The sequence below is a fragment of the Erythrolamprus reginae genome, chromosome 2 (assembly GCF_031021105.1).
Source record: "Erythrolamprus reginae isolate rEryReg1 chromosome 2, rEryReg1.hap1, whole genome shotgun sequence".
Taxonomy (NCBI): domain Eukaryota; kingdom Metazoa; phylum Chordata; class Lepidosauria; order Squamata; family Dipsadidae; genus Erythrolamprus; species Erythrolamprus reginae.
The window spans coordinates 307,906,570-307,978,658 of record NC_091951.1 but is presented as its reverse complement, the minus strand read 5'-3'; positions in this window follow the sequence as shown (position 1 = coordinate 307,978,658).

Here is a 72,089-nt window from a genome sequence, read left to right as displayed (position 1 = left end):
TACTTTAGGGACCTCCTGTGGGTGTTGCTAATGATGGAATTGGCCACCAAAAGCACACCTGGTAGATTTGTGTATTTTAGATGACTCCGGGAGGAGATATAGCAAAAGGGCTGCTTTGTAAGTATGAAAATGAAGGACATCCTGAGGTTACAGTTTTGGGTGGGGAAAATGGTGTTTTAACTGTCTCCAAAAGGATATGATGATGCAGATGGTTTCATCCCCAGTTACTGGAGCCATGGGATAGGGCAGAGAGAGTCAACCTTCCCCCACCCACCCCAATTTGACAATCATTAAGTGTTGTACCACATTATTCTTGACAAATGTATATTTTATTTTATGTACGCTGAGAGCAACTGCACCAAGGCAAATTCCTTGTGTGTCCAATCACACTTGGCCAATAAAATTCTATTCTATTCTATTCTATTCTATTCTATTCTATTCTACTCTACTCTACTCTATTCTAGGAGGAAACCTGAAATTAATCCATCTGTCCTCTGAATTGTTGTTCCTAGCAAGCAAATTGGGGTGGGGGGGGAGAGGTGGGTTCCTAACTGGCTGGTGAATTGAGTGACAGTAGGTAGGGTCTTCGTTCAAGTTCATCACTGTGATGAAGCCTAAATTTATAAACACAACTAATCTTCATCAGTTTTAATGCACTTTGGGGATTTTTATTTCTTTTTCATTTAAAAAGAGACTTTGTATATACAGATGTATATAAGTGTTTCTGTTTGGTGATTTTTATTATATCTGGGATTATGGCATTGGACCAGAGTACCTCCGGAACCGCCTGCTACCGCATGAATCCCAGCGACCGATAAGGTCCCACAGAGTTGGCCTTCTCTGGGTCCTGTCGACTAAACAAAGGGGAAGAGCCTTCTCTGTGGCGGCCCCAGCCCTCTGGAACCAACTCCCCCCAGAGATTAGAACTTCCCCCACCCTTCTTGTCTTTTGTAAATTACTCAAGACCCACCTTTACCGCCAGGCATGGTGGAGTTGAGACACCTTCGCCAAGGCTTTCTATATTTATGTTTGGTATGTATGTATTGTTTGGTTTTTAAAAAAATATGATAGGGTTTTTATATGCTTCTTTTTAATATTAGATTTGTTCCACCATAATATTGTTTTTACTATTGTTGTGAGCCGCCCCGAGTCTCCGGAGAGGGGCGGCATACAAATCTAATAAATAATAATAATAATAATAATAATAATAATAATAATAATAATATGGAAACACCTGAGAACTTTACTGATTTCTGCTTCCCTCTACAAAATCTGAGAGCTGAAGAAATTTAAATATTTAAATGAAAGGAAATAACACTTCTTTTTAAAAGAGTCAATAGAATATTGGTGTGGATTTTATGGTGCTAGGGATCATCTGTCTTTGGTTCTCTGTATGTATTTGGTTTTTAAAATATTATTATGATTATTATTATTTACCCCAAGATTCATTGACCTGTGTGATTATATAAATTGTTTATGTAAATTTTGAATGTATAAAATTTTGTCTGCAATTTAATACCCATATAGAACCTTATTCTGAATAAAGGTTGCTCTTCGATTGGCAATTTCCTTAAAAAAAAAGTTTCTCCCACCAGAACTTTTTTTAAAAAGTGATTCATTTCATTTTCTATTTAGTTTGCTAAACGCAGATATTGGGAACTGTCTGTATTTCTCAATGAAATGTTAGTGTAGGAAAAAGTGCAGATTACAGCCAGCTGTTATCATGTGTAGCAGTGGCATTTTGCTTTAAGCCTTGGAGTTTCTGTGTCAGCTTGTGGCAATTCTCCAGGTCTCCAGCCAAGGACAATTCAAACATTGCTGCTAAAGAAACATCCAAATTCTTCCCCCAGACAAAGTCAGCACAATGACACAAACACTTCTAAGGTAGAAATTGTATTAACTTGATGGATTTTGTCTTTTTCAGCAGATTTTCAAAGAAATAAATTTAGCAACCTTGGTTAATGGAAACCTTTGGAAAATGTTATATGACGGGATGGGTTTTTTATTAGAGGAAGTGTAGTGCTTTCATAATTTTGTGGAGTTCCTGGATTTATGGATGTAAACTATGTTGAGAAGTAATTATGTTTACCATTAGAAATGTTTTTATTCTGACAAAGTACAGAAAAGACAAAAAGAAAATTATATAACAAAACAAAATAATTGAACATTGAAATTTAAGGAAAGGAAAGAAGAAACTGTTTCCTATTAAAGAATGAGCAAGTTGCTGCTATTAGCATATAGTACCTAAGAAAATAAGTAACATACCTTAGAGCAAATGTATGTCTAATCTCCAGGGAAACAGATGCTCTGAATGCTGTATCTTTTTGCAGATTTGTGCAGTCTTGCATTATGCTATCATTCTATATTGAAACAAAGGAAGCAATAAGAAAAGAACATAATTCTTTTCTTCTGAAATAGGATCTCGGTATTACAAAGCTTTGAACAGGCAATTGTTTTTGGCATGTTTTGCTGTTTACGGTCCAGTTGATCATTTTTGAAAACAAGAATGCAGTAGAGTTTAATGTGTTTGATGTCATGCATAAGTATAACAAAAGAATTCCCTAGTTCTGTTTCCAAAGATCTCCCTGTTCTATTCTAGAATAAGATTAAATTACTGAGAAAATCTTGGACATTGAGTGCAGGGGGGGGGGGAGCCCTTACGTTTTTGAAGAAAAGTTTGATCAGTTGCCTTTGGAAAGTCCCACTGCTCGTCCTAGTTAAGACAGAAGCATCTGCAAAATTGGGTAGATATGCAAGGTGATTGAAATGTGCACCATGACACAAACCCAATGACCTATGCTCTTGGGTTTAATGTATAAAAAAATGAATTTGGCCTCATGATGTTATTCACTTTTTCTTCATGTAGTAATACAATTTTGTATGCACAAAATTAGAAATTGAACAAAATACCTTCCGAGAGAGAAGTGCTTACGAAGATAAGGTGCTGTGCAGAAATGAATAGATTGACAATGAAAATTAAAGATAAGGAGGACTCAGAATTCTATAATGTTTGGGTGAAAAATATTTGTGATTGGTTTGAAGAAGAATATAGATAGACTCAGTTACTAAATTTAAAATGAATGGGATGAAAGAAATTGAGAAACAATTGGTGTAATTAAGATGACGAAAGTAGACAGAGGAGGAAGCATTATATAAATCATATATTTGTATGCCGCTCCAAGTTTCCGGAAAGGGGTGGCATACAAATCTAATAAGTAAGTAAGTAAGTAAGTAAGTAAGTAAGTAAGTAAGTAAGTAAGTAAGTAAGTAAGTAAATAAATAAATCCCAGTGACTGGTTAGGTCCCACAGAGTTGGCCTTCTCCAGGTCCCGTCGACTAAACAATGGCATTTGGTGGGACCCAGGGGAAGAGCCTTCTCTGTGGTGGCCCCGGCCCTCTGGAACCAACTCCCCCCAGAGATTAGAATTGCCCCCACCCTCCTTGCCTTTCGTAAACTTCTCAAAACCCACCTCTGCCGTCAGGCATGGGGGAATTGAAATATCTTCCCCAGGCCTATATAATTTATGTATGGTGTGTTGTGTGCATGGTTTTTAAATTATGGGTTTTTAACTTCGTATTATTAGATTTGTATTGTACATTGTTTCTATTACTGCTGTGAGCCGCCCCGAGTCTACGGAGAGGGGCGGCATACAAATTTAATAAATAAATAACACAACAACAACAAAACAACAACAACAACAACAATAATAATAATTATTATTATTATTAGTAGTAGTAGTATTATTTAAGGATAAAATAAAAATAGAATGAAGCATTAAGAAGTTAAAATTATGATTACAAAATGTTAAAGTTTAGAGTAGCTTTTCAGTCTGATATGTAATTGAATTAGAATTATCCACTCCGAAGGATTAAGAAGGTGTAGGAGGAAGTAGGACAGAAGGAGAGAAAGGAGAAAGAGATTAGAAGGAGAGGTAAAGAAGAAAGAGGTGGAGAGGAAAGAAGGAAGAAGGAGGAGAAGGTAGAGGGAGAGAGGTGAGAAGGAGTAAGAAAGTAGGTATTAGAGGTGGAGTAGCCACCTGAGCTAGAAAGAAGGGAGTGGGCAGAGGAAAGTATGAGATAGAGTGAATATTATAAATTAGAATTTGAATGTAAATTAGGTTATTATTTTAATGTAGAGATAGTACACGCTTATTGATTTGTTTATAAAGTATATGAGTTGTTATGTATGACTTTGATGTGCAGAAAAATTTAAAAAAACTTTATTTGGTATAAGTGGGAAGAAAGAGAGTCTATCAGCTCTCAAGATTCTGTTACTCTACCCTTCCACAATAAAGTAGATTTCTACTTTTCCTGAATTGAATCCATTTGAAAATATGACACTAGTTCTGGGTATCAAACCCATGGCCTATGGGCCAGATGTGTCTTGTGTTGCCCACACTCACCTCTGGTTTAGTTATCATCAGTGTTCCCTCTAATTTTTTTGCGGGGTGGGCGGAAAAGTATAGTGTCTGAGCGGCAGTCCCTTTGGGACTGGACGGCACAGAAATAATAAATAAACAAACAAACAAACAAACAAACAAATAAAAAAACCACCCTGTTTCGCCTCGGAGAATTTCAAAATAAAATACTGTACTGTGTGTCTATAACAGTGAGCTCATAATAGGGCAACTCTATCAATATCAAAATGCCACTTAAATAGTTGAGCTAGTTTCAAACTAGATTTTGATTTTCTTTCTCTCTCCCTTACTCCCATTCTTTTTCTTTCTCTTTTCCTTCCTCTCTTTTTCCTATCTGTTTCTCTCTCTTCCTCTCTTCCTCTCTCTCTCCTTCCCTCTCACTCTTTCCCTCTCGGCTTCTGGGCAGGTTTGGAAAACTCTGAGTTGATGATGATTTTTAAGTGAGCGATTGCTCACTGCTCAGCTTAGAGGGAACTATGATTATATGTAACGTGATGACAATGTGTCACCAAGAGTTTGACATCCCTTCACTAGTTGATTTGTAATTTTAAAAATGTAACTTGTTTTAGAACCATCTGAATAAATGACCATAATGCGGATGATATTCATTCAGTTTGTGTCTGTCTCTTGGCCAGATCTCTCAATTTCTTCCAATCTTACACTACTTCTTTGAGTTTTTCTATCCTCTGCCTGGTGTAAGCTTTGATAGTGCCCAGACATCATGTTTTTTGATGGGATGATCTCCTTTTACTACTAAATCTTCCCAGTATAATTACTTTCTCCAGTGAATTCCCGATATTACATGGCCATTGCCATACTATTGTTGCAGCAAATTCTGTATGTTAGTTAAACACGAATGGACCTCTTATCCCAGGACACATTTATGTTTCCATACATACTTGGTCACAATTCAAAGTGTTGGTAATGACCTTAAAAGCCCTACACTGCATTGGACCAGAATACCTCCGGAACCACCTTCTACCGCACGACTCCAAGCAACAGATAAGGTCCCACAGAGTTGGCCTTCTCCGGGTCCTGTCAACCAAACAATGTCGTTTGGCGGGCCCCAGGGGAAGAGCCTTCTCTGTGGTGGCCCCGGCCCTCTGGAACCAACTCCCCCCCGGAGATTAGAATGGCCCCCACCCTCCTTGTCTTTCGCAAGTTACTCAAGACCCACCTGTATCGCCAGGCATGGGGGAACTAAGACATCTCCCCCAGGCTTTTTATATTTCATGTTTGGTATGTATGTGGTGTATGGTTTTTAATTGTTGGGGTTTTTATATATTTTTTATTATTAGATTTGTCCCATTGTTACACTGTTTCTTATTACTGTTGTGAGCCGCCCCGAGTCTTTAGAGAGGGGCGGCATACAAATCTAATTATTATTATTATTATTATTATTATTATTATTATTATTATTATTAATATTAATAATAATAGTGCCCAACAAAAATTTTGAATAGAATATGTTAACACTTGAGATTCATAAACACATTATATGCATTTCATCTGTTGCACTTATCTACTTGAAACATGGTAAATTTACTCTTCTGAAAGATGTAAGTTCTATCAACTTTCAATGATCCATGTGCCTCAAATTCATTCTGTTCTTTCAAAAGCATTTTTTTAAAGTGACAGACACTTGTGATTTCTCATGCTAATCAATGCAAGGCAGGAAGTCTTAACTTCTCAAATCTTGCTTTAGATTTAATCATAACCCTTTGAATTGTTATTCTGAGTTCACTCAGGCTGTTTCTAATGTGGCGTTGAAATCTGTTTTGAAATTTCTCAGAGTTTTATTCTCAGAGCTTAAAGCATTATTATGCTTTGCTGGAATGGCAGCAAAATAGGCCACCTTAAAGAAGGACCCAATTCCATTTTGGCTACAATGTATAATAGGAGTTTTGCCCACATCAAAAGTAGTGGATGGAGATAGGTAGAGGGCAACAATTGGCAACAGAGTCTCTGATTCCACAGAGTGTAATGTAATTACACAGACTGTAATGTAATTGATGTAGATCTCTGATTCCACAGAGTGATTCACTGAGTTGGGGACTCAAAGAACCATCATTTCCCACTAACAACCCAGTGTAAGAAAAGCAAGGGAAAAAGAAGAAGAGCTGGTTTCCTCTTCCTCTGACCACTCTTCTTGACAGGTGAGCAGTGAAGGGCTAGCAATATTTTTACTACCACTCTGTGGGCGTCGCTTATGCAGGATGCCCTGCATTTTCTTTCAACATCTTTCAGTGCAAATTGGATGCTCTGCAGTGTAGATCCAATTTGCTACCCCATTGTGTCCCCCCCCCCCCCAGTCTGGGCAGTAGCCCACCCCTGCAGGTGAGGCAAGGGCCAAAGAGAGGGGAAGTAGAGCATCTCTTCCTTACCATGGCAATAATGTCTGTGAGGTCCAATGCACATGGCTCTTCAATCAGCACCAGTTTACCATTAAACTCCCCCAGTGGTCATCTAAATATTTTTAGATGCAGTTATTCTGGAAGAAAAGACCAGTATTTTGGGTTGGAAGCCTGACGATCCACTGTCCAGATGCCTTTCAAACAAAGAAAAGCAATTCTGGCCTGAGGGTCAAATTTCCTCTCTTGACTATCCTCTAGTTCTAATTTCAACTCTCTCTCTCTCTATCTCTCCCTCCCTCCCTCCTCCCCTCTCTCTCTCAGTGACACACAGAGAGGGGGAAAGGAGGGAGGGGGAAAGAGAGAGAGAGGGAGAGAGTTGAAACTAGAATAGAGGATAGTCAAGAGAGGAAATTTAATACAGAGAGAGAGAGAGACAGACAGAGACAGAGACAGAGATAGAGAGACAGAGAGACAGAGAGAGAGAATGTGCTCTGAAGAACTGCTTTTTCCTGGCTTTCTTCCCACAGATTGGCTGTCTGTGGGTAGCTTTACTGGACGGGGAGGCACATTTTGCTACCCAAAGAGCAATTTCCCTGTGGGACAGCTTAGGCCAAGGTGCCTGTTTGGTCGGCATCCCTGTGATAAGCTTCCCATATTTCACGGGTAGGATGCCCACAGAAAAGCAGCTTCCCTTCCATATTTTCCAGAAAAGAAAACAGAGAAAGCTGCTTCAGCCTCCATTGCATAAAGCGGATCCTTTTAGTGCTGGAAGAACAGGCCGTAAAACAAATGCTTTCTGTTCCTCCCTCCCTGTTTCTCCTGCCACCCGTGGTTGTTAAGAGAATAAGAGAGAAGGATTTTTGGCACAGAGGGAAAGCCTTTGAACTTTTCTGCTGCTAAAAGGCAAATGGTCCTGAAAATCAGAGAGTAGGACTCACCAGCTGCCTCAGACCGGATGGCAGGGCTCGTGCCAGAAAGAGAATGGAAATCCCTCGTATCCATCTGGAGCAGCAAAATACGAGCTCATGCTTCCTTTTTTGGCAGGTCAGGGATCAACATCTTGTTATCCATTCAGGACTTCTACATCTGTTTGTTGAGACATCCGTTAGCCACACCATCAGTATTATTTTCCTTTTTAGCTTTCATTGTTGATGATGATGATGTGGGAGGATGCTAATTTGGGTATTGTTTCTGCTGTTCGTTTTCCCATCCTTTGGAAGCCTTCTTGGCTCTACACGTTTCCCAATAAGAGAAGCCCCTTCCCCGTCCTCAGAGAAGTTTCCTCATGCCTTCCTTAGGGATTTCATGGAGGCATGGGAAGTCAACAAATTGTTACAGGAGATGAGTGTATAGCGAAAGACAGGATGTATGCCAATAGGCCTTCTACCTTTCCTGAAACTAAAGAAGATACTATATCTCTGAAAATTTGACTAAAATTTTCTTAGTCAAATAAATTCTAGTTCATTTTATTGCATGAGAATCTGTAAAATAATAAATTTCTGCATAAAACAATTTCTGAAGTATAGTCTGGAGGACAGAAGGAAAAGGGGGGACATGATAGAAACATTTAAATATGTTAAAGGGTTAAATAAGTTTCAGGAGGGAAGTGTTTTTAATAGGAAAGTGAACACAAGAACAAGGGGACAGAATCTGAAGTTAGTTGGGGGAAAGATCAAAAGCAACGTGAGAAAATATTATTTCACTGAAAGAGTAGTAGATCCCTGGAACAAACTTCCAGCAGACGTGGTTGGTAAATCCACAGTAACTGAATTTAAACATGCCTAGGATAAACATGTATCCATCCTAAGATAAAATACAGGAAATAGTATAAGGGTAGACTAGATGGACCATGAGGTCTTTTTCTGCCGTCAGTCTTCTATGTTTCTATGTTTCTATAACATACAGATTGAACTGAATCTTGTGGTCAATGCCTATGGCAGGTATTAATTGTCTTTCCTTCGATCCAAGTCTGGTAAAATCAGCAGGTTCTACATAGGAATGTTCATGTAATGTATTTCTGAACTAACACAATAGCAGGCCAAGAAACTAGTGAGAAGCTGCTGTTTTTACTTCCAACCAGGAGTAAAATAACAAACTGAGAAAATTTCAAGACTCCACAGTATTCTAATTAAAAGAGCACAGCTCTTAACAAGTTTTCATTATTTTCTCTCTCTGGGTAAGTCAGGTGTTATCTAATTCAAAGCACTTAGACCTGCATGTGTCTCATGTGGACGGAGTCTAATTACATAACTAATTATTTTTTCATCATTAACCTGCATATACTGTAGCGAGCTCATTCGTAAAAGTGTTAATAATGCTCTCCACTTCTGATTCATCTGTGCCATTCCCTTCAGCTCTTTGGAGTCTGTAACAAAATCTGACATCTTGAACGCATCTTGTCTTAAGCTTTGAAGCCCACGAAATATGTGACAGGATTTGATGATTTTATAAAGGTTGAAGAAACGGCTACCATAGTAGAAATGGTGCCTTTGGATCTTTCACTGTCTGACCTGGATCATTGGCTGCAATAACAGTCCTTATATCAAGGACAATTCAGTCTTCCAGCTGTCTCAGGACATACATAAAATCCCAATGAGTGAGACAATATTTATTTATTTATTTTACAGCTTTTATTGCATTATAGGTAATGCAAGGTGGTGACCATAGATAGCAGTCCTTCCTCCTATTATTTTCTCCACAACAACCCTGTGAGGGAGTACCAAACCTACTTACCCTGTTCTTTTTACCTCCATATGGATATTTCTCAATAAATTGTATATTGTTCTCCTCCAAAACAGTGAATATTTGGAAGGGTTGACTTGTATATGATCCATTTTAGCAATGTACTGGAAAGAAAAATGGGAAAAAAGAAAAATGCTGTCTAAGTATGGAGTCAAAATGTCACAGAAATGAGACATGTGATTGTGCTATTGGGTCTAAGAAGGATTTTTCCTCCACCTGTTCTGCGTGTATTCTGGGAATATTACAAATTCATCATAATAAATAGAATTCTCTATCTAAAATTTAGATCTCTCATCTAAAAAGAATGGAGCATCTAAGATAGGATAGAATAGGATAGGACAGGACAGGATAGAATAGGATAGAATAACAGAGTTGGAAGGTACCTTGGAGATCTTCTAGTCTAACTTCCTGCTTAGGAAGAAAACCCTACACTGCTTCAGACAAATGGTTATCCAACATCTTCTTAAAATCTTCCGGTGTTGGAGCATTCACAACTTCTGGAGGTAAGCTGTTCCACTGATTAATTAATTGTAATTAGCTGTCAAGAAAATTCTTCTTAGTTCTAAATTGCTTCTTTCCTTGATTAGTTTCCACCCATTACTACTTGTTCTACTTTCAGGTGCTTTGGAGAATAGGTTGACTCCTTTTTCTTTGTGGCAACCCCTGAGCAATTGGAACACTGTTATCATGCCTCCCCTGGTCCTTCGTTTCATTAAACTAGCCATGCCCAGTTCCTGTAACCATTCTTCGTATGTTTTAGCCTTCAGCATGGCTCTTCTTATGTTCTTATCATGAATATTGCATATCACATCTCAGACATTAACACCCTTGAAAATGTTCAAAAATACTTCACAAGAAGAGCCCTTCACTCCTCTACCGATAACAGAACACCCTACGAAACTAGGCTTACAATCCTGGGTCTTGAAAGCTTAGAACTATGACGCCTTAAACATTATTTAAGTATTGCCCACAAGATCATATGCTGCAATGTCCTCCTGTCCAAGACTACTTCAGCTTCAACCACAACAACACAAGAGCACGCAACAGATTCAAGCTTAATATTAACCGCTCCAAACTTGACTGTAAAAAATATGACTTTAGTAATCAGGTTGTCAAAGCGTGGAACTCATTACCAGACTCTGTAGTATCATCCCCTAACCCCAACATTTTACCCTTAGACTATCCACAGTTGACCTCTCCAGATTCCTAAGAGGTCAGTAAGGGGCGTACATAAGCGCACTAGAGTGCCTTCTGTCCCCTGTCCTAGAGTCTCTCCTATATCGTGTATTTCTTCTCTACTATATTCTCTATAACCTTCATTGTGTATTATTGTGCATTGGACAAAATAAATAAATAAATAAATAAATAAAAATAAATAAATTTATTTTTAAGATGACTTTTTTAAAATTCTGCTTGTCTTCATTCCATCATGTCTATAGGTCCCTTTGTTTTTTTGCTGTTGCTGGAAATGGAATCAGTTTAACTGATAGCATGATAGGTTTTGAATCCCATCATAAAAAGCAGCCTGGTTTGATGAGAGATGTTGAGTGAAAAATTGGACAAAAATCCTTCTCCTTGGGTATATTAAACCCAAACTATATACAATCACTTTGCTTTTTCATTTATTTCACTTCCTTATTTTTCCTGAACTTTTATTTGAATATTCCAAGTTTGTAAGCAGTTATTGGGATTTTTTTTTTAAAAAGATATTAGTACAGTAAAAACAAGCATTTAAATGACAAGTGGCAAATGAGTAGTAGAAATGTCTGTTTCAAAATCAACTATGAGTTATTAAAGGATAATCACTAGATTAAGTGGATACGTTGAAACAAAGAGGATGTCATATTAGCTCCTGTTTCATCTGATTCATTATCAGAATTGTAACAAAAATGCTCTATAGAAATTTTGAGCACTGTCAAGATATTTGGAGTAGGAATTAGAGAAGTTTGGAGCAGCATATGGGACTATTCACACCCAACAGGTCATTGCCCTGGTTTATTAAAGATAAGCATAATTGATATACATGTGAGGGTAGGACAAGAAATAATCAGTGAAAATTAGACAAGGAGAGAAGCAACTTAGAACTAAGAGGAAATTTCCTGACATTTAAAACAATTGATTAGTGGAACAGCTTACCTCCAGAAGTTGTGAATGCGCCAACACTGGAAGTTTTTAAGAATATGTTGGATAATCATTTGTCTGAAGTAATGCAGGGGATAGGACTAGAAGACCTCCAAGGTCCCTTCCAAAACCTTCTGTAGAATAGAATAGAATTCTTTATTGGCCAAGTGTGATTGGACACAGAAGGAATTTGTCTTGGTGCATATGCTCTCAGTGTACATAAAAAAGATACATTTGTCAAGAATCATGTGGTACAACACTTAATGATTGTCATAGGGTACAAGTAAGCAATGAAGAAACAATCAATATTAATAAAAATCTTAGGATACAAGCAACAAGTTACAGTCATACAGTCATAAGTTGGAGGAAAAGGATGATAGGAATGATGAGAAAAAAACTAGTAGAAATAGAAGTGCAGACTTAGTAAAAAGTTGACAGTGTTGAGGGAATTGTTTGTTTAGTAGAGTGATGACGTTTGGGGAAAAACTGTGCAGTGCTCTGTAGCGACATTTTGAGGGTAAGAGTTGAAACAATTTGTGTCCAGGATGTGATGGTCAGTAAATATTTTCACCGCCCTCTTTTTGACTCATGTAGTATACAGGTCCTCAATGGAAGGCAGGTTGGCAGCAATTTTTTTTCCTGTAGTTCTGATTATCCTCTGAAGTCTGTGTCTATCTTGTTGGGTTGCAGAACTGAACCAGACAGTTATAGAGGTGCAGATGACAGACTAAATGATTCTTATGTAGAACTGTATCAGCAGCTCCTTGGGCAATTTGAGCTTCCTGAGTTGGTGCAGAAAGAACATTCTTTGTTGTGCTTTTTTGATGACATTTTTGATGTTAGGTGACCATTTTAGGTCTTGAGATATGATAGAACCTAGAAATTTGAAGGTCTCTACTGTTGATACTGTGTTGTCTAGTATTGTGAGAGGTGGACAAATGGAAGATTTCTCCTAAAGTCTACACACCATTTCTATGGTTTTGAGTGTGTTCAGTTCTAAATTGTTCCAGTCACACTACAAGGTTAGTTAGTCCCATCTGTATGCGGATTTAACATTGTCTCGAATGAGTCTGATCACTGTTGTATTGCCTGCAAACTTCAGTAATTTAACAGATGGATCGTCTGAGATGCAGTCATTGGTGTATAGAGAGAAGAGAAGTGGTGAGAGTACACAGCCTTGGGGGCCCCCTGTGCTAATTGTAATAGGATCTGATGTGGTTTTTCCTAACTTCACCTGCTGCTTCTTGTCTGTTAGGAAGCTTGTGATCCACTTACAAGTGTGTTTAGGTGCCGCTAGCTGATTTAGTTTGGTTAAGAGAATGTCCAGTGGTGTTGAATGCTGAACTGAAGTCTTCAAAGAGGACCCTAGCGTAGGTCATTGGAGATTCAAGATGTTGTAGGATGTAGTGTAGAGCCATATTAATAGCATCATCTGTCGATCTATTTGCTCGGTATGCAAATTGCAGGGGGGATGTCTAACAGTGGATCCGTGATGGTTTTCAAGTGGAACATCACTAGCCTTTCAAAGGTTATCATAACTACAGATGTTAGAGCAACTGGTCTGTAGTCATTCAGTGTCTTGATGGAGGGCTTCTTCGGCACTGGGATTATTATTATTATTGTTATGAAAGAAACATAGTTATCTAAAGCAATGACATAGTAGCTTGTGACTATTGAAATCTCTGTTTCTATACAATTATGAAAAATGCAAGTTATAGCACTATCTATCAATGTGGTGACAATCACAAGCAATTTAAATTTAAATAGAAAATCAAAATCAATCAAATCAGGAATGAAATAATCATATATTAGTTATGTACTTCTTTCTCCTCAACATCTTTTCAAGGTAATAAAATTATTGCAGTCATAATAGCATTTATATTAAAAAGATTTATATTTCAATATCTGGACATTTTCCTTTTGCAAGGTGAGTTTAACTGTATATCATAAGTACTATAGAAGACAATTTTCAATTCATACAATTTTGTTAAAGGAACAGGAATAGCTAATTTTATTCCCTAAAGCACACTCCATTAGCAAAACAGCTTAGAATAAAACCAGCTGTAAGATTTCCATAAATGGCAAAAAATGACAAAATATTGTTCCTGAGCAAGAATGTTAAAACTGATGGACTATTATTGTAAAAAGTCCTGTCTTTGATATCTACCAATAAAAATGTTCCTACTAAAGTCCAAAGTGTCATTTAGGTGATAGATCACATACATCACAAAAACAAGTTTAATTTATTTTCATTGGTAAAACCTGTTCAATTGCTTGCATACAGTGTATTATGGTGTGATGTGATGTGATGCATTGCAATGCAGTGCAATAATAGGAAGCCAATGAAAAAAATCTCTTTGATTCAGAAGTTACTCTTTCTATGAAATTGTAATGCTGTCACAAGAAAAAGGAATTGTGTATGTGAATGTGCTTTTTGGAAAGTTGTGGAATGTTCTATGTTGCATACCTATACAAACTCATTCAGTTTTTATACACCACACCTAGCAATTTACCAAACCTTATTATTAGTTTTTGCACAATTCCTTCAGAGAGTGAAATGATTTTGTAAAATTTCTCATAATGGGAAACATATATGGAAATCTTCTGTTTCCCATTATGAGAAATTTTACAAAATTATTTCACTCTCTCCCCATTTCCAAAAATATTAAAATATATTGCGTATCCACAGTGGTGTGGGACTCCATTTATACTAGCTTTCTTCTCGGTAGTACTAAGCCTGGACATTTTAATAAGTTCTTCTAGTATGTCTTTTCTAAGGAGTGGAATACTATTTGAAAACTCACATTCATCTGAGCCGGGGAAAGGAAAAAAAAGCTTAACTGGTACCTAAAGTCAATGGTAATTATGTGTTTCAAAATAGGGAGTACAAGAATGAGTGCAAGGATCAATAATTTCATCTCAGTTATGAATAAAAATCAAGGTTCCTATCTGGTTGAATTACGCTTGTTTAGCAAAATCATGCGATGAGAAACAAATAGGTCACAGAATAAAAGCTAGTGTGGTACATTGGTTAAGGAGTTGGTCAAGACCAGCATATCCCGATCTGTTTCCAGATCTATTATTATTATTATTATTTTATTATTATTTATTACATTTGTATGCCGCCCCTCTCCGCAGATTCGGGGCGGCTCACAGCAGCAATAGAAAACAATATACAATACAAATCTAATATTACAAATTTAAAAACCCATAATTTAAAAAACATTCACACAACATATCATACATAAACTATATAGGCCTGGGAAAGATGTCTCAATTCCCCCATGCCTGATGGCAGAGGTGGGTTTTAAGAAGCTTACGAAAGGCAAGCAGGGTGGGGGCAATCCTAATCTCTGGGTGGAGCTGGTTCCAGAGGGTCGGGGCCCCCACAGAGAAGGTTCTTCCCCTGGGTCCCGCCAGATGACATTGTTTAGTCGACGGGACCCGGAGAAGGCCGATTCTGTGGGACCTGACTGGTCACTGGGATTCATGCAGCAGAAGGCGGTCCCTGGAGATCTAATGTATGTTAGCTTGCATGTGTAACAAAATAAATATTCTTTCATTAATTAGTGGGGTACTTGACCTGCCTGGTCTATTTCCATCTTGTAATTGCTCTCTATTGGCCAATTTATTGCAACATTTACAAATTTCTGGGTGAGTTGTCTGAACAATCAGAGATTCATTTGTGTGTGTTAGCTGTTCTCTGTAAAATAATTCTTTAGCCAATTCAATAGATGAAGGGGATAAACTCAAAAACATGGACCCATTTGTGATCCTTGCCATGGCTGCTTCTCTTTGCAGCAGCTGCCCAAACCAAGAGCTCTTCTGATAATTCTTGACTGCCACGAGGTGGGGGTGGGAGTGGATTTTATTGTATTCAGTGTGACTTTATTTCTTAATAAGCAAGCATAAAATTGCAGCTTAAATCCCCCATCTCAAACCTTGATCTCCATAATAATTAAAACAGCTAGTCTTTGTCTGGCTCTTACCCTTCCTATTTAAAGTTAAAACTGCTACCCAAACAAAAGACAAGTTTAGAAATTCTATAAACTGTCTCTCCGCATTCACCTGATACATTATGTATGCTGAGATGACAAGCAGAAAACTATACTGGATGGGTAATATTGTGAAGTGGGAAGTTGTGGTTATGAGACTTGACAGTCATCTGTAAACAACTGTTCTATCAATTTTATTAAAAGACAGTTTAGGGCTATGCTTCAGTTTTACCATTGTCCCTCCCTCACAAAACACATTGTTACCAATCTCAAACAACAGCAACAAGTTTATTGGGCTAAATATATATTATCTGTGATAATCAGGAAACATTTTAGGCACGCTTCTTGTGAGCATAGTAAAGATTAAAATAAATCAAAACCCGAGTATTTCAGGGAGATTAAAATGACACAATCATTGTGATGGTGATCTCTCTTGCACAGACTGTGGAAACATTACACCGGACCTCAAGCATCTTGCAGTGTGTGCCTCTCCATTTTTCCTCCATACTCTGGATCCTTGGTTGCCAAATGAGATGCAAAGGTTTCCACAGTCTGTGTTGCTTTGGGGAGCCATGTCATCTGCTGGTATTCGTCCACTGTGCTTCATTAAGTCCAGAGTCAAAACAGCAGTCTACCAGGAGATTTTGGAGTGCTCCATGCTTCCATCTGTATATGAGCTTTACGGGGATGATGACTTAACTTTTCCAGCAGGACCTGGCACCTGCCCACACTGCCCAAAGCACCAAGACCTGCTTCAATGACCGTGGGTTTACTATCCTTGATTGCCCAGCAAGCTTGCCTGAACCCCATAGAGAATATATGGGACATTGCCAAGAGAAAGATGAGAGACATGAGACCAAATAATGCAGAAGAGCTGAAGGCCGCTATTGAAGCATCCCAATGTTCCATAACACCTCAGCAGTGCCACAGGCTAATAGCGTCCATGCTATGCTGCATTGAGGGGGTGGCGCAGCAGGTAGAGTGCTGTACTGCAGGCCACTGAAGCTGACTGTAGATCTGAAGGTCAGCAGTTCAAATCTCATCACCGGCTCAAGGTTGACTCAGCCTTCCATTCTTCCAAGGTGGGTAAAATGAGGACCCCGATTGTGGGGGCAATAGGCTGGCTCTGTTAAAAAGTGCTATTGCTAACATGCTGTTCTGCCCTTTGTTAAAAGGGCATTATAAATAAATAAATAAATAAATAATAAATAAATAAATAAATAATAATAATAATTGTTGTTATTATTATTATTATTATTATTATTATTATTATTATTATTATTATTTTCATGCTTATACTTTTCAGAGGCCCGATATTGTTCTATGTACAATCCTTTTTTAATTGATTTCATGGAATATTCTAATTTTCTGAGATGGGGAATTTGGGATTTTCATGAGCTGTACCCCACAATCATCATAATTATGACAAATCATGGCTTGAACTATATTATCTTGCATGTTATGAATATCTCTCATATATCAAGTTTCACCTTTTAAGTTACTTTATTGAAATAAATGAACATTTGCACGATATTCTAATTTTTCGAGTTTCACCTGTATGAGGCTGTGCAAATGCTTTGAAAGGCATAGGAGCACGCTGAAAACATCTCTCATTGAAATCAATAAAGTGTCAAAGTGGCTGTGCATGGACACTTGGAAGAAATAGCAACACTATTCTGAAAAAAAAGAGATGCAGTTTCTTTGATTCAAATTTTATCTACATTTTTATTCATTGTGAAGTCAGTTTTTCAAAGGACTTACTCAGCCCTGATAATTTGACTAAAAGAATCTGAACATTTTAGCTTCTCGTTCAGTTCTTGAGCTCTGGAGTAAGAATCTCAATCTTCAAATCTCAAGCTTTCAATAGTTACAAGATGGATGGATGGATGGATGGATGGGAAAAGAAAGGAAAGGAAGAATAGAAAAAAGAAAAGAAAGGTGAAGGTGATTTATCTCAACCTTAATGTCTTTCTTACAGGTGCTACAATATGTGACACCTTCACCTTTTTGTTTAATAACTACATAACACCAAGGGAGCCGGTCACTCATAAATTCAGAGTCAGGTATCATTAGAACACAAAGGACAGTCAGTTTCATATTTCAATCTCTAGTAGCCAAGCAATACAGTCAAGCTCTTGACAGTGCTTGTTACATGTTGGGATCTAAATGATGAGGAATAGGCTTAACCTCAACCCTAATAAGACCAAGCAGTTGTTCTTAAATTATACAATATTTACTGTAGATATTTATATATTTATCAATGCTAATGAACTGCAATTGACTTGGGATAGCTTACTGCAATGTAAAATATAATAAGACCATTTCAGTATTAAATCAGGAAACATAACTATCCCAAAAAATATGTAGTACTAGAAAAGAAAGTAGTACAGGAAAAGAAAGTAACAACAGAATTGTTAAAAATCCTTTGTCATTTATTTTAATTAATTATTTAATTATTAAATTTATATGCTGTCCATCATAGTTTGAGGTGACGATATTTCAAAGGCTATCCAGAAGAGCATCCCAACCTGGTGAAAGGCCAGTACTAAGGCATTCAGACTAACTTCTGGGCTGAGGTTGTTCCATAATTTATTTATTTTTATTTTATTTATTTATTTTGTCCAATACACAATAATACACAATGATGGTTATAGAGGATATACTTGAGTGAAATGTATTAGAGAAAGAAGAGAAGAGAAAATATAGGAATAAAATGTATCTATGAGAGAATAGCAGAAAGGATATAGGGATAGAAGAGAAGATATATGAGATATATATCCGGAACCGCCTTCTACTGCACGAATCCCAGCGGCCGATAAGATCCCACAGAGTTGGCCTTCTCCGGGTTCTGTCGACCAAACAATGTCGTTTGGCGGCCCCCAGGGGAAGAGCCTTCTCTGTGATGGCCCCGGCCCTCTGGAATCAATTCCCCCCAGAGATTAGAACAGCCCCCACCCTCCTTGTCTTTCGCAAATTACTCAAGACCCACCTTTGTCGCCAGGCATGGTGGAGTTAGGATATTCCTTCCCCTAGGCCATTACAAGTTATGTATGGTATGTTTGGTTTTTATAATAAGGGTTTTTAGTTGTTTTATTAAATTGGATTGTTACATGTTGTTTTTAATCATTGTTGTTAGTTGCCCCGAGTCTGCGGAGAGGGGCGGCATACAAATCCAATAAATAATAATAATAATAATAATAATAATAATAATAATAATAATAAAAATTAATAATAATAATAATAATAATAATAATAATAATAATAATAATATAGGAGAGACTATAGGACAGGGGACAGAAGGCACTCTAATGTGCTTATGCACGCCCCTTACTGACTTCTTCCCTTCATGAAATTAAATGATCACAAGCAACTCATCTATTTGAAGTCAACAGTCCTGAAATTATCTAGCTATCAAGAGTTGCAGAGGCCTCTAAATCAAAACCTACCCAAACAGTTTTTAGTTCAACTAGGCCAAGTGGTCTTCAAAGATTTAACATATGCATTTCACACGTAAGCAGCAAAAATGAGGATAGAAATAGGAACAAGTTTAATGGCAGATCTGAAATATATTTAGGGAATTGAGAACTCAAGGACAATAAGAATATTTGTTACATTTGTTGTTTGCCTGTATGTTACCTTGCCTCTAAATATAAAACAGACGGTCAAAACTGTATGGTTTGTATGCATCTTTTATAAAGGATGAACCAGTTTATTGATTTTTGAAAAATAACATTGTGACTGTGCTTGGGCGCAAATAATATCTTAATCTCCCTCCTGCTAGACCAATTCAGACACTATCCAGGTTGCTAGAGTATTGGATCAGACCTGGTCAGTTATGTAATAAGTGGAAAGACTGCAATTAAAATGTAATTCTCTTCCTGTGCTTTTTTTTTTAGTGCCTTACTCTACTATGCAAAATGAGTACAAATATTTGTCATATTTGCATTGCTGTTTTATTTCTAAATTCCAAATTGTCAATACAATGGAAAAGTAAACATGTTTACTAAGCATTATACCAATCACACAAACCCCTGATGTGATTGTTGGCTTTGATACTAATAATTTGTATTACACTCCCTCATCAGATCAATCCTCTAAGCTGACAATATCAACAAAGCATTGGTTTGTGAAAGTATCATTTTATACATTGGCTAATTTAATACTTAGAGCTGAAAATCAGCTGGGATAAGACACTGATCTTATGAAAAATTGATCTGCCAAATCTCTACAGGATGAAAGAAATGCTGCAAAAATTAGATTATTCAAAGCTATTTACTTGGTGAAAGGGATTTGAAAATAGCACATACCTAGAATCAATGGCAATATTTGCAGTGAAGAAATAGAAATAGAGTTTTCTGGTTGCCTCAATTTTTACATTTAGCAAATTGGGAATGATAATAAAACAATGCTGTACTAATTGGTTTATCGCTGGGCAAAGTCTTCAAAGCTGTAAAGGTAGCAGCACTGTATAATGATACTTTCTCTTATTAGTACACTATTATTAATGTAAATTCAGCTTGTTTATATAATTGAACCTACAGAGAACATAAAAGGAATCCTGATTTAAGATTATATGCGTGAAAGACTAGACCATAAGATATGGTATAAATGAAATGTTTATCTTTTATTCTACGTTTTCTTCCTTCTATGTCTTAATCATACCAATTTATCTAATAAAGCAAGAAAATCAACTGAACTTACTTAAAAAGAGAAAGAATAATTTACAAATTCCACCATATATCACAATCTATTAATCTATCTAGATTGCTTTGCTAAAAAATAAAAGTAGGAAAAAGGAAAGGACAATAAGAAGTAAGAAATGTCAATGGATTTCTTGCCAATGGAGGTATAATAGATTTTAAAATTTAAAATATAGGTGCAGCTTTCATTTTACTTTTTCTGAATCAACCTAACTAAAATACTTAGAGCCACCTCCTAGCTGCTGACAATCATAACAGATGAGGACCTGAAAAAGAAGGCAGAGTTTGTTTTATTTAGAAAGAGATGCTAATGCATTTGGTAGGATTTGCTGGCTCATGATATAATCATATTCTTAAAGCTCACATGAAAGGACTTTTTCTGTGAAACAGTGTGATCCAGGTAGATCTGATGCCTGATTCAATGCAAGGCATATAGCTGTGTTGATCTTGTCCTGGACTTCCTTGCTACTCCAAGGGTTCCAAGATGGGGGGGGGGGGCAACTCTTTCTCAGGCCCAGTGTCCTGAAGAGGCTGCAAGGAACCCCAACATCTACCTCTGGCAGGCACAGATTGATGTTGTCAAGACAAGTCATCTGATAAATGACCAGAGGTATGCCTGTGACTGCACTCCGCTGGTTGAGTTGTCCCCTTGTTATGTGAGGGGGTTTCCTGGGGGGCAGACTCCATGAGGGAACCACTGGTTTTGGTTCAGGGGAGGTGCTCCTGGGACAGTCAAGAAGAATGGGCAGAGATCCTGGTTGCCAGGAACCGCTAAGGAGTGATGAAGATAGCTGGAATAGAGGGGGCAAAGACCAATTGCCAGGCAAATTAAGAGACGATAATGTCTTTTCTGTAGCCAAAATGCCTTAGGCCTGCCCACTGACAGATGAGGTAGGCCCAGTTCCTTCAAAGCTATGCAAGCAGCCTTTTTTTTGAGATGAGTGTTTTTGTTAACTATTGGAGTATTCGCCCCAGCCGGAAGGCGAGACAAGGTAGCCGCCCAAGTGCTAGGCTTCTGTAGCTTATTCAGTCAGTTTCTCAAAGGACCTCTCTCCCTGTCAGCGTAAGAGGGAAGGCCTGGAAGTTGCCTGAGCCAAGCACCGATGTAATAGCTTTGTCCCCTTTCTCTCAATAGCCAGAATTGAGCACTCAGATGCAGGCAGGCCTTCAGCTGGAGGCTCAATGTGTGAATGGGCAGCAGCCCGATGTTCCCCTCAACCCAACCAGCTGACAGGTGTCACTTGGGGAGGCAACTCACAGTAGTTAATCAGGAACCAAAGAATGGATGTATTTCCTTCAGAGATGGAAGAACATTGTCCTTTATGGCTAGGACCGAGTCAAAAGAGGGGGAGTGACAGGAGAGGGACACTTTTATACTTCAGACTCAGTCCTGATTGGCTAAAGGGCAGTGTTTCCCCATCCTTGGAGGCTAGCTCCACCCACTATGGAGAATACATTTAGAGTTTTGTAAAATTTCTCTTCAAAAAGGAAATGCCTTTTTTCTTCATTTTACAACTTAGGGCAATGCAAACAAAAAACAAGGATTATCTTTTTCCTATTGTAACCTTTCCTAGGGTTAGATTATTAGATTCCTAGATTAGGAATGAGCTACTGCTATTCCTGAAGCGCTGTTTAGGATCCTTGGAATCTTTCAGAGATAGACATATTCTGCCTGTTACATAAGAAATATTGTACTGCACATAGTAGAAAATCAGAATTAGTATTGTCATATGTGAATGCTACAGATAATCACATACTGTCCTTTAAAAGCTTGCTGTAGCTACTATATATTGATAGCAGGACTACTAGATTTTGTAACATCTTTGTTCTTTATGCCATCCATCTTGTAAACTTGCAGGATTCCTCCCCACACACATACTATATATGTATATATTCAAGCTAGGTTATGATGTTTCTCTGTGTCATATATACAGTATGTGTGCATTTGGATATATGCATAATGATTATCTTTTGAAGCTGAATGCAATGAAATTTCATTTTGTATGCTGATTAGTGTACATTTAAAGTGACAATAAAGATTTATATTCTAGTCTATTCTAATTTCTATTTCTATTTTTTGTTTCTATTATTTCTATTTCTATTATTTGCATCTTACCTAATGTCATTGTGGAATGAAAATTAAAATGTATCATATCATGGTTTATGGAATTCACTTCCAGAAGAGGTTGTGACAGCTGTCAGCCTTGATAGCTTCAAGGCAGGATTAGACAGATTCATGGATGCCAAGTGTATCGGTGGTTATTAAAACGGATGTCCATGTGCCGCCTCTATGTTGGTTGAGGCAGGCAGGATTCCCTTGGGTACCATTTGTTGGGGGTCAAGGGAAAGGGAGGGTTTTGCCTTCTCTTTCTGCTCAAGATCCCCATGTACAATTGGTGGGCCAATGTGTGACACAGTATACTGGACTCGATGGGCTTTGGCCTGATTCAGCATGGCTCTTCTTACGTTCTCATCAATTATATAACTTACCATTTACAATTGATATCACTGACACCCCATTGAAGTCATTACTATTTTCAATTTATCATGGCACTGAGGAAAAGTAGCATTAGCTAAACTTGTAAGACAAATTTTTGAGACACACAGAGGTGGTCTGCTAAGGTGGAACAGTGATGTGGCGCACTTGTGTGTCCACAAGCAATTTTGCTACCTGCCCAGGGGCAGTAGAGTAATTGCACTGGACTCCGCTAGCACTCAGAGCCATGGGGGCGAGCACACGTCACTGTTCCACCTTAGCAGCCCACCTCTGCATACATACATACATATTACATATTAATATGCTGACTCTGTTAAAAAGTGCTATTGCTAACATGTTGTAAGCTGCCCTGAGTAAGGAGAAGGGCAGCATAAAAAAAAAATCAAATAAACAAACAAATAAAAAAATAAATTACTAATAGTGATTTCACTCTAGGATTTTTGAGAGTGTTTTTATTGTGTCAAAGGATTTTAAAATTCAAATATGCATTTTGAATTTTACTCTTAAACATTACTTTAAAAGAAATAAAATGAATTGGGGTATTTTCTACATAAAATCACCATGCTGTCTTAATTTTCCTTTCTACTTTCACATTAGAACTCACTTTTAAAAAGTAATCGAAAGCTGAAGTTTGAGTTAGTGAATTGGTTTTACATCTATGAATATCCAGAACTATGGGGGGAAAAAAACTTTGCAAGATCATGTCATTGCTGTTTACTAGCATCTTCCATTAGTGATCCTACAACACTTAATTATATATGAATCATCTCCAGATCAGCTAGCATTTCTACTTGCTACAATCCATCTGTTCGTTTCCTGAAGTTATGTAAGTTATGTATGTCATGGATTCATTTATAGGTTGTATTGATTCTGTAGGGTAAATGTTTTGCACCACCTCATTGATTGTGATTGTAAGAGGTTAATGTAGTCACAGAGTATTTAACTAAGGATATGCTGAATGCGACCGAGTTAAATTCTACCACTACTTGGCTTTTATTTCCTTCGTATCCCTTACTTCCAAACTTTCTTACCCACTTTTTCTATAAGGCTTGGAAAGCCTCTCACCATAGCATTCCCATTCCTTATAGAAATACTAACATTTGAACTTGCTCGCTTGCAAGATGTAGGTCTCATCCTATAGAAGGATTTCAGGTGCACCTGATGTTTGCATTGACTTTTCATTGTTCAGAAATTCCCAAGATACCATTTGAAGGTTTAAATTTAATCAGTCAGCACTTTTAAGAAATGTATAGTAGGATGATTTTTTTTTGTTAAAAAAAAATAAAATAAAATTGTAGAGCTCTTCAGAAATTGTGACTGCAGGGGATCCCAATTGTCAGGGATTGAAAATGAGTTGGGCTCTGTGCATTTTCCCAAGGGATGTAGTTAAGAAGCCTCTCTGACAGAGGCTAGAGGCAAGAAGAAATCAGATGTGTAATTGAGGATTTGCATATATGGAAAAAACCAATCTATAAAATTGAGCAATTACAAAGAGTTTTAAAATTTTATTATATTTTTATGATATGTGCTGGTGGAGAATGTTATTCATTCGCTGTGTGCCTTGAATATGTACTGCTTCTTTCTTTGCCATAAATCAGAATGCCAGAGCATATTGTAGGCCTTTGCATAGAGACACAAGTGGTATTTTGGAAAATATGAGTGCCTTTATGGGTCACTAGCCATGCAGGCCAAGAATTCTGGAGTTATATTTTCAGTATGTCTAGAGGGCACAAGGTTGAAGAAGACTGGTCTAGACAGATAATACAATTGAATTCAAGACAGATCTATTTTCCCACAACATATATAAAATCATAGAGTCATAGGGCTGGAAGGGTATTTGGAGGTCTTTGTGTCCAACTCCCTGCCCTGCGGAAGTCTTTATACCATTCTGAACAAATGTCTATTGTTCCGATGCATTGAAGGATGACAAACACATATGAAGGCTTATAAGGGTTGTAAGCTGGTCATAGTGGAGTAAAGGATTGGTGGTTGGAACCATAGCTTCCAGCATAGGTTCCTCTGCTGCTATTATAGTACGTTCCAGGCCAGCAGCTTCTAAACTTGGTACTGAACTTTCAGCCGTACTTTTAGTAGAAGAGCTCCAACAACTGTCAGTTTCCAATGCAATAAAGGATGTCAAACACAGATGAAGGCTTGAACCTTGTCTATTCTATGTCAGCACAAACTAAGACCCACAAGTAGTGAAAAGAGAAAGTGGTTGGAGCTATCACTCTGTGCTCCCCACCACCTGATTAAGCTTCAACCCCATCATTAGTGCAGCCCCACCCTGCTGCTTATCAGCCCTGTCCCATCTCCCTGTGGCTGGCTGTGAAACCTCCCATATGACAAGCATGTCACGTGATTCCTCACGAGACAGTTCATATGCTGAGATAATCTGCAACTCTGCTTCACAGCTGATAGGAGGAAATACATCAGGAGCACATCAGTCACATCAGCAACCATCAGGAGCTTCCCTCTGAGGTGCTGTTGCTAGAGCCTTCTCTGCACCCCACAGCTGAAATTGCTTGCTGCCCAAGTGCCATCAGGAGATTCCCCATGAACCACTGCCACCAGATGTCTGTCTGTGCCTCCCAGCTGATGAGGGAAAATGTCAGTGTGTTGCCTGGGCCAATAGGAGAAGCCAGGTGATCTTCTGCTGGAGCCATCTGCCCTGCCCTGCGACCCCTTGGCATCCCGAGCGTACCAGATGCACTAGGCTGAGAGCTATCCAATCTTTTCTTGAAAACCTTCAGTAATGTAGCACCTACAACTATTCCAAAGAAATTCCAAAAAATGAAAATAAAAAAAAAAGATGGCAGCATCCACCAACTAAACCAGCTCCATGATATCACTAGCAGTTTGCTACCAGTTCGGGCGAACCAGTTCGAACCAACAGGAAACCACCTCTGCTTTGATTAATGGATTGAAATGAATTATATTTCATCCTATGGACCATTATTCAGGAGATCTAAAACATTTACAACTTTTTATTTCAATTTTTAAAAATAATTGTACTTTATTTTTGTTGTATGATACTTAAAGAAAATAAACTCATTGAGCTGAGACTGAATGAGGAAAATTTCTTTTCTACCTACATTTACTAGTATGCTACAGTATCCTATATTCATCGGTTGACACTTTCTGTAAAATACCTCTGACATTTCTTTACAGGTCCTTATATAGAAACCACAATTGGGACTAGTGACTGAGTTGTTAGGTGAAATGATCACTAAGTGAATGTGTGCTTACGATCTTACTTCAGCCTTCCTTTGCGTTATAGACTTGCAAAGGTCACAAATGTATGGTTACTTTTTCATTACTGTTGTATTTTATGCACCATATTTTTCTATCTATAAGATGCCCCATGTATAAATATCCCCCTCACTTTTCTTAACCAAAATTCAAAAATCAATATTTTAAACATTAAATAGAAGACATTTATTTTGCAGGGTGTTGTGGTTAGCTCTGGCCCAGCTCCTGCCCCAAGGACTGTGGATGTGGGGGAGACATCTACATGCCACAGGCCTGTTTTGCTCCCAATGGAATCTGCTGATGAAGGCTCCTCTGACCAAGAAGACATGAGTGACAGGGAGGAGGAGAGTGTGGCAGACAGCTCAGAAGGAGATCAATTGTCTCTCTCCTCCTTGGATTCAGAACAAGAGTTAATGATACAGCCACGCATGCGGAGAGCGATGCATAGGCAGCAACAACTTATTATCAAAGAAAATGAGGCCACCTGTGGTTGGATGGGGCTGTGGTAATTAGTGAGGCTGCTATAAAGAGCAGCGTGTGGGTTTGGCCATTGTGGAGGATTATCTGATCATTGTGTTTCGTGACTGCTTTGCTGACTTTGACCTTGGTGTGCTGATTTTTCCCCGCTTTGAAACTAAAGCAGAGCAAAGTGTGTTTCACTTTGTGAAAGAAGAAGGACTGTGAATTGCCTCACAGCTGCAAGCTAAGTATCACAGAACTGATAAGGCACTTGTACCAATTACCAGTTTGTTTGGAGACGAGTGCTCTTTGCTATACAAAAAGGGCTTAGTTTAAGTGAATTTTCATTATAAAGAATATTGTTTTGTGTGTGTGTGTGTCTGAAATTTGTATCTGACTTTTCGGGAGGATCCTGCCAGAAAGCTCGACAGAACACAGAGTAAATAATTTGCTTACTGGTACTTGCATTTATTTTTTGTTTCCTGACATTTTTATGGCTTCAGAACGCTCTGACATTACCACTTGTTGTATCTGGGTACTGGCTATATGCTCTCCCATCATCAGCAGATGTCAGTTACATAAGGCTCATTGGAAGAAACCTGTTAATTTGTCTCAAAAATCGAAGATTTAGCTTGTGAGGCTAATTTACAGAGATAAGGTATCAGCAGTTTCACAACCATATTTCTCCCCCCCCCAATGTATAATATAAGATGCCCCTCCATTTTTAGGGAAATATTTTAAAGAAAAGGTATCCTCTTATACACAGAAAAATACGGTATTTAAAAGCTGAGGAGGGATATCCACAGAGTTTGTAAAAATGGTCAAGATGGTGGCTGAAAGTGCAACTACCTCCCTTTGTCATTTGTATCATGTATTTCATTTATTTATGTATTTACCGGGGTGGGTTCCACTTACCTTCACCATTGTTTCGCATTGTGACATTTTGCGCACACATGCTCACATTGCTCATGCATACACACATGTCTCCTCATGAAGTTTTGCTTCTGTGCAGGCTCTGTAGCTGAAATCAGTCCCGAACTCAGCTAAATAAACCATGGGGCAGGTGGGATTTTTTTTAAAAAAAAATATGGCACCCATGGACTGGCACTGGCTAGTTCAGTGACATCATAACAGGCCGCTACCAATTCAGGCAATCCGGTCCGAACTGGGAAGAGCCCACCTCTGGTATTTATGTTTAAATGTAGCTGTACATCTTATAACAAAGTTTGGGTTTCTCTCAATTGAAAGATGCATGAGGTAGTGGTGCTATATCTATATATCTACAGCAGGGGTGGGCAATTAATTTTGCAATGGGCCGCATGAGAAATTGGGATGGTTTCAGAGGGCTCGACTAATATGATTAACTCAGTTCTACCTAATACTGTAAAGACCCAGACCCTGGCCTGACCTAAAGACCCAGACCCACTCTACAGACCCCTAATTGTTTGCTTTATGGCAACACGGTGCACCACAGTCACTGCGCTGGAGAGTTTGCATGGTTTCTGTGCTCGGCCGTTCTCAGTAGGAGGTCAGCGTCTGCTCCAGTGTGATGATGAAACAGCTCATTGCGTCTGCCGGGACTCCTCTGGTTCCTGCTTTCGTCATGATTCATCAGGAAAGCAGGAACCAGAGGAGTCCCGGCAGATGCGGAGAGCTCTTTCAACCTCGCACTGGAGCGGGCCCCAACCTTCGTGGACTGGTCACAGATAGCGGGCAGGCCAGTCACAGACAGTGGGTGGCCCGCGGGCTACCCCTTGCCCAGGTCTTATCTACAGTATATACACATACAGAAATAAAAAAAGTCTGTGTGGTTATTTTCCTGGAAGAGAAAGTTTGGAGAGTATAGTAGCGAGGAAATTGTTTAGTAGCAGCATATGACAGCCTGCTATCTAGAGTGAGTAGAGTCCAAGTTGAAGGACTTGCAGAGGATCCTGCTTTTTATGTGTTTGCACTGTAGTCTCATAAATGAAGTAAGCTATGGCAGGTCCATTGAATCTAGCTTTCTCTTAATTTTCTCAGGCTTAAATGTTTTTACATGATTTGAAAATGTGGTCTTTAAATTTAATTTAAACAGACATGCATTACCCCACCCTACTCCTTTTAAAAAATCAGATGCCCTCCAGGTGTTATTACTTCCTGCCAGTGTTTTGTCTCTATAGGTTACACTAACAGGCATAGCAATCAATAGCTCACTTTCACACTATAGATATTTCTTGTGATAACTTGGCCAGCTTGATGGAATATTCATCATGATGAAAAACAAAGCTACCTTTAAAAAAAAAATCTCAGCAAGTTTTGCTTTATTTAATGTAACTAGAAAAAGGACAACTGGTGATTTCAACAGAAGACAACACTAAATCTGAATTTTAATTTCAAATGTATAATAATAATTTACTGATATTTTATTATTAAATCTAGGTATAACAATGTTGTTTGCATTTCATGAAATATTTCACTTTACAAATCAGGGTAGCGTATAAAACACTAAATCTATGTTTTGATTGGGAATAATCTAGATGTTTGAAGAAACCAATGATACAACTTACACATTTGAAGAAGGAAATGAAATAGTACTGAGGCCACCTATTTCTCATATATATATTATATACAATATTTACTATAAATCATATACATGATAAATGTATGAAAAGAACTGTGGTTTGATACATAATTTTTGCCAAATCAGAAAAGACTAGATCCTTATTGGCAGGGTTTGATGAACACCCATGGAGTGGAGGGATTGATAGTTTCTGTGGAGGGATACCATTAAGCAACAGCCTTTCATATGATCAGGAAACTGCTTGATGTCTTATAGGATGGCATTAATATTTTGCAAAACACATTCAGTTAAGGAATGCTATTTGTTGCATTTATAATCTACCTTTCTTTTCAGAACTCATAACAGCATAAATGGAGATCTTCCCTTCTTTGTCCCCATAGCAACAATTGTTGGCTTGACTGAGAGAGTTTAAAGTTGCCCCATTAGCTTCATGGTTGACTGAAGAGCTGAACCTTCTTTCTCTACTCAAATGTATTAATGAGAATATTTCCAATCGAAAGATGCTGTTAAGCTATCCCCCGTTCTTTTAACATAAACATAAAGTGGGAAAAATATGGGACCATACAATGACATTGTCTTTACAATCCAGTTCCAGGAATGAGACAGAATGATTGAATGGTAAATGCCTCATATGAAAGCACTGCAGTCTTCAACATTTAATATGTGAACTCCAAATGTTGTCACTTTTCTGAATGCAGGACTATTGATACCTAAAGACGTGTATGCATTTTTAAAATAGGGGAGTTTGATAATGGAGATACACATGGAAATATTTGTAGATGCCTGGCTCTTGTGTAATCTACTTCCAACAAGTAATTTACTGGTAAGAGTTTGGATTTCTGGTAATTTACCATGGAATTATTCACTTCTCGGATTACCCAGGAGTGGTGAGAATCGCTTGGGCATCCTAAAGAGATTCAGTTGTGAAAACAGAAAGAGAATGTGGTTAATGCTGCCATCAGTCTCCAATGTAAATCTTAAACGTAATTGTTTGAACACATGGAGGTGATTATTTTGATCTAAGGATAAATACTGAATTTAAGTAGAAGCTTCCTGGACAGTAACCTACAGTGAACATTTCCTTCTAAACATCCACGGGCTTCTTTAAAGGGAAAGGAGGAAGGACAAAGTTAGACAATGGTACAGAGTTTTTGGGTGCTTAAACTAGGTGTTATAATTAGAGAAATGAAATATTAAAATTCATGTAAGTTGGTCTAATTCTGCAGTGATCCTGCTGTTCCTCTTTTTCCCCCACCCTCAAAAGTAGCAAGCACCCATATCTTCATGTGTTTGGTACAGATGGTCACAATTTTTATCAAATATGTTCAGAATTGGTAAATTTTCAGGGAAGGGACATTATTTATTTAGATATGAAGATTAATCTCTAAGGAGATTTCTGAACTTCAGGGATCTGCAATCCAGTCTGTAGGATCATCTATACCTTCCATAAAACCTTAGGTAAGGCTTTTTAAAAAGTTGCCTTCAACTATAATTTTTATTGAAAGGAACATTGTTAAATGCATGAGACTTACTTTAGTTCTTCTTAAATAGAAATGATTAAAATTAAATAAGTTTTTTGTCCTGGCTCTATACAGTTCAAAGGTCAAATGTGGCCGATGTCCTAAAAGCCCTGTGCTAGATGAATATTTTGCTAGTCAGACTAATGAATAAATGTTCAATATAATATTGTGAAAATTCCTTCTCCCCTTTCTCCTCCTCCCCTCCTCCTTCAACTTAGAACCAACACATGAACAGTTTGTGATCTGCCCCACAATCAGCATCTAGCTATGGTTCCGATGCTATCATTGACTACTTCCTTTTGGAAGTGCTCAATTATAGTGCTGAATTTGGAAGTTAGTTTGGAAATGTTTAGGTATTTGAATTAACCCCTACAGAGTATTTTAACAGAAAAAAACTATATATTTTTAAAAATAAACACATAATGTGACAGAGAAGCTTTATTCATGGTTCTGGGACTCCATCAAGCCTATAAATTGTAAATTTTGGGTTAATACCAGCTATATCTTCCAAGTGCAAGTGCAATACTTTTTTTTTACCCTTAATATAGTAAAATTTTGAGCAAATTTGAAATCCTGGCCACACATAGGGGAGTAAAAGTTTGCACATCTCCCTAAGCATAAAGCTTTTGAAACTTGGGAGAGTTTCAGTATTAAAGATATTAGATGATACATGCCTCTTAAGAAGCAGCTAGTAAAAGTCAGGATATTTGTGATCATTTGCTGTTCTGAATACAAATTATGCCTTTTCATGCTTTTGTAGATGTAGATGTAGAAATAAAAGCTCTTCCTCAGCATTTTGAAAAGCACTATTCAGTCCAACGGAAGGCATTTTCTTATCATTTCCAAAACTGTAAACAGTTTAAAATACAATATTGTATGACTCAATCCTGTTTAGAAACAATAGTGGAGGCTGCAGAGGAACATTGGCTTCTATGTACCTTGCCCAGTTAAGCTCCTGTGTTTTATCTTCAAAACTGCACAAGCTGTGGAACGCCATAAAGCCAATGGAAAGCAAATAGAGAAACAAAGGAAGCATACCAGATGGGGCTTCCTGTATCCATCTTCTTCTAGCCCAAACAATCTGCTACTCTGTTCTCAGAAGTAGAATGTAGAAATGCGAAAAGCCTGAGAGCTGAAGAGAAGGAACAGAGGGTCTGGCTCAAGATACACCACATTTTTATGGAAGGGGATATAATTGTTGTTGCTATCAATATTATTAGTATTAGTATTAATAGTAATATTATTATTGCCAAAGGATTTGGCCATTTCTTTCTCTCTCAGTACAAACATTTGGCTACTGTAAGCCAGCTGGCAACTAGTAAGAAAACACCACACAGTACTGGAAATGCCAGTCAACAGTGTACCATTTGTATGGCAGTAGAGTGCCAAAGTACTTGGTAGCATAATTATGTTTCCCATTTGTTGCTCAGTTATAAGGTGAATTGGGAGTAAAACTTCTTCATGTTGAACTGAGACAAAATAATTGAGGCAAACAGCTTCCAAAATGTTAAAAATATACATTTTCTTACCTATCAAACAGCTCAGATTTTTATACAGATGGCATAACTGACTTTTAAAAATATAACCCATTCCAACACTTAACAATTGCAAGATTTTTCAGATTTTACTATACATTTGTAATGTTTGGCAATTGAGTTGCCAAATCAAGACTGAATTATATAATGAAAGGGAAATTTTAAAAATGAGTGAATTGTAGCTCTAAAGTCTGAGTATCTCTTATTGCTTAGCCTTTATAGATATGCTAATAAGATGATTAGTAGTAGAGAAGAACAAATAAAACTATTGTCTCTTAGACCAGTGTAAGCATAGTGCAGGATATGTACCTCTGAAATGTCCCTAAATTCACCATTGACAATTTTGGTTAGGGCACGAGCATGCATCTTCAGAGCCATAAGTAATCTACCTGTTCTGTCGAGCTCTCTGGTAAAATCCTCCCGAAAAGGCACAGATAAAATTTCAGACACATACACGTTTGAAAATTCCTAAACAATGTTCTTTATACTGAAAATGCAAATAAACGAAGCACTCTTTTTGTATAGCAAAGAGCACTCGTCTCCAAACAAACTGGTAATTTGTACAAGTCCCTTATCAGTTCTGTGGTACTTAGCTTGCAGCTGTGAGACAATTCACAGTCCTTCTTCTTTCACAAAGTGAAACACACTTTGCTCTGCTTTAGCTTCAAAGCGGGGAAAAATCAGTACACAAAGGTCAAAGTCAGCAAAGCGGGCACGAAACACAATGATCAGATAATCCTCCACAATGGCCAAACCCACAGGCTGCTATTTATAGCAGCCTCACTAATTACCACAGCCCCACCCAACCACAGGTGGCCTCATTTTCTTTGATAATAATCTCTCAGTTGTTGCTGCCTATGCATCGCTCTCCGCATGCGTGGCTGTATCATTAACTCTTGTTCCCAATCCAAGGAGGAGCTAGATAATTGATCTCCTTCTGAGCTGTCTGCCACACTCTCTTCCTCCCTGTCACTCATGTCTTCTTGATCAGAGGAGCCTTCATCAGCAGATTCCACCAGGAGCAAAACAGGCCTGCAGCATATGGATGTCTCCCCCACATCCACAGTCTTTGGGGCAGGAGCTGGGCTAGAGCTAACCACAACATCTACCTTGCTATAAAGAATATCACCTGATGTCTTGTCAGTGAAGTGATTGTCAGAAAGACTGACTCATCCTGAGTAGCTTACACTACACATTAGTTTGAGTGGTTCTATATCAACTCATGACAGCATTCTCTGTGCATGGAACATTATGTCCAGATTTAACCTGTGACACTTTGAGCAAAAATTCTGGCCTGCTTGACATGCTTTGTCTTAATGTAAAAGACTAGTTAGTTCAGTGAGCAAATAATTGGGACTTGAAAAATTGTGATAGATGAGTTGCTGTTAGTCACTGGCTCAATTACTCAATTGAATGCTCAATGTTTGTCCTCATTATGTGTATTAGGGCTGTGCAAAGGGTGATTCAGTGGAAACAAATTATGAATCAAAGCAAGGATCTGCTTTGAAGCAGTAAATCAAACAGTATGATTCCACAGCACTTTAAAGCTTTGTGCTGCTTCCAAGATCCTGACAATATTTATTTATTTATATGTACATACTCTCAATTGTATCTTTGGGTGGCTAACATAGGCTTAAAAACAAAACAAGATAAACATTTAGCATAAAGAAGCACCACAATGCAGTATAAATCAGCAAAACCAGGGATTCCGAGACCAACTTTTAAAAAATCTTAAAGTAAACATCCTGGCTTATGTAATATTCTGATCCAGTGCTTGCAAGGGAGAATTTCAAAACTTATGAAAACTCACCAAGGTTGGGGCCATCCAAATCTTGAGGGATATGTTGTTTTAAAGGACACATGTCATGACAGAAAAGATACATCTCCTTGGTCCCATTTTCATGTTGATAGCCTGGAAATGTCTCACTGTTGGCTTCCTGGGAGATGTAGAGAGACTTGCTACCCTGTTTTCCCGAAAATAAGACGTACCCCGAAAGTAAAGTATGTCAGAGGTTTTGCAGAATTGGCTAATATAAGGCACCCACCTGAAAATAAGGCCTAGTCAAGTTTACATACGGTACGGTGGAAAAACATACGGTACCATTCAAAGCTGTTCATAGCGGTACCGTAATAATGTGGCATCACCTGCTGGCCTCTTCCATAGCTTTGTACCATCCAGTACAGCAGACACAGTCTGCTGCTGTCTCACCACCATTACAGTCTCCATTACAGTGCGTAGACTGTAGTTCCTCTGGTGGCCAGAAGCTGCAATAGCGAGAGTATACTGTTGTACCATATAAGTGCCATCGTTTGTGTGTGTGGGTGCCATACTGACAGGTACCGTAACGTAATCAGTGTACTGTATGGTACACTTTCTTTGGGGATGTCAGCTTTTCTGCCTGTGAATTTGTCTTATTTGAGAAATATAAGGCACCCCCCGAAAATAAGATGTAGCACAACTTTTGGAGCAAAAATTAATATAAGACAGTGGCTTATTTTCGGGGAAACATGGTAGTTGTCTGGATTATGCGGGGAAGCAAAAAAAAGTCACCGAAACTCACCTGCACGTGTGTCTCTGTGCGTGATTTTGCTACCTGCACAGGTGCAGGAAGTGTAATTGCACTCAATCCCGCACTCGCATTCCAGAGCTGTGCAGTTGCATGCAATTAGGTGTTCCAGCAGCAGCCCACCTCTGCATCAAAGAGACAAATATTAACATTCTTCAACTTGGCATCATGTTGCCAATGCTTCAAGACAAAAACTACCTCTAATCTATGACTGCTGGTAAGTTAGCAATCTGGATCAGATCCAGGCTGCCATTAATTGCTGAGATACCTCTGTCCCTATAACAAGGGAAGGCAAGTTTAATTTTCCCAGTACTTTAAGTTTGGGGAAGCCTGTCTCCATTCCAGGCACAGCACTGAGCATCTCAAGAAGTGCCTCAGGGAGCCTCACACAGGAGCTCAATCTTAGCAATGGAATCTTATGGTGGGCTATTTACCAGATTACAGTATTTATTTATTTATTTATTTACTTATTTATTTATTTATTTATTTATTTATTTATTTATTTACTTACTTACTTACTTACTTACTTACTTACTTATTTATTGTTTATTTGTTTGTTCGTCAAACAAGTATAGTATTATAGTACATATTAACATAACATAACATAACATTACTTTCTTACTTACTTACTTACTTACTTACTTACTTACTTACTTACTTACTTACTTACTTATTTACTTATTTATTAGATTTGTATGCCGCCCCTCTCCATAGACTCGGGGCGGCTCACAACACAATAAAACAGTTCATAACAAATCTAATAATTTAAAATTACAAATATTTTAAAAACCCCATTATTAAGCAGACATACGTACAAACATTCCATACATAAATTGTATAAGCCCGGGGGAGATATTTCAATTCTGCCATGCCTGATGACAAAGGTGGCTTTTGAGGAGTTTACGAAAGGCAAGGAGGGTAGGGGCAGTTCTAATCTCTGGGAGGAGCTGGTTCCAGAGAGTCGGGGCTGCTACAGAGAAGGCTCTTCCCCTAGGGCCCGCCAAATGACATTGTTTAGTTGACGGGACCTGGAGAAGGTCCACTCTGTGGGACCTAATCGGTCGCTGGGATTCCACTACTCCACAGAGTACTGTCTAGGTATCATAGCTTTTGAATACCCAGTAGTCACATTTCCATGAGGGGAAGAGTCCTTACAATACCTCTGTGTCTGACCAGGGTTCAGTAATACAGGTTAAGCCACTCCACGATCAACTCATGAATGAAGTAAACATTATTTCGCAAACTGCTATTCAAAAACAGCAAGTTGAATTATGCGGGGTTCTCTCTGCCACAGACATGAACCCTAGATAAGGAGATTTATGCCATCATTAAACCTTCTTCCTATCAAAACACTTTTGGGCTGCAAGACTTTACGTTATTAGGGGCTTCATTCCTCTTTTTTAGTTTCAGCTTTTTAAATGTGGCTAGTAAAAGTCCTCACTTTGCTGTCTCTTATGCTTATGAAATGTGACATTTCTTCTATGCTAGTCCTGCCAATACAACTGGGAGTTTGACTTTCAGCTCTCTGAATATGGGTCAAACCTTATTTTTACATTGTTCATAATTGAGTGAGGGAACATGTGCCAAACTTACACTGACAGGTGCTGGGCCCAGTATTTACTGCTTTTAAGAAAGGGAACTAGGCAAAACTATGAATGCCATTCATTCTGTGCCAATTACAACCTGCGTATTTCTGTGGCATTGCATTTCACCTTGCTAGTTTCCTTCTGCTGACTCTACTAATTAACAAACATAGATACTACCAGCAAGCTGTGTCACTGATTCAATGAAGTTCAGACTGAGTTGACGGCTCTTCCTTGGAATTGTCAAGAAGATATACAATTTTTTCTGACACCCCAGAAAAGTCAAGGATCAGACACAAAAACACAACATCACTTTATGAAGAGAAGCTAATTTTCATTTTTGAAAATGTTGCCAGTGTGCCAGTCCAACTTGGCATCCAACTAAGCAAGGTGTTGATAGGATCTTCCCAGGAGGGGAAAGTCTAGTCAAGAAACTATGATAGCCCACTGGACACTTCAGAAAACCCTTGGAAAGAGGCAGCAAAGCACAAGCAAAGCACAAATGAAAAGCTAAACAGAATACAGTGATACCTCGTCTTACGAACTTAATTGGTTCCAGGACGAGGTTTGTAAGGTGAAACAATGTTTCCCATAGGAATCAATGGAAAAGTGATTAATGCGTGCAAGCCCAAAACTCACCCCTTTTGCCAGCCGAAGTGCCCATTTTTGCGCTGCTGGGATTTCCCTGAGGATCCCCTCCATGGGAAACCCCACCTCCGGACTTCCGTGTTTTTGTGATGCTGCAGGGGAATCCCAGCAGGGGAATCCCAGCAGTGCAAAAATGGGTGCTTCACTGGCAACGGAAGTCTGGAGGTGGGGTTTCCCAGCAAGGGGAGCCTCAGCGAAATCGCAGCATCACAAAAACACGGAAGTCCTCAAAACCCCACCTCCGGACTTCCATGTTTTTGTGATGCTGCAATTTTGCTGAGGCTCCCCTCACTGGGAAACCACACCTCCAGACTTCCGTTGCCAGCGAAGTGCCTGTTTTTGTGCTGCTGGGATTCCCCATGCAGCATCGCAAAAACACGGAAGTCCGGAGGTGGTGTTTCCCATGGAGGGGATCCTCAAAGGAATCCCAGCAGCACAAAAACAGGCTATTCGCTGGCAACAGAAGTCTGGAGGCGGGGCATTCCAGTGGCGGTGGCTTGGGTTTGTAAGGTGAAAATAGTTTGGAAGAAGAGGCAAAAAAATCTTAAACCCCAGGTTTGTATCTTGAAAAGTTTGTATGACGAGAGGTTTGTAAGACGAAGTATCACTTTACTTTTAAAAACACATGGAAAATTGGATAGATTATGTGAACGTCTCTACACTCGCTCATTTAATAATAGCAACTGGTTCTGGAAAAATTGTCACCAAGTGAATCATGTTACAGAGAGAGAGAAAGAAAGAGAGGAAGACAAGACACTGCAAAGACCTTGCGCAGCAACATCAATGTTAATTTCATTTGTGCTGTTGTCAGGATCCAAAATTTGGTCATAAATGCAGACATTGGTCAGAAAATTATTTCTTTTGCTACTGTTAACATTTATGATCATTATATTTGTGAAAAGTTGCTAATTGAAATTGGCAGTAAATGAACAGCGGCTGTATATAGTCTTTGCTAAATATAAGTAAATTTGAGACTTCTTGTAATTATTTCCTTAGTTCTACTTTCTCTGCCTTAAAAAAAGCATGGGAATATATTTTACAAAACATCATTCTGGTAAAACTCTTGAAGTATGTAGATGTAACCTTGGGCAGCTAAACCGATGGAATGGTCCTACAATCCCTGCTATTTTCCCTATTATTGTCTATGGCTGAATCTTTTGTTTTCCAAATCTAATCTTGAATAGACTTGATCTGAATCAGTTACCATTGAATTTCAAATCACAAATACAAACTGTGTCATGTTTGTATTGAATTTCAAATGTAACCTAAATCAGAGCTGTTTATACAAGCATAAGGCTTATTGCTACCTTTTTGAGTATATGCAAAAGAATGGTTTGGCCTAATTCTATTATTAACTCAGAAAGGCTGGAACTTATTTTTCTCCATCCCACCCTACGGTTTCTACTCCATCCTATGTGACAAGCAAATAGAACTTTTTTTCTCTCCTTTAGGCACCCTCTGGCTACTCTTATTATTTATCCAAATCTTTCTCTGCCAATAAGCTCCTTTTTGTTTAGGTGAATAAATACACCTAGAAGGGCTTTAGCTTGAGTTTTGGAAAGGCATGTATGTTTGCTCAAATATACATTGGAACTTTTTCCCTCCCTGTACCGGCATTCCTTGATTTATGACCACAAACTGGAACCAGACAGTTGTTAAGTGAATCTGGCTTCTCCAATTGAGTTTGTCAGAAGTCAGCTGGGAAGATTGAAAATTGGGATCTTTGACTGCAAGACACTGCAACTGTTGTAAATACAAATTGGTTGCCAAGAATCAAAATTGCAATCATGTGAATCGCAGGGTAGTATGACAGCCAAAATACTAAGGATGGGCACTTTTTCTGATGTGGCTGTAACTTCAAACTGTTGTTAAATGAATCATCATAAATGAAAACATGATTTTTAGTCATGTGTATGTTAAATTTAAAAGAGAAAGCTACCTTTGAAAAGTGTTTGGAAACTTCAGATCGTGCAGAACACAACCGCGAGAGCCATCGTGGGGTTTCCAAGATTCACCCACGTTTCTTCAACACTCCGTGGCTTGCATTGGCTGCCAATCAGTTTCCGGTCACAATTCAAAGGGTTGGTCATGACCTTTAAAGCCCTACATGGCATTGGACCAGAGTACCTCCGGAACCACCTGCTACCGCACGAATCCCAGCGACCGATAAGGTCCCTCAGAGTTGGCCTTCTCCGGGTCCCGTCGACTAAACAATGATGTTTGGTGGGCCCCAGGGGAAGAGCCTTGTCTGTGGCAGCCCCGGCCCTCTGAAACCAACTCCCCCCGGAGATTAGAACTGCCCCCACCCTCCTTGTCTTTCGTAAACTATTTAAGACTCACTTATACCGCCAGGCATGGTGGAGTTGAAACACCTTTCCCCTAGGCTTTTTTATACTTTGTTTTATGTTTGGTATGAATGTGCTGTTTGGTTTTTTTAAATAATGATAGGGTTTTATATGTTTTTTAATATTAGATTTGTTCCACTACTATATTGTTTTTATTACTGTTGTGAGCCACCCTGAGTCTTCAGAGAGGGGCAGCATACAAATCTAATAAATAATAATAATAATAATAATAATAATAATAATAATAATAATAATAATAAAATAAAATAAAATAAAATAATCTAATTAAAGGCCAATGGCTGGGGAAAATGTACATACGAAGGTAAGTTCTCAAGAACTGAAAGATCAAATATTGAATTCTGGCAAGCTGCAGAGAAAAGGCAAATGGGAATGTCATTTTTCTCCTTTTCCTCCTCCTTCTCACTTATGGGCCTTCTGTAAGGCTTTTGACCTGCTGACTAAAATAATTTATGAATATTGGGCTGCATTATACGTTGTAGAAATTATACACTAGAAAAATAGTGTAAATGAGAAAAATATTCAGAGAAAATTAGAAAAATACTCAGACTTTAGGTTTGCCTGTTCAATTTATTTGAATTTAGTGTTTCTCAAGCTCAGCTTCTTTTAAGATGTGTAGACTTCAAACTCCCAGAATTCCTCAGTCCACACTTCTTATGGTTCCTAAGGTTGAGACACCCAAGTAAAACCTGGTTTGCTAATTAGTTGCTGAAGATATTTCTCTTGAATATTTTTGATGCTGTTTGGGAAAAGAATCCACCCTATCCAGCCAAATCAGGATGGCTAGGCAAATTGAAAGAACCATATGAATCAATTTATACATTTAAGTCAATTTGCTCAGAACTGAAGGGCCATACACCTATTTTTATTTTCTTATGAAGGAGCCAGACTACAGTAGTAGGCATATTTTGATGATAATCTGACAAGGTAGGTATTACAGTGCAGGTAACCTGGCAAGATAGGCATTATGATTCCTTTTGAATAATTTCTTATCTAAATGCATATTTCAGATTTCTTCTAGTTTATTTTCAGAACAAACAATTCCAAGGGTATCATAGAATTATTTCCAGAGAATTTACAGCAAAAGTGAAATAGCTATTTACTTTAAATATGCCAATTAAGCATTACTAATGTACAGAACATTTCTGGGTTAAGTATGATTGATAGTACCATGCAGTGAAATGTTCTTTAACTGCAGTCACAAAATGTAAATGCAGAAAATGGAGGGGGGGGGGAAATTTCCTACCACCAACCGACAGCAGTATTTTCATGTTTTAAAACAACACTTACAAGTATTTCTTTTCATTCTTTTCTCAAGCTTCCTTTGTGGTAAACTCTGACTAATAATAAACAATATTTTTCTGTCATAAGTTTTCAGAGTTAAAGTAGCCAAATTGATGCACCGACCATAATAAATAGAGGATAGTTCAAAGTCAGCATGCTTAATATATGAATTAATATATGCACATAGGTTAAAGCCAGTTATCTATTATTTTTTATCAATTGGAACCTTTCTTACTTAAAGATGCTTAAGGAAGATGCTTTTCCAATATTATATCATGCAGGTCAGACTTTTTCCCAGTTTCCAATAATGTTCCAATTGAAAATTTTGGCTAAGGATCTCATTTATACTTAAGGCTGCTTTCTAGACCACAGTAACTGAATTTAAACATGCCTGGGATAAACATATATCCATTCTAAGATAGAATACAGGAAATAGTGTAATGGCAGACTAGATGGACCATGAGGTCTTTTTCTGCTGTCAATCCTCTATGTTTCTATGTTTCTAGACCTTTTTTAGCCATAAAGCCAACTGGATAATCTTGAGCTAATCACACTTACTCAGCCCAACCATCCCACAGGGCTGTAGTTGTGGGAATAATGGGAGGCAGGATTATTAGGTATGTTTATCACCTTGAGTTACAGAAAGATAAATAGGATAAAAATATATAATATTTTTCAACTCTAAGACTGAAAAACTATCACAAGCTCTAAACTAGTATTTCTTAATCTTGACAATTTAAAGTGGTGAGGTCTTTAGTTCCTGAAGCTGGCGGTAGACTTCTGGAAATTGAAGTTCTAGAAGTTGAAGTTCATACCATTACATTGCCAAGGTTGAGAAACGCTGCCTTTAAACTATTAGTGAAATGGCATGACTACAATTTCTGCAAAATACTGATAGCTGGGGAATACAGTATGTGGGCAGATTGTAGCCAATGGGCCATGATATGTAAAAGTGTAGAGTAAAACCAACCTTCAGTTTCAAAGAATTTTAGAGCATGCCTTAAACTCTAACAAAAGCAATCAGCATAAGTCATAAAAGCACAGATTACCCTTAGCGGGATGCCCACTTTACCTGACAAATTTGAACGGGGTAATTTGACAGCAATAGAATGTATAGTCATAAACCTCCAATACACTGTTATTTCATACTAGCAACACTTTGTGTCTTTATACGACAGTGTTAATAAGCACATTTCAATTCCATGCATCACCTATATTAATCCTTTTAGATTCCTGCACACTACAAACAGACAGTTTGAAAGTAGACGTTTCAATTAACTAATTACTTTCTAGAAAATGTAGTTAGTCATAGATATTTTATGGCTAGATCATTGAGATAAAAGGTTTAGTAATTTAAATTACTGAAAACCAAAGGGAATTACCATCTGATGCTTTGAAGAGCTGGAAAAGTTAAAAATGATGAGGACACGGGTGATGTTTGACATTTGAGAAGTATGTATTTGAGATTTCTAGTACAATTTAGAACAAAATAACTATTCATCATTTATCTAATTTCCGAGTGATCACTATGATACAATCAAGTAAACAGTAAAGTAAATACTTGTTGTTATATTCCATTTTTTTACTATTTAAGGAAACAATGCCTTAACATTGAGCAAAAGCCAAACACAAGTCTGTCTGTCTGCCTGTCTGTCTATCATCTCTTATCTATCTCTCACTCTTATATCAGCTTGCGGTATCTGAACACACTTTTAAGTGGATCACAAGCTTCCTAACACACAGGAAGCAGCAGGTGAAGCTAGGCAAAATCACATCGGATACCTGTACAATTAGCACAGCCCACCAACTCCGCCTCCAAGGCTTTGTACTCTCACCTCTTCTCTCTATATACAATTGACTGCATCTCAAGTGATCAATCTTTTAAACTACTGAAGCTTGCAGATGACACCAGAGTGATTGGTTTCATTCGAGACAATGACAATGAAACAGCATACGGATGGGAAGTTGAACAACTAGCCTCATGGAATGACCGGAACAATATGGAAATGAACTCATTCAAAATTGAGATATGATGGTAGACTTTAGGAGAAATCCTCCTATTCTACCACCTCTTACAATATTAGACAACACAGTATCAACAGTAGAAACCTTCAAATTGCTAGGTTCTATGGTATCTCAAGACCTAAAATGGACACCTAACATTAAAAATGTTATTAAAATGTTCTTTTTGGGCCAACTTAGGAAGCTCAAACTGCCCAAGGAGCTGCTGATTCAGTTCTACAGAGGAATTATTGAGTCTGTAATCTGCATCTCTATAACTGTCTGGTTCGGTTCTGCAACCCAGCAAGACATACAGGATAATCAAAACTTCAGAAAAATCAATTACTGCCAATCTGCCTTCCATTGAGGAGCTGTATACTGAACAAGTCAAAAAGAGAGCCATAAAAATATTTACTGCCCCCCTCGCATCCTAACCCTAACCCTAAATTGTTTCAACTCCTACCCTCAAAATGACACTATTGTTTTCCATGTGTGTATGTTTTGTAAGTAATGTTTTGTTTTGTTTGTGTAACCTTTTAATGTAAATATTTAATGAAGTTTTTTTAAAAAAAACAACACTACAGAGTATTGCACACCAAGATGCACAACTTGACACAAGAACAGTTTTTTTCTGAACAACATCACTCTGCTAAGCAAATAATTCCCTCACCAGAGTCAAACTATTCAGTAAGGCTGCATTACTATTATTATTAGTCTTCTCATTGATTCTATCACCCATCTCTTCCCACTGAGGACTCTATGACTGTAACTTGTTGCTTGTACCCTTACGATTTATATTAATATTGTTTCCTGATTGCTTATTTGTACCCTATGGCAATCATTAAGTGTTGTATCTTATGATTCTTAACAAATGTATCTTTTCTTTTATGTACATGAGAGCATATGCACCAAAGACAAATTCCTTGTGTGTCCAATTACACGTGGCCAATAAAAAATTTATTCTGCTCTATCCTATCCTCCTATCCCATCCCATCCCATCCCATCCCATCCTTCTCTCTTTCTATCTCTTATATCTCGTTTACCTATCTATATACCTACTTATCAACTTATCCATCTGAAACGTCACCAAAAATCCCAAAGCACCCTCAAATATATGAATTTTTAACAATCCCATTGATAATAGTGCCAGATATTGGTGGAGAAGATGCTCTTAAAAAAAACCACGATCAGATTTTTCATATTCTAATTAGTACCATATTCTAAAAGAATTGCATATACAAAGCACTTTCATTACGGTATTCCCAATATTCACAATTAAGGGATAAACCTAAATGGGATGAAGAAGGCCTATGATTAGGTTTTAATTCAGATGGACTTGATACTTCACTCTTGATATTGAATGACATTGGAATGGTTATCCCTTTTTATATTATTTACTTGGTGACAGTTTCTAAATTTAATCAGTTGCTTGTTTACAGAAATGTGTCTAACAAGTCTGTACATGAGCATTTCTCCAATCGGGAAAGTTTTATTCACAGTAAAAAATGTTGGTGGAGTGGGCATCTGGCGGAAGGAGGGGCAGCTACGGGTTGTCCTGTTGTTTTTGTGGCTCTTCCTGCTGCAAGACCAGGCATGCTTGAGAATAAGTAAATGGAAATACAGAAGAAAATATAAAGATTAAGTAAAACTGAAGATAAAAGCATCATCTAATCTTTTGAATAATGAGCTTTTTGAATAATTCCTTGTAACTACTCAAAATCTTGATTGAAAAACACAGTTGTGTGAAAATTGTGGCAAGGTGATGACAGTTCACCCATCACTAGTCTTTAATTAATCATTGTTAATTTAGAAGTAAAAATAATATTCAGAATTGAACTTATGTGTTAAGGAGCCCCCCTCAAACTTTGGCAAAGATACTTTATTATTAGCATACAGTTCTTCATTTATTTAAATTTATTTGGGAATTAAATAATGTAAGGGCAGAACAGATAATTAATTTTACAATCACAAAAATTAGCAATGAAATACCAACAATAATAATGCCATCAAACACAAACTGCCTATCCCAGATTCTTGAGAAGAACTCGATAGATGAATAAAAATGCCAAACCAGACTAAACACCTGTCTGTCTGTAAATACATCATGATTTATAAAATTTATATGTAACTCTGGACAGTTGTATAAAAGATTAGTGTTTCATAAAATATTAGTGTCTTGGTAGTCTTCTGATCAGAGGGAACCAATAAAAATAATTCAATGGTAATATCTGTAGTTGTAGAAAATGTCTATATGTCTAGAGGTCAATATTTTTTAATTTAAGGTTAATACGTTGTCTTACGAGACTAGTCATAATAGGATAATACAGTAAATCAACAAAATATTTTAAAAATAATGAAGTTTACAGGGAAAGCATGAGCTAATAATGATTTAAAAGTTGACTGTTTTTGCTTCTAACAATATGGTCATCTCTATCTCTCTCTCTTCACAAAAATGGGGTAGGCAAAAAAATCTGGGGAGTCTGCAGAACGGTCCTGGGTACTAGGGGAAGACAAAAATGCCACAATTTTTGGCCCATGTTTCACAAAAATTGGGACTTTTTGCCATCCCCCAGCATCTCAGAGCAGTCTCCAAGTTCTCCAGGCCTTTGCCCACTCAGTTTTTGTGCAGGTGGGTGGGTGGGGGAAGCGAAAAATGCCCTGGATTTTTTTGCAAAAATTGAGCTGTTTTTGCCTTTTAATTACCCCATCTAGCATGACTAGAGCAGGAATTTGGGAGTTGAAGTCCACTAGTCTTAAAGCTGTCAAGTTTGAAAATCTCTGAGTTAGGGATGAGGGGTGCAGGGATCTTCAAACCTGGAAAGTTTAAGATTTGTGGACTTTAATTCCAATTCCTGAGCTGGAGAAGGAATTCTGGGAGTTGAAGTCCACTAGTCTTAAAGCTGTCAAGTTTGAAGTTTGTAAAAAGTGTTCATGGCTGCAAAAACTATACATGTTTGTAAAAAGTATTCTGCTATTTTATTAAATGATATTAAGCGATATTTTATTAAATGATATATTACTACACCATTTGGTTCAGAATACTTTTTCTTGTTTTCCACCTCTAAAATCTAGGTGTGTCTTATACTCCTGTGCATCTTATACTCCAAAAAATATGGTATATACACACACGCACACACACACACACACACACACACACACACACACAAACACCGTATATATCTGAACATTTCTGACAGCTACTGGTATTTTATTTTCTTCCTTAGTGGTATGCACTTAGTGGTGGTAATTCATGGATCATGTTTTGGATTATGCTTACTAAAATTAGTAGATGTCTTCTGTAGGCAATATATGTCAGACAGCAACAAAAGTAAAATCCTGCAGTTTAATCCTAAAAGGAAGGACTTCATATACATTTCAAAAAAAAAGGAAAGCAAGAAAAATAAATCAATGTTAGGAATATGCTAGAAAGACTCTTTGACATAGCTGTTCTTATTAGACGTTCAGCTGTTTATATGCAATAGCTGTCTTTTAATCAGGCAATTGCTACAATGTTGGAATAGATCTGGGTGAACACTCCATTCCACCAGATCGATGCAATGATGGCTGAGCCATTGTGCTGTCCTGTTTCTCATCCCAGAAATGTGCTCTGCTACAATGGATAACAGATGCCTCCCAGCCTAGAGCCCCAAGTCTCTGTCCTCTGCCATCAGTTCTCTGGACCTGGTTCCCTCCTGCTGATTTATGTAAACCTTGGTGGTTATGTTGTCTGTTAGTGGTCATGTTGTCCAAACTCATGCTGGTTCGACAGGAGGTCCCTGAAATGTCGCAGAGCCAAAGAGACAGTGTGGTGCTCCAACAATTTTATGCTGAGGCTGGTTTCTGCAACTGACCAGGCACCCTAGGCAACCTATGAACACATATGGCTCACCCCAGAACCAGTAGTCACAGTGATCCTGTGGAGTTTCAGGAAGCAAGTGCCCTTGTGGATAGTGGGCATTCCAGTGGAGTGACCTCTGAACTGAAGGCGGAATCTTGACCCTGGCTGAAGAGGCACTGCATCTGGACCACTGAAAAGGGAGCAGAAACATTGAAACATTGAAGCAGAAACATTGGAGTGCAGATGAGCCCACGGGATGATGTGGATGGGAATCAATAATGGCCCCCAAATGGGTCAATCTGGTGGAGGGATTCAGTTGGTTCTTACCCAGATTGATCAGGAACCTGTGGTGCCCATAGGTGTTAAGGATAACCTGGATGTCCCTCTCTGCCTGAGAGAGAGAGGAAGATAGAATTAGTATGTTGTTCAGGTAACACTAACTACACATGGATATGGACCGTAGATGTACAGCCAAGGCTGCCAGATTTTGGTAAAGATCGTCGGCACTGATGACAGGCTGAAGGGCAGAGCTCAGTATTCATAATGCACCCCTGCATAGCAAAACCATAAATATTGGCAGTGGGACAGCCGGACAGGAATATGGAGGTAAGCCTCTGAGAGATCAATGGATGTAAGCAAATATCCCTTATGAATACTTGCCAGAATTGATTGCATGATATGCATTTTGAATTTTTTATGCACTATAGATTTGTTGAGATGTTTGAGATCCAGAATAACCTTCCACCCACCTGAGGGTTTGGGCACTATGAATAAAATGGAGTAGAAGTCCTGCCCCTGTTGGTCCTCAGGCACCTGTCGGATTGCTCAAATTTCCAGCATGTACTGGATGGCCTCATTCACAAGGACTTGCATTTTAGAATTTGGTAACAAGGGGCAACTTAGGAAAAAAACCTCAGGGGGCTGGGGTGGAGAGGAATTCAAGGGAGATCCCAGATGACAGAGTCTTTTGAACCCATGTATCCTCCCATTGACTGGCAAATAATGCTAGGTGACTCCCTATGGGAGGATTAGCAAGTAATTTACTTATTTTGGTGAAAAGGGTGATCATTGCCCCCTAAAAGTCTCTGGTGAGGGCCATAATGCCTGCGCACTTGATACTGAAACCTCCTGTGGGACTGTCCAAACCCCTTAGAAGCCCATATGTAGTAGGGGGCAGCTCCTACTACCCAAGAAAATAATTTTATGTTTGTCCCTAGTTTCTACCACTATGGGATTCAGGCATCACTAAACAGGGAATGACCAGAAATAGGGGCACCCATTTGCCATTTGTGGCAAACATTGGCAGACTAGCCATGCAACCAGATCATCCTGCGTGCAACCACTGCCAATCCCATTGCCCTCACCATGAGTGAACTGCAGTGTTGTGTCTGACAGAAACTGGGCCACTGCCAGGAATTTTGTCTATTACTAGTGAAAAGAAGGATTTAAGGGTGAAGTGATAGCAATGTTCCAATATGTAAGGGTTGCCATTAAGAAGAAAAGGTCAATCTTGTTTTACATACTCCTGGTCAGTTGGAGGATGATGAAGAAATTGAGGACTCTGATACAGATAGTGTTTATGAATTAGTGGTGGGTCCGAGGTTACAGGTAGTAGAACAGGTGGGAGACCAGCCACAGGATGTGGCTATGAGTCCAGAATCTAACGAGGAAGAATCAGACGTTCGCTGTGTCAGTCCTAAATTCAGAAGGGTCCAAAAATTGTAAGGAAGAGTTGTTTGGAAGAAGATATTAATTGGAGGAATGGGTTAAATACTGGAGTGATGTATTTGGTAGGTCAGGGGGTCAGTGGGGAAGAAGGGTGGGGTTTCAATGCTTTAGGGCTAAAATGAAAGGTGTTTCCGTTCAGCTCCCCAGCAAGCAAATGCATTCTGTGTTATTTTACAGTCATTTCTGCTGTTTTTGAATCATGCTGTGAGTACATAAATCTTGTTAAATGGAGAAGGCTGGGAGGAATGTATGAGGAATGCAATTAAGAAAGATCATGGGAGGAAGAGGAATGTGCTAGTATGAACTGTATTTTGAATACGGACGGGAAGAGAAATAAAGATGGAGTTTCTTTGTTTATGAAATACTGCATTTAGTAAGAGTTATTTGTAATAGCTAAAGTTCTACAAGAAACCAGAACAAACCTATCTTCCAAAGCACCTGAAGGCAGAACAAGAAGCAATAGATGGAAACTAATCAAGGAGAGAAGTACACTAGAACTAAGGAGAAATCTCCTGACAGTTAGTGGAATAGTTTGCCTCCAGAAGTTATAGGTCAGTGATGGCGAACCTTTGGCATGGATGTCACAGGTGGCACATGGAGCTATATCTGCTGGCACGTGAGCTGTTGCCCTAGCTCAGCTCCAGTGTGCATGTGTGTGCCGGCCAGCTGATTTTTGGCTTGCACAGAGGTTCTTGGAGGGTGTTTTTGGCTTTCAGAGGGCATTTTTACCTTCCCCAAACTCTAGGGAAACCTGCGGAGCTTGGAGAGGGTGAAACACGAGCCAATTGGACCCACCAGGAGTTGGGAAACAGTTCATTTCTGACATCCAGAGGATCTCCGGGGGGTGGGGAGAAGCTTTTTTTTGCCCTCCCCAGGCATTGAATTATGGGTGAGGGCACTCCCGCATGCATGATAGCATGCGTGCACGCTCTTTTGGCACTCAAGGAAAAAAAGGTTCGCCATCACTGTTATAGGTGCTCTATCACTGGAGATTTTAAAGAAGAGATTAGAAATCATTTGTCTTCTTTGTGTTCTTTAGCTGTCGGCCCCATCTGAGCAGTTTTATAAAATTCATATAACTACCCTTTTTTGTGTGTACCTTGAAAAATACTATTCTAATTAACAATCATGGTATCCAGTGTATCCAGTTTTGTTAATAAACAAGAAAGGCTTCTAATAAAATGGCTTTCAATATGGAGCATACAGGATCTGAAGATCAAATTCGGAAGAGAAACCCTTTCTTCTTGACATTTCTTTGTTGTTAGTTCCAAGATTTCCTTTATAGTTTAGGACTTTGCAACTTCTGAATCTTCTCAATAGCTTAAAAAAGATAAGGAAATTGATTCCAGATTGGCTGCCAGTTATATCATATCCTGTGCTAAAATATAATGATAGAAAGATGAACATTGATTCAGGTAGAATAGAAGGGACATCTGGGCAACATATAAAGTATTTCTAAGAGTAGAAATGTAACATAAATTTTACTGTCCAAAGCCTGCTGAATTTATGTTCAGAGTGGCAAATATCCACTTTATTCCCGTAACTAATATTACAACTACATAAAATGTTGCCACTCCGACCTGAGTGCAATCAAAAAATTCTTCCTTGTGATGTCCATGTACAGGAAATGGCATTGTGAGGACAATGCTGACATGGACGTTTCATACAAACAAGTAGAAAGTAGTTTTCTAATCTTTCAATTTCCTTGTGGAATATCTTTAAGAGAAAGAGGTTTTGGCAATGTTCAGGTGGGGATGTGTAATATTTGAGACAGCTTGCTTCACAAACCAGGGCAGCAATTCTGTCTGTCTATTTTTAATTTTTTAGCACTCTGCTATACAAATAGCAACCATTTTAATGAAACTTATTTTTAATTCTTATCTACATTTTTGCCAGACAGTTCACACTTTGGGGACAACTGGCTCTGAAGTAAATTTATCTAAGATAAAATTTTGAAAATCACTTGAGTTTTTCTTTCCAAGAAAACCACTGTATTAAGTTCTTAGCCAATTCAAATAACTTCACTGTTGCTCTTATATTTTGAACCAATATTTTAAAAAGGAATACATGTTTCCACACAAACAGGAAAGTTACTTTTAAAAAAATCATCTTAGAGAGTCAAACTCTCTGTTCTACCACTTCAGATGGAAAGCAGATATTTCTGTTTCCATGTTTTGTGCATATGTTTTGCCTTTCATTTTAACCAAACACCTATATGACATAAAGCTTTGGCAAATGGAACATTTTAATATTTTGCATTTGATTTTTATTAGGACTTGACCTTTTGACCATATCTGTTTGAATTTCTTTTCAATTTTTCATCAAACGTTGCTCGGATATATTGACTAGAGATATAAAACTGCACATGCTTGAAAATGCAAATTATTGTTGAAAATTTTAACTTTTGTTAGGTAGCAAGATTTCACAGTTTTTATTAACAGATGAGAAGTTGATAAATTAGAAGTTGTGAAAGGTACTGTTTGTACTTCTCTAGTAACACACCTAGCAGTCTGAACATCAAGCCATCAAGGCTATTTCTTTGCTTTCAGCAATGTATTTTGAAAACATGTGTTTTATTATTTAGGATCAGTAGCCTGTTTCATCTTAATGTGTATTTGTGGAATGAAAACATTTAAAAAATTCTTGCTTTCTTAATCACATTTTATTATTTATTTTTTATATTACTAGCTTTTTAGAGAATAATAAGCAATATGGAATGGAACAACTGCATAACTAATTTTTGTATTAGGTGCTTAGACTGTGTATTATTGAAACTTTCTGAGTCTGTGAAACTGTCTGTGTTTTTAATGCTTAGGACATTTACTTTTGTTTAATCTTAATCACTACTTTGAAATTGTCATCTTCTGAAAGCACTCACTATAGCAGCTGCTTCCCCGCCCCCTCGGCCCCAGTGAAGGGATACCAAAGTTTTTACTACCACACTGTCGGCATAGATTATGCAAGACACTGTGCATTTTCTTTCAACATCTTTCCATGCAAATTGGGTGCTCTGGGGTGGAGCTTCATTTTCGCTACCCCACTGCATCCCCCTCCCATCTGGGCAGGAGCCCACCCCTGCCCCCCAAAAATAAATTTCTGCATCTGCCCACTGAACCCAAAATGCTGGAATTTAAACCTAGCTTAGCAATAGTCATACTGAAAGTCAGGCAAAAACCTGTTCCTGTTTGATACCTAAAAACCTATTACTGGTATAATGTGTTGTGTCCTGTTTGTATATTTCAGTTTAACACTCCAGTATATCTATATCTTGAACACTAGTTTAAGGTATAATCCAATTATAATTAGTTCTTATAATATAAACGTCATTAATGGTGTAATTCTAGGCATGTATGTATAGAAAGAAACTCTGCTGAATTTAATGGGTCTTATTTCGGGATGTTGCACTCTTATAAAACAACATATGAAATACAACAAAATAAAATAAGATTTAAGAGTGGTTTCTGGACTGCTGTAACTATATATACAGTATATGTCATTAATGTAAATTTACTTATTAATTTTGAAGACAAAATCTAAAGTCTGATCTTTATATAAGTACATATATAAATCAGCAAAAAGTAAAGACCATAGTTTAGTTTTGTCTTCAAAAGTAATAAGTAATTTTATATTAATGACATAGATAGATAGATAGATAGATAGATAGATAGATAGATAGATAGATAGATAGAGTATAATTTTTAACATAAATTATACAATTATATCAGGAGTGGGTTCCAAAATTTTTAGTACCACACTGTGGGTGTAGCCTAATTTTGAGGGAGTGGCTTGGTAGTCGTGACCATGTGAGAGTGACTTCATATGACTGGGTGGGTGTGGCCAACTCAATGTCACTCACATCAAGGGGTGCTTTGCCTGGCCCCTCACCTCACAGCCATTCCATGTCATATCCAGCCTCAAGATATCTTTATAGGTTATGACCTATAAAGCCCTACATGGCATCGGACCAGAATATCTCTGGGACCACCTTCTGCCGCACGAATCCCAGCGACCAATTAGGTCCCACAGAGTTGGTCTTCTCCGGGTCCCGTTGGCTAAACAATGTCGGCTGGTGGGACCCAGGTCCTGGCCCTCTGGAATCAACTCCTTCCATAGATTCAAATAGCCCCCACCCTCCTCGCCTTCATAAAATGTTGAAGACCCACCTCTGTTGCCAGGCATGGGGATAATTACCATCCTCTCCCCCTTTTTTTGTTATGTTTTTCACCCTTACTGAATGACGGATTAGGTTGATTGTACAGTTAGGGATTTTACTATGTTATTAATGTTCTTTAAATTGTTTTTATTTTTTCTACTATTGGATTTGTAATGCATTGTATCATTGTTATGTTGTGAGCTGCCCCGAGTCTTCAGAGAAGGGCAGCATGCAAATCTAACAAATGATAATAATAATAATAATAATAATAATAATAATAATAATAATAATAATAATAATAATAATAATATCTATAGATCTGTAAAAATATTGTTCACCTTTTTTCAACTTTATTATATACTTACTATAGATGTACAGTCGTACCTCTGCTTACAAACTTAATTTGTTCCATGACCAGGTTCTTAAGTAGAAAAGTTTATAAGAAGAAGCAAATCAATGTAAAAGCAAATAATGTGTGTGATTGGGGAAACCACAGGGAGGGTAGAGGCCCTGTTTCTTCCCAGGAGATTTCTGGAGAGGCCCCACGGGTGCTTCTCCCCATCTTTTCTGGCCCTGTTTCCTCCCTGGAGTTTTGTAGAGAAGCCCCACAGAGGCTTCTCCCTGCCTTTTCCGGCCCTGTTTCCTCCCAGGAGATTCCTAGGGAGACCCTTCTTCCTGCCTTTTCTGGTTACAGTTTTGGAGGCTTGGGCTTGTAAGTGGAAAATGGTTCTTGAGAAAAGGCAAAAAAATCTTGAACACCCAGTTCTTATCTAGAAAAGTTCATAAGTAGAGGCATTTGTAGGTAGAGGTACCACTGTACTTTCATGGACCATTGAAAGAGGAAATGGCTCACACACTTTGTCCAAGAGTGTGATAGACCGGGGTCTCCAATCTTTTGGATCTCAGGAACCACCAAACTCATAATTAAAATCACGTGGACCACTGGGGGTGGGGGAGAAGACTCAGCTGTCTTTCAGGCCTACCTCTCTGGTTCTGTAAGACCTCTGGGTGGGCGGTCTGAGAGAGAGTGCTAGCCTGGAAACCTTTTTTGTATTCCTTCTCTCAAGAAGCTTGGTCCACCTGACTGAAGGAAAAGGAAAATGGGCAGACTAACAGTGGCTTGCTGATGTTGTTGGAAAAGTCAGCCCCATATTCCAGAGCTGTAGCTGTAGTCCCTCACCTCTTCCTTTCCTTTCCTTTCCTTTCCTTTCCTTTCTTTTCCTTTGTTTTTCCCTTTCCTTTCTTTTCCCATTCTTTTCCTTTTCCTCCTTTCCTTTGATCTCCTTTCCTTGATTTCCTCTCCTCTCTTCTCCTCTCCCCTCCCCAACCCTACCCTACCCTACTCTCTGCTCTCCTCCCTTTCCTTCTTTCCATTCTTTCCCTCCACTCCCTCTTTCATTTCCTTTTTTCCTTTCCTTTCCTTCTTTCTGTTCCTTCCATATTCTTTTGTGCAGCCGTTTCTTTACATTAATTTTGGGTAACATAGATAGTCTTGTTAAAATATTTTTTATAAATATGATACAACAGTCCATAATGACTAATTTTTCCAAAGATGCACTTTCTTTGCTCTGTTTGTTAGAATAGAAAACGCTGAGGTCTTGTCTATACTGGAGTTTTTAAAAAATCTTTTAATTCCCTGGTGCACAATTACTTAAGTAAGAATGAACAACGTTTATCTCTTACTTATTATTTGTATTCTTTATAGTCCAATTTGTAAGAGCTGAAGGTGGATGAAGTTGATAAGTGTTGAAGAAAACCTCAAATAGATCTAGGATTTGTTTCACATACATGAGGTTATTTCTTCGGTCATAACTTCCTCATGGTCAGAATGAGATTGTGACTTAAACTTCAATATCCTGACTCGTGCTGGTTGATAAGGACTTACGAGGACCGAAGGGATGGCTATAACCTTTTCTAAACAACCAGTTTCATCAGTTTCGTGCCAAATATTTTTCTGAATGTATTTGTTATCATCCAATTTTGCATCCACTATCATTGTATGCAGAATGGATAAAAATGGAAGTGATGGTTTGCAAACAGCACAATCACTCTGCTAGTTTATAGCAATATCTACAAAACACTCTTTCTTAGAGAATGAAATTGAAACGGATACTTAGAATAAACAATGTCATTACCACCTTCATGAAATTTCCCAGTCCATTGTTGGGGCCTAGCCCTAGAACTTAAAAACAATAAAGAGTCACTTTAAAATGTGTAAGTCCTGATTCTTACAGTGACTATGAAGTTGGGAACCATTCTGTCAGATATTCTCAGATTTCTCTGAGATAGTTTTTATTTCTAACTTTCATAATATTTAAAAATACCCATAGTTGCTTTGAACTCTACTTTGTGAAAAAACAGTAATAATGTAGAAATTGGCACCCATATGTAGAATTCTCAGGAAAATGTTGCTATTCTCTTCTCAGTTCTTCTAAACAGTTCTCGAGTTATTTGATATTTTGGGCAACTGCTCTCCATGGTACATCTCCAAATGTTTATGAAGATCCTGTTAATTTAAAAATGTATTCAAACTAGCTAAATGTGTGTCCCTATTATATACTATAGTAAATGCATACTATAGGGCCTTAAGAACACCCTTGAGTGTGCTTTATACCCTATAGTATCCAAACATCTACCCAAATTAAAAGGACCAATAAACTCAGTCCTTGTTCTGTACTTAATGTTTTGGGGAAAGGTTAATAGGCAGGGTGGGTGCATTAAACTTTACAAAGGCTTATAGCAGCCATTATATACCCTCCAAATCACTGATTATTCCTTTTGAGAGTATAAAAGAACCCAGTACCTATTTTAATATCTGGAAATTAAGGCATCTAATTAACTGCTTAAATCTTGCCGCAGATAAGCTAAAACATTGGCTTCGCTTATTCCAGAGAGATTGCATATCCCTGCTCCTACCCCACAGCCTCAAAAGAGAAGAAAACAACAACACAACATCATAAAACAAAACATTGTCCCTCTCTGGGGAAAGAAAACAAGCAAACATCTTTCATAAAATATATACAGTGGTACCTCTACTTAAGAACTTTTCTAGATAAGAACCGTATGTTCAAGATTTTTTTGCCTCTTGTTAAGAATTATTTTCTACTTAAGAACCCGAGCCCAGAAAATTTTCCCAGGAAATTTGAGAGCAGCACGAAGGCCCAGCCAGTTTCCTGCCATTCCTCCTTTAATCCCGTCCATCTTCAGCTTTTCTGGGCTGCCAGAGGAACCTTTCAGTGGCGCTTAAGGAGGCTTTACAGTCGAGAGCATTTTCCTTTCTCTGGGCACTTGGAGAGGGAATAAACCTCTGCCAGGGCCCAGAGAAAATAAAGGCTCCCTTCGCTCTGGGCAGCCCAGAGTGAAGAGAGTGTTTTACTTTCTCTGGGTGCTTGGAGAGGGAATAAACCACTTTGCTGTGGTGACTCCCTTGCGCTGCCTCCCATACACCCGGCGCGAGGTTGCCTCCCAAAGCATCTGGGCACAGAAAGGCAAAAGGGGGCACTTCGCTCTGGCCGGATCAACTCTGCTTCAGACAAACCGAGGAGTCACCACAGTGAAGGAAAGGTGCCAGCTACAAAGTGAGCAAGCGAGAGGAGAGGAGAGCCCTTCAGCATGGGAAGGAAGAGGAAGAAGGTAGTAGTAGCAGCAGCAGCAGCAGCAGCCTTTTGGTCAAAGTAGCGGGAGATTCCCCCCTCTCATCTGCCTGGGTTTCTTTCTCTGGCTCAGTGTATGGGAGGCAGCCTTGCGCTGGGTGTGTGGGAAGTACATGCTCCTCCTCGCCGCCTCAGAGTCCGTCTTCTTTTTTAAGCCTTAAAGTTTTGAATTTTTTTGATTCCCCTCACCTCACCTTCTTCCTTCGGCAGCAACTGTCCTCCTCCTCTTCTTCTTCCTCCTCCTCCCACCCAAATTCAGAGCTTTTATTTCTTTCCTAATGGGTTTGCACGCATTATTTGCTTTTACATTGATTCCTATGGGAAAAATTGCTTCTACTTAGAAGCGTTTCTACTTAAGAGCCTGGTCATGGAACGAATTAAGTTCTTAATTCCACTGTATGTGGATATCATTGCAAATTTGGTCTATCATTTATCTAGCTATCATAACTCTATCATCTATCCATCCATCCATCCACCTAGCTATCTCTCTGACATAATGAAATTAAATGTGGCAATAGGGTGATTTAAGACATGGAATCAACCAAATCACTGTCTGAATAAAACAACAAAATATCTGATATCTTACAATGCCTTAAAATTTAAGAACCTATTAACAAATGTACTTAGGCAACATCAGTGATATATGCCAAATTATGAATACTTTTTGTAATGCTGATAGCCAACTATAGTAATAATTAATATAGCAATTATATTATAACCCAAATATAATAAAGGCAGAAAGCATTTTCTTTCAAGGTTATAATGGATAAATATTAAACTTCTGCGATCTACTTTTTTTCCTCTAGAACTTCACATTCATCTTTTAAACCCTATGTGAAGCTTTTAATGTCATACAGTATTTAGAATTAAGTCTAACATTTTACAAACATTTACAATTTTTCCATATACAAAAAATAGCTCTTGGTTCTTCCAAACTTTGCCCGGCTCTATGGTATGAGTCTCCCGAAAATTCAAGGGTATGTTCTGCCCGGCTCTATGGTATGAGTCTCCCGAAAATTCAAGGGTATGTTCTGCCCGGCTCTATGGTATGAGTCTCCCGAAAATTCAAGGGTATGTTCTGCCTGGCTCTATGGTATGAGTCTCCCGAAAATTCAAGGGTACAAATTTCAGACACACACACACTTGAAAGTTCAAAAACAATGTTCTTTATCACAAAAATTCAAAAGAAACAAAGCACCCTTTTTGTATTGCAAAGAGCACTTGTCCCAAAACAACCTGGTAGTCTGTACAATCCCCTTAATCAGTCCTTAAGTACTTAGCTAGCAGCTGTGAAGGAACATCACAGCCCTCCTTCTTCCATGAAGTGAAACACACACACTTTGCTCTGCTTTGGTTTCATGAAATATCAACAAACAAAGTCCGGAAACAGTAAAGCACTGTCCTGAAGAACAACGATCAGATAATCTTCCACAACGGCCAAGCCAGCACGCTGCTATTTATATCAGCAGCTCTAATTACTGGAGCCCCATCCAAACACAGGTGGCCTCTGTTATCTCCTGTAATACTTCTTTAATTGGTCTCTTCGATGCATAATTCTGCGCATGCGTGGGTCTAACACTTCCTCTTCCAAATTGACCAAAGATAATGGAGATTGGCTTCCTGGGCTGTGTGCCAAGCCTCCCTCTTCCAAGTCACCCCCATCTCCTTCTTCATCCAAGGAAACTGCACTACCTGACTCTGTTGGAAATAAAACAGGCCTATGACATGTGGATGTTTCCCCTGCATCCACCTCCACATTCCTTGGGGCAGGAGCTGGGCCAGAGCCAACCACATATAGCAGAAGCAGCTAGGATAAAGTAACTTTGTGGCTGTTATAGTTAAATGGAAGTTATAAGTCTTTGTTAGCCTACTTCAGATCAGCCAGGAATCTATCTGTAGATCCAGGTCTATGCTCACACATATCTTAGAGAAAATAATCATTGCAAATTGAGTAAAAAGTTTCTCCTTATCTTATAAAGCTCTTGTGTTTTCAAGAGCAAATAAAAATAAACATTTATGGCATGTTATAAACTTCGTATTATTTGTCCAAGAGATTCTTCCAATCACTTGGATAAACACTGAAAGCAGACTTGTATAAATACATATTTATGATTGGTTAAAGGGTGGAGACGCTAAAGACATATTTAACATTAAATATACATTTTTGATACCTGAATAATATTATTCAACATCTCTAAAACTGTTATATTTGGAAGGGGTAAGAATGAATTTTAACAGTGAAAATTGCCAATTTCTTATCAAATGGGAACAGTTTTTGATCACTGGATTATTGCCAATTCAAAGCAGACTAAATCTCACAACCAATTGCTAATTGGGAATCTCAGTTGCTATTGCAAAGTATTCCTGTAGCGATCTGGCTTCAAACACATTGTTGACCTTTAGTCTAATACAAGATGGTTCTCACGTTTGTATTTCATTTGTGTGTGTGTGTCTGTCTCTCTCTCTCTCTCTCTCTCTCTCTGTGTGTACATGTGCATGCACACATATCTGCCTGTGTATATATTTTGCTTGTTCGTTTTTACAGAATTTAACAGCATTAAAAATTGAGCTTGCAATTTGGATGCCCTCTTAGTTAGATCTTCAGCTGAGATTTGATCAACATTTCTCAGCTGTAGCTAGGGGGACCTTTGTACAGGTTTGTGCCAATTATAACCCTACCTGGACCAGGAGGCCTGTCTGTAACACACACTATATATCAGAGATTAATATAATTGAGAATGTCCAGAGATATTTCACAAAAAGAGTCTTCCACTCTTCTATTTGCAACAGAATACAAAGAGGTCTGTAAGGGGCGTACATAAGTGCACCTTTATGCCTACTGTTGCTGTCCCAATGTCTTTTTATTTTTTCTATCTCTACTTTATACTTATATTATGTTAAACATAATAATAATAATAATAATAGTAATAATAATAATAATAATAATAATAATAATAATAATAATAATAATAATTTATTAGATTTGTATGCCGTCCCTCTCGGAAAACTCCAATACAATACTATATTTGTATGACAAATATAAAATAAAATAAATAAAATAATAAAATAATAAAATAATAAAATAATAAAATAATAAAATAATAAAATAATAAAATAATAAAATAATAAAATAATAAAATAATAAAATAATAAAATAATAAAATAATAAAATAATAAAATAATAAAATAATAAAATAATAAAATAATAAAATAATAAAATAATAAAATAATAAAATAATAAAATGTAATAAAATATAATAAAATATAATAAAATATAATAAAATATAATATAATAAAATAATAAAATAAAATAAAATAAAATATAAAATAAAATAATATGCAACCAGACTTGAAATCTTGAGCTTGGATAATTTAGAACAACATCATCTTCGGTCTGACCTAGGTGTAGCACCTAAAATTATCTGCTACAATGTCCTACCTGTAAGTGACTTCAGCTCCAATAGATACAAACTTAATTGTAGAAAATATGACTTCAGCAATAGAGTGGTCAATGCCTGGAATGCACTACCTGACACTGTGGTTTCTTCCTCAAACCTCCAAAACTTTAACCTTAGACTTTCTGCCGTTGACCTCACCCCATTCCTAAGAGGTAACCATGTTTATATGTTTTACATATTTACAATCATGTTTATACTTTTTCTGTAATTTTATATATGCTTGACAAATAAATAAACACAGTACCTTCTTCAAAACGAACAAAGAGCATTGTCACAAATATGTGTGCAATGGATCATTTGCAAAAAAGACTGGCAAAACACACATACACACACTGCATTGTATTTGTTGTCCAGCACTACAGAGCTCCTAATATTTCTGAACTGCAATTTGCATTACTTTTATCCCATCTTTCTTTTATTTTGCAACTAAGCTCCTGCTTTCTTGTAAACTTCCTTGGGGAACAAAAACTGCTGACTTTACAAGTACTGAAAGAAATGCCACAATATAAATTAAGTCAGGGATATGCTGGTTATTTGGGGGGTGCCAACCTAGATAAAGAAGCCACGATGCAGCTGCGTAAGGATAAAACTGTCCAGTTGAACACTGATAAAAATTTATCATGAGAGCACATACGAGGAGGCAGCTTAGAGAACAATTCTGTGGTAAAATGTGTAATAGCAAAACAACTAATGGATTATCACTACCTAATTGTAAAGGCGCTACAAGCTTAGGGTCTGATGTTAGTGTTTGGAAAAGAAGCCACTTTAACTACTTATTTGTAAAATTAAATAGCTAAGGCAGCTCTCAGAATTGTGAATATTGTCAAAATTCTCACTATAGGAACCTGTTACTTCCGATTCTATTGCATGTGTTTATAGCCTACCATTTAAAATACAAAGCTGGATTTAAATATGAGATGGTAAAGAATGGATACAAGGAAGTTCTGTTTCCCTCATTTTGAACTTTGTGACTTTGTGAAATTTTTTAATGCTTTCATTGGTAATCCAGAATGCTACCAAAGGGGCAATGATTTAATTACTGCAGTGCAAAAAAACGGGGGATATGGGAATATCTTCAGAGAGGGGTGGCATACAAATCTAATAAATTGAATTGAATTGAATTTCTTTTTAAGTTAAGTCACAATTGTTGAACAGAACACAGCCTGCTGGTGGGATTTTCCAGCTTCTTCTCCATCCTACTGTGGTTTTGGCAGTCAATCACAGCAAGTAGTCCTCGGGCAAAAAACCAAGATATGTCTGCTTTAGATCTATTTTCAGGTCTGGAATGAGCCATACAGCCAAGGATACAAATTTGAAAGATTAAACAAATGTTAGCATCCATCAAATAACTTCCTATTCATGTATGGGAAAGATTCTTGTTTGAATTCTGTGCCTCCGCTAGTGATGATATGGCATAACTTCCTGAGACAAAGGCTTATCCATACTTGCAATTTAAGCTATTCCTATACTCCTGTTCATTTAACTCTGGAGTCGGAAAATATACAGTCTGAACTGTAGGCTATTACGTTGTCCCTCTGTTGATATGCCCCTCCTCATCTCTCTCTTCTTGGAAAGCAATTCTCACCTATTTATTTATTTGTTTGTTTGTTTGTTTGTTTGTTTGTTTGTTCGTTTGTTCGTTTGTTCGTTTGTTCGTTTGTTCGTTTGTTTGTTTGTTCGTTCGTTCATTCGTTCGTTCGTTCGTTCGTTTGTTCGTTTGTTCGTTAATTCAATTTTTATGCCGCCCTTCTCCTTAGACTCAGGGTGGCTTACAACATGTTAGCAATAGCACTTTTTAACAGAGCCAGCATATTGCCCCCACAATCCGGGTCCTCATTTTACCCACCTCGGAAGGATGGAAGGCTGAGTAAACCTTGAGCCGGTGATGAGATTTGAACTGCTGACCTTCAGATCTACAATCAGGTTCAGTGGCCTGCAGTACAGCACTCTACCTGCTGCACCACCCCGGCTCTTCATGTAAAAAAGGCAATTCCCATCTATCACTTGATCTTTCTGCATACACATACATTTACATGGCCATCCCCCCAACTACCCAATGCCCATACCCACATTTGCATGACAACATACACATACTCTGTCCATTCATTCATTTCTCTCGCCAAATTTCTTTTGTACTGCAGTGATCAAGAAGCAATACAAGAGTACATCCCACACGCTTTCTTTTCTTTCCTGAGAATCTTTTAAATCCCATGACATTTAAAAGGGAAAAAAAAAACTTATTAGAGATTGAAAGTGTGATTCTTTCTCTTTAATGAAGCCAACATTAGATTAGCCTGTAACAATTGATGTGCTCAAATCCAGAAAAGTACAGGTGAAGCAATATCACAAGGAAAAGTGTACTTCAGAAGTGAAGATGGGAAAGGGATCCTGAGTAGAGCTTCAAAGGTGAGGTCCTCAGTACAGAGGGCAAATTGTGCCCAGTGGTCTGCTTGTTCTGGTAATGGGAAAATTGAACTGGGCAGGCAAACCCCAATTTGAACTGAAAATTTGCGGAACCCTCTGAATCACCAGCCAGGAGTTATGTATCCATTGCTAAACTCTTGATGTTGAAATACTAAGGAAGGAAATATGATTGGACTGTGACTGTGCCCTTGGCAAGTTGATATAAATGACTATAAATAATTGGTGGGCAATCTTCTGTGTATGAGAACATTCCTACTGATCCCATAGAGTAGTAGAAGCTGAGTCAGCTTCCACTACTGTATATTGTAAACATTACCTTTTTATCATCCTTTTAAAACAATTATTAAAACAATCAATCAATCAATCAATCAAACAAACAAACAAACAAACAGCTTATTATAAAAATACCTGTGCTTTGCAGTAAAATAAATAATGCCATACCTGAAGTTTCCTGTGTAGTTCACAGAAAGCAATTTTAAACCCCCAATAAAATACCACAGCAGCATATCAACCAAAATAAATAAATAATGGAACATCAACTACAGTAGCAGAATGGTTTCTGAGATGACCAATTACAGGTTTCAGAAACTGATGGGCCCAAAGTTCACATAAAATAAAAGTGTCAAAAAAGACCACCAGATAAATAACAGGTGAACTTGAAAGAATATTCCTCAACTGAGGAGTTGTCACCTTCTGGAAAATGTGCTCTGCTTGACAGCCACTTCCTTTATTTCCTTTGTCATTTATAGGAGTCCCTCTGATATCTTTATTGTTCAGCACTGAGTGAGGCCAGGCCTTGCAGGCTTTTTGCCCAGATGAAAACTAATCTGTGCACCCAGGCTTTTAATTGAATCTACGCTGTGGTGTAGGTTGCTGCTGGTTTTGCTGCCTTGCTTTTAATATTTTAATATGTTGTAATTATGATGGCTTTAAACTTTTCCTTTTGTACCCACTTTGGAGTTCTAGGCATAAAGCTGATTATTATTATTATTATTATTATTATTATTATTATTATTATTATTATTATTATCAGCATCAGCATCAGCATCACAAAAATCAGTAACACACAGCAAATGAGATTTATATAATGGTTTATATTATTATTATTATTCTGTGAGCCACCCAGAATCTTCGGAGAGGGGTGGCAAAAATCTAATTAATAATAATAATAATAATAATAATAACAATAATAAAATCAATAATAATAATAATAAAAACAACAACAACAACAACAATAATAATAATAATAATAATAATAATAATAATAATAATAATAATAATACGGAGCAAAAGAGATTTACATGCTGGATTTCATATCACAAATCGAACACTTCCCAGGCATCGAACACTTCCCAAGACTGTGTGATGTATTAATTTTATTATTAGTAGTAGTAGTATTACTACTATCACTACCATTACTACTACTACTACTACTACTATTATTATTATTATTATTATTATTATTATTATTATTAATTAGATTTGTATGCCGCCCCTCTCCAAAGACTCTGGGTGGCTCACAGAATAGATACAAACATAAGCGCATGTAGCACAAATCTAATAATTTAAAATACAACTAAATACCCTAATGTAATAAGTAATCATACAGTCCAATCAAACCATACATTACATTTATTGGTATGATTACATTATTATTGTTGTTGCTGCTGCTGTTATTATTATTATTATTATTATTATTATTATTATTATTATTATTATTATATCTTTATATTTTGAACCAAGACCACAAGTGATTTGGAAGCCAATTCAAATCTTCAGACTATCTGTGTGATAGCTTCACATTGGCTACTCCTTGTTTGCAATTTACTTTATTCTGGATCAACTGAAGAATTTTAAAGGAAAGGACAATGTACAAAGAAAAACCAACAAGCACATGGACTCTTGCACCAAGTGATCCTAGTGGTACCTTTATAGGAGAAAATTATTCTCCTTGCCCTTTTCTTACTCAGCCTTCATCCCTTTCATCCCCAGAAAATTAGGGGCATACTTATGTCCCATGTTGCAAAGTTTTAAATTTCCCCTGCAGCCCGATAAAAATGAAACACACATACTCCTCTTGAAATATTAGGATCTTTATAAATAAGGCTCTTTTTTTCTTCCTAGTTTAAAAACAAATTTGGTTACGTGTCTACTAAAACATATTAGTAAGCCACCTCTAGTTAAGGTTGTACGGGTGCAACTGTGCAAATTCAGCATCAAGAAAATAGCAAAACAAAAAGGGAGTAATAAAATATTATGATTTGAATGAATAAAACATCATAGATGCTTCCTGTTTCCCCATGTAGGCAGTTTTTATAGAGATTCAGCAACTGATCTCTGTGTGTATATTCTGAAAAAATAAAGCATAAATGTTCAGTTCCTCAGATATTTTATAAATGAAATACTGATGAATTCTTATAACCTCAAAGGATTTTCTCTATCTGCAGACCATTTATTCAACAGTTAGCATATGGTAAGATACATTAGTAAAAGAGAAGCAATTTTCTGCCATTATATTGATGCATATCAATGAACATGCATGTGTAGGAGTCAAGCATAAGATGCCTGTATCCCAAACTCTCTGAGAATTGAGTGGGGGAGCTGAAACTTGACTTTAGCATCCAATCTGTACAAGCATTCTTAAATTCTCTCCAGAAGACCAAAATAGGGACAAAATCTGGATGATAATTTACACTGCCAAAAACGTAGGCCCTGTGCCTAGTAAATGAAGAAAGTTGATGCTTGTGACATCTGTGTAGTAAATGCCAAACTCTGGAAGAGTTTGACCCTTTATTAGAATAATTTAGAATTTTTTTAAAAAAATCCCTTTAAAACAAGTAAACTAACAAAATAATAACAGGTTTCTCTTTTCGAGGAGATTTGCTTTTCCAAGCCATAGCTCGAGCAATATTTTCCTATTTATTTTCTATAGAGAAAATGTTCTTCAAGATGGCAACAAAGGTGGAAGCATAACCACGTAGCAGGAGACGGAGTAAAAAAAACAACCCCGGAATTAACCAGGCAGAAAAGACTGCATTACCAGAAGAAAGGGTAAAAGGATAAAGAGACAGATATCCCACCTTCGAATACAAAGAAAGATAAACTGCAAAGCAGCTCTCGGAGACTTGGAGACATCAGGAGCGGCAGTGGGTAAGCAGAGACGGAAGAGACCGTCGTGGCGAGAAGGGAAGGAGGGAGCGCCAATTTTAAAAATAATAACAGCAGGGGAGATAACTTGCGCTTGAGGCCAGTCACCCAGTCGATTCCTCCCGACACCAGGCAGACCCCTCAATCCCTTCGGAAGCCTCAGAGACCCCCCACCCCAGGAACCCTACACTCTTCTACTTCCACTCAAAAACCGCAGCGCTCCTTTATCTCATATATCATATATATTTTCTTCCTTTCATATATCTTCTCTATTTTTACATATTATCTTTATTTATATTACTTCATGTCTATTCTCTTCCATATGTATTGTGTATTGGACAAATGACTAAATAAATAAATAAAAATAAATAAATAAAAATAAAATGGAAGAGATGAACTAAATAGTGAATTGCAGAATGGGAGTTACATGCTATTTACAGGGGCCCAGAGATTAACCAATGACATTTAGAAATCTGGACTTCTTAAAAAAATTCTCATTGAAATAATTTATACTCCCAACTCCAGAGGACTGGAAACTCTATTCTCTATGCTATTTGAAAACCAAATATCTCATATAAAAACAATTTGTGATGCAGGAGAGCTGTAGTGGAATGTCTCTAAACCAACTCTGCATGACACATTGTCCTTGCTTTCTAAAGTCAGCCTCATCTCACTTTTAATGTGTGAAAGGAGAGATTATTCAACACTGTGGTAGACACATTTCTGTTCTCAAGAACACTGTGATATCATTAATCTTGTGGCAAGTCTGCAAAGGCAGGTTATGTGAATGCAAGTATTTTGCAAGGCTATAAATAAAGTTTAAAGAGAGAAAGAAAGAAAGGCTAGCTTCTTACAGCTTTTATTTCTGCAAGACAGTCCATATTAATGGTGTAATAGTTTACAATACTTTTAAAAAGCCTTTTTATTGCTCTTTAAAATGTCTTTATAGTACGTACAGAAACTCCTACAGTTATAGAAGATTTTTATTCTATACCAAGAGTCTGTTAATGTATCTCAGAAAAGATATAAGCAAGGATTTCATTTCTCCTTGAAACCCTAAAACAGATTTCAGAAGATGTCATTGAATACCATCTGATATGATTCTACCAAAGGCCACATTGTTTTGCTATCAGGTAGGTACAGGTAGTCATCAACCTACTTACTCCAATTGAGACCAGAATTTCCATTGCTGTGCAAGGCAATTGTTAGTGACTCCCATTTGATTTTACAAACTTTTTGTCACCGTTATTAAGCAAATCATTGCAGTTTATTTATTTATTTATTTATTATTTAGATTTGTATGCCGCCCCTCTCTGCGGACTCAGAGTTCTTAAACAAGTAGACTTTGCTTGTTGGAAGTTGGCTGGGAAGTTTGAAAATGGTGGTTGCATAACCCCAGAATTCAGCAAATGTCATAAATACCTATCAGTTTCCAAGTGCCAGAATTTTGATCATGTGACCGTGAGGATACAGTGCCAGCTGTAAGCGTAAGGATTGGTTGTAAGCAGTGAAGGGCTACCAAAGTTTTTACTACCGCACTGCGGGCATGGCTTATGCATTTACTTTCAACATTTTTCAGTGTCTACGGAGTCTACGAAGTCTACGGAGAGGGACGGCATACAAATCCAATAAATAAATAAATTGGGTGCTCTGGGGTGGAGCTCCATTTTCGCTACCCCACTGCGTTCCCCCCTTTCCGGGCAGTAGCTCACCCCTGGTTGTAAGTCTCCCCCCCCCGTGCTGTTATAACTTTGACAGATGCTAAATGAATGATTGCAAGTTGACGACTATCTGTAGGAAGTATGGCTTAATTCTGCATTCTTTCTTTCAAACTAATTCAAATGGCATTTTTAATCTGCATTTCTGAGTTCCTTTCACACACACACACATACACACACACAGAGAGAGAGAGAGAGAGAGAGAGAGAGAGAGAGAGAGAGAGAGAGAAAGAAAGAGAAGCTAGCAAAACCTTCCCAGGGATATTTTCAGGAGTGCAAACAAGTCAAGAGGGCAGTGACAATCATGTGATTGAAGCTTTGCTCTTTATTGAACACATCTAGGCATCTTGTGGTTGGAAAAACATGTGAACTTTGTAATCCCCCTTTTTGAGTTTGAAAAATATTTTGCACTAACTTCTCCACTAATGTATATATTGTATTGTATTGTATTGTATTGTATTGTATTGTATTGTATTTTTATGTTGCCCAACTCCAGAAGGACTCTGGACGACTTACAACAGTATATAAAATGCATTTAAAAACTTCATAAAAGATTAAGAGAAAACAGTTAAAAAATCACATACATGCATATCATTCAAGGCCGGACCTCATAAAATTGCGAGATCAATGGCCCCAAGCCTGCCGGAAAAGCCAGGTCTTCAATGCTTTCCGGAACAAACACCAAACGTGGTAATTGCTAACATTTTGGAAGATAGACTCAAGATTTAGAATCTTGACAGACTGAAGCATTGGTCCCTATCCAACAAGTTGCTTTTCAGTGGTGAGAAAAGCACTTTGGCAGGAAAACCAGATGCATAAACACAGAGAATAGGTGATATCCGGCTCAATATTAGTGCTTTTGAGAGAGATTTAGGTATCCTAGTGGACCAACACCTAAGTATGAGCCAGTATTGTACTGCAACTGCCAAAAAGGCCAATGCAGTGCTAGGTTTTCATCAACTCAGGTATAGTATCAAGACAATGAAAAGTGATGGTACTAATTTACATTATGCTAGTGAGACCACACTTCGAATGCTAAAGCTAATTCTATTAGCCATAATGCAAAAATGATGTTGAGACTCTGAAAAGTCTGCATAGAAGAGCAATAAAGATGATCAAGGGTCTGGATGCTAAATTGAATGATGAATAGTTGAAGGAGCTAGATATGTCTACCTCTATCCAAGAGAAGGATTCAGGGGACATGATAATTGTCTTCCATTATTTGAGGAGCTGTCAGAAACAAGAAGGGACTACAAGAGAGATACCGATGTAAGACCTATGTATAATTAAATATATATAGTGTTAGAAATTTTGATGGTATTATTATTATTATTATTATTATTATTATTATTATTATTATTATTACTACTACTACTACTACTACTACTATTATTATTATTATTATTATTATTATTATTATTATTATTATTATTAATTAGATTTGTATGCCTCCCCTCTCCATAGACTCGGGGCGGCTCACAACAATAATAAAACAGTATATAATAAACAAATCTAATATTTTAAAAGTATCTAAAAACCCATTAATTTTAAAACATTCAACGCAAGCATACCATACATAAAACTATATAAGCCAGGGGGAAATGTCTCAATTCCCCCATGCCTGACAGCAGAGGTGAGTTTTAAGAAGTTTGCGAAAGGCAAGGAGGGTGGGGGCAATCCTAATCTCTGGGGGGAGCTGGTTCCAGAGGGTCAGGGCCGCCACAGAGAAGTCTCTTCCCCTGGGTCCCACCAAATGACATTGTTTAGTCGACGGGACCTGGAGAAGGCCAACTCTGTGGGACCTAACCGGTCGCTGGGATTCGTGTGGCAGAAGGCGGTCTCAGAGATATTCTGGTCCAATGCCATGAAGGGCGTTATAGGTCATAACCAACACTTTGAATTGTGACCAGAAACTGATCAGAAACCAATGCAGACTGCGGAGTGTTGGTGTGACATGGGCATACTTGAGGAAGCCCATGATTGCTCTCACAGCTGCATTTTGCACGATCTGAAGTTTCCGAACACTTTTCAAAGGTAGCCCCATGTAATTTAGACATATCACAATAGAAATAAAAAACAGTACTGCAACACATTGTCCAATATTTTTATAATGTTTTGTTTATGTTTATTTATGTATGCTTATAATGAAATAAAGCTTTTTGTAAAAACAAAACAAAACAAGAAACAAGAAGGAATTGACTTATTCTGTAAGGCATCAAAAGACAGGAGAGAAGTAATGAGTATAAGTTTGTTAAACTTACACTCATTACTTACCTAGAAATAAGGAGAAATTTCCTGACAGTGAAAACAATCAATCAATGGAATGGCTTGCCTCTTGGGATTGTGGGTGTTCCATCATTGGAGTTTTTCAGAAACAGATTGGACAGATTGACTGGGATGTAATAATACTCCTGCCTTGAGCAGGGGATTGGACTAGAACCTCTGAGGTCCCTTCTAGCGATATGAGTCTATGATTCAATTTTATTGGTGCCAGATTAAAATGGGAACTTCCCCTCTGTAGAGGCAGTTTCAAAGCAAACACATCAGTTTCATATAACTGTCCTTGAATCTGTTTACACAGAAGAAATCAAGGATACCCATTGAAAAGCTGCTTTATTGCAGGCATACTCAGTACTTCATCTCATTAGATTCAGTGTCATTTATTCCAAGATAAGCAACCATACAGTCAGAGGTACAGAGGCTTAAACAACAATGCATTCACAATTGAGTCATACAGCAACATATTCTTCCAAACTATTTCCCCCCGTCTAATATAAAACCATCCACAGAGGCAGTTTTTTCTATAGAATGCTTGTACAAATTGCTATTTGCACAGGACAATCCTATACGTGCTTATTCAGATATGAATCCAATTGAGTTTAATGAGGCTTGTTTCTGGGAAAGAAGGTAGTATGACTTTAGTGTTTTAACCAGAATTAAAGAGCATAAGCTGAATCATATACCACCAACTTCATTTGCTACTAAAAAAAAACCCTTATTTAACTCTTCCCCCTTCTCCTTGCCCAATCATTGACTCATACAATATATACACAATAGAATTACAAGAAAATTTAATCATAAGAAAACATAATTTTGGCCTCTTGTTATATATAAACCACAATTTTATAAAAGATACCAAGGGTCACTCATAAAAGTCTGCTGTGTTCTTAGTCCTTGCTCAAGAAAATAAGTAAACATTTAAATTCCTGATAGAAAAAAGTAAAGCAAAAAAGAAGAAAGAAAGAAGACAGGACATATCTGCTATGGCCTCTTTGAGCATTTATTTGATTTTACATTTGAATGGCCACTTTGAATACTAACCTGTTCTGTCTGGGTTCCCCCAGACGCCAACACCAACTGAAAAGAGTAGCCAGACACGCTGGTAAAAAGGAAAGTCATTTTATATCTTTGAAAACAAACACAGATAACAAAAACTGTTCTTACAAACTGGAATGCTGTGAAGCTTCACAGAAGAGTCACGACGGCCAGACAATACAACAGGCTTTTTGCTGGCACACACACCACTGTAGATAATAAAACCCATGCCTCCCCCAAGTTTTCAGCCTTCGAGGCCACAAGCCAGAATCAGAGACGCCAAGGATCGAAGCAAGGTCACAGGACTCCCAAAAGATAACTCCACAATACAGGAAGGGCGGGCCTGCCTTTTCAACCTTTCTGAGGAGAACCACACCCAAACCCAGCTGTTGCCTATTAGGGATGGAAATACCTGGCTAATTGTCCCCTTCTTTGTGCTGCCCTTCTCTGCCTCATATCTATGATGGCTTGTGCATTCTCATCTAATGACTCCAGGCTACTCGCTGGGGAGAGCTCCCCCCTGGGGGTCTCAGGCTGTTCCCCCTCCTCCTCGTCCTGACATTCCTCTTCCCCGTCTGCCTGGTCCTCCTCCTCCTCCTGTTCTTCGTCCTCCCCCTCTGAGCATGGAGCCGGCAGAGTTCCAGCCGTTCCCTGAGGAGCCTCAGACTGAATCACAACACTAACCATACTAATTAGGTTTTGAGCCCACATAAGGCATGTGCTATTATCTGGTACAATATAATAAGAATAACTAGTCCTAAAATTTGGATGATAAAGGTTGATAACCTATTAATATTAGTTTCTCTTTGCCCTTAAGTGGATTTAAAAAGGTAATGCTTTCAGCAATAGATAGACACTAAATCTTCTCTAAATAAAGGAACAAGTTAAAACAGAAGATAATCAATCAAATAGTTATTACAGTCATAGGCCAGATAAAGAAGGTGGGGTTCAGTTAATAAAAAAACAGAAAATACATACCAATCTAAAAATTGTGAAAAGCTAGAAGACAAATTATATAAAAGTCTGTAAGAATCTAAAAGAAAAATAGGAGCATTAGATGGATGTAGGGGAGTATAAATATTGGTATGTAGAAGAATATGTCATATTCCCAAGCTACCACAGTATGGAGAGCCCAGTGCTCATTAAATGGTCATTGGAGGTCTAGGAAAACAGGAAAGTAGCAACTACATTGCCATTAATAAGTGACATTTAATAATAGATACAAAAAAGAATTTTGATGAGGGATCTGAAGTTGCTGAAGGTCAATGGGGCAGGAAGAAAAAGCTAGAAGGACACTATTTAAAACTCAACAAAAGTAGCTGTCTATTTTTTACTTTTATTTGATACTCACTCTACATTCTGCAAGCTAATGATAAAAAATAAAGATACAGATACAAATGACTGAAGTTTTAAATGTAGTTAGTGTTAGCTACATTGATCTCCAAATGTACACAAATGAGAAGTGGGCCGAACAAGCATTTATTTAATTATTTATTTTATTTATTCGATTTTATGCCACCCTTCTCCTTACTCAGAACGGCTTACAACATGTTATCAATAGCACTTTTTAACAGAGCCAGCATATTGTCCTCCACAATCTGGGTACTCATTTTACCTACCTCAGAAGGATGGAAGGCTGAGTCTACCTTGAGTCGGTGATGAGATTTGAACCACTGACCTACAGATCTACAGTCAGTTTCAGTGGCCTGCAGTACAGCACTCTACCCGCTGCGCCACCCTAAGCATAATTGAACAACATGGTTAAGCCATTATTTATGGGTTTGGACAGTATATGTAAACATTATTACATGAATGGGTTTTCAAAAAACACTAAGTCAATAAACATCTCAAAGATTTCAATATATGAACTAATTGAATAAATGTATGTCAGCATCTTAGAAAGTTTATACACATTTCAGCATTTTTAAAATGCAGTATTAATTGCCTTTATTTCCACTGCGTCTCCATTCTTTGCTGAGCATTGATTACCGAAAGCACAGGGAGCATTTGCCTAAACATGGAAGTATGGCTATTAGAATATGTTGAGACATTTGGA